Raw genomic sequence first — 72,089 nt, 5'->3', positions numbered from 1 at the left:
CCTTAGTGCAGGAGCTGCGTAGAGAAGCATCTACTCCATGCGGCGCAGGAACCGGAAGTTATTCTTCTTTATTAATTAGGTATATACGCCACCATGTGTAATAGCACAATAAAGTAAGGGCTTGTTGCATTAGAAATGGGCATTTGAGGTGCATTTTTGCCACTCCCAAAATGCCTACCAAAGCAGCCTATAATGCATAAAATGGGCAGTGGGCAATGCTGCTCACATCTGATAAACATAGAAACATTTGTGTCGCTTTGCATCACTGTGTGGCAAAAATAAGCCACCTGTCAAGTCTGGGAGGAGTTGACGTTTGCCAATGCCTTCCATTCAAATCTATGGTAATGAGCCATAAATGCACCTGTAGCATTTACAGCGCATTTACAGCACATTTGACAAGCGTTGATCAAATATCAGTGGGTTGGAAAAAAAAACAGTTTCCCTTTGATAAAAAATTTAGCTTGGAGGGCATCTGAGGTGTGTTTTTTTAATGCGCCTTAAACTTGTTAAAAAAAAACTCTTGTTAAATGCCTACACAAATGTGCATTAACTCTACAGGCGAGTTTGTGGCAATGTCAGCATTAGAATTTTTTGCAAATGTGAACTTAGCTTAATTGTGCGTTATTATACTTCCAAAAATAAACCTGTGTTTTGCTTGCGTAGAATTAAGCTGGTTGTCAGGAACATGGTGCCAGCCATCAGGCTAAGACATGCTCCCTGGCATAGGCATAGACATAGACATAGGCATGCACATTTCAATGAGCATAGAAGATTTACTGCTGTAACTTACATCACTGTCCACAAATATGAGTATGAACATGCAGACGTGAGTGCAAGTCCACTTCAATCACATGGCCTATTTAAACCTGAAATCTGCACTAGTTCTTTGCTGTAAGCCTTGTTCCTGTGATCCAATTCCTGATGCGCATCATTGACCCTGTTACTGAACCTGCTTTCTCCCTGACTTTGCTTTTGGATTACCCTTGTCTGCTCATGTTTGCTGTCTGCTACCGACCCCAGCCTTAGCATGCTTCTGCCTAGTAAATCTGTACCTCCCTGGCCAATTGTTGATGGCTTCCACCTGTTCCTGACTCTGATTTTGCTTATGTCCTGGTGTCCTTCCATTAGGCTGTAACTTGACTCCACCATCAACTCTATTTGGCATCTCCACAATGTACAAGGGGGTGTTAAGATTGGGTGTGGATAAAGCATAGAAGCATCAGAAAGGCTAATGAGTTACGGAAGGTTCAGGCACTTAGGGTATTTAAAGCAAATTTCCCATTGTTTTTGAAATGCTGAGATTTGAAGGTATGCCTTAGCATACATATATTCCATCAAAACATGGTTGTTCAAGATAGAGATCATTTCCAAAATGGAGGAGGAGTGAGGGCTATATAGCTTGTGGCAATAGCCAGATGGGCGGCTATAAATGCTTGAGAGATGACAGTTTGGGAGAACCGGTGCCAGGTATCTATATCCAAACCTAATAGAGACATCTGTGGCCAAAGGGAAAATGAGATTGGTATTATAGAAGATAGAAACTTAGTAAAAGTGGCCAAAATTGAGTGAGTACTGGACAGTTCCACCAAATGTGTGGGGAAGATCCTGGATTTCCACAGTCTCTCCAGCATAAGTTAGTGGTAGAGGGGTAAATGCGGGCAAGTTTATATGGGGTAAGATACCAATTATGAAATATTTTCTGGATGGATTCCCATTGTAATATGCATCAGGAGGTCTTTAAAGGCATTTGAAGGGAACAATACCATTGTTGGGGAGTGTAGGTGCATTGTAATAGTTGTTCCCAATGTAGCATTGATGGGGGTCTTCAAGTTGTGGGAAGCATCAGTGAGAAATTTGTAGATATACTATAAGAGATTTCTCAGCAGTGGGGAGAGACCTGTTCATAGAATTCGATTAGATGCCAGAGTGAGAGATCGTCAGACCATGTTGCACGAGAAAGGGCTGAGCGGAGTGTAGCATATTTGAAGAAGTCTTTGGAGGGGATGTTTTGGCTAGCCTGCAGATGCTGAAATGAGAGCAGTAGAGAGTCTCTATATCAGTGGAGAGGCTTGAAGTGATCCATTCAGAGAGAGAGATGTCAGGTGTAATAACTTGCAATGCAGCCAGAGGTATAGAGGAAAGCAGACAATGTGGTATGGTTCTTTATGTTTTGATGGTGGCATTGATAGTATTAAAGTAAGAATGTACTCCATGACATTGTAGGAGTAAGGCCCTGAGTATCAGCTTAGGTTGGGAGGCTAAGGCCACCTTCTTGATTAAGAGCCAGGTAGTTTTTTGGGTGGGTTTCCATCAGACTTAACCACTTCAGCCCCGGAAGGATTTACCCCCTTCCTGACCAGAGCACTTTTTGCAATTTGGCACTGCGTCGTTTTAACTGCTAATTGCGCGGTCATGCAATGCTGTAGCCAAACAAAATTTGCGTCCTTTTCTTCCCACAAATAGAGCTTTCTTTTGATGGTATTTGATCACCTCTGCCGTTTTTATTTTTTGCGCTATACAAGGAAAAAGACTGAAAATTTTGAAAAAAAAAGATATTTTCTATTTTTGTTATAAAACAAATCCAATAAACTCAATTTTAGTCATACATTTAGGCCAAAATGTATTCGGCCACATGTCTTTGGTAAAAAAAATGTCAATAAGTGTATATTTATTGGTTTGCGCAAAAGCTATAGCGCCTACAAACTAGGGTACATTTTCTGGAATTTACACAGCCTTTAATTTATGACTGCCTATTTCATTTCTTGAGGTGCTAAAATGGCAGGGCAGTACAAAACCCCCACAAATGACTCCATTTTGGAAAGTAGACACCCCAAGGAAATTGCTGAGAGGCATGTTGAGCCCATTGAATATTCATTTTTTTTGTCCCAAGTGATTGAATAATGACAAAAAAAAAAAAAAATTACAAAAAGTTGTCAGTAAATGATATATTGCTCACACAGGCCATGGGCATATGTGGAATTGCACCCCAAAATATATTCAGCTGCTTCTTCTGAGTACGGGGATACCACATGTGTGGGACTTTTTGGGAGCCTAGCCGCGCACGGGGCCTCGAAAACCAATCACTGCCTTCAGGATTTCTAAATGCGTAAATTTTTTATTTTACTCCTCACTACCTATCACAGTTTTGAAGGCCATAAAATGCCCAGATGGCATAAACCCCCCCCCCCAAATGATCCCATTTGGGAAAGTAGACACCCCAAGCTATTTGCTTTGAGGCATGTTGAGTCCATGGAATATTTTATATTTTGACACAAGTTGCGGGAAAGTGACACATTTTTTTTTTTTTTGCACAAAGTTGTCACTAAATGATATATTGCTCACACAGGCCATGGGCATATGTGGAATTGCACCCCAAAATACATTTAGCTGCTTCTCCTGAGTATGGGGATACCACATGTGTGGGACTTTTTAGGAGCCTAGCCGCGTACGGGGCCCCGAAAAACCAATCACCGCCTTCAGGATTTCTAAGGGTGTAAATTTTTGATTTCACTCTTCACTGCCTATCACAGTTTCGGAGGCCATGGAATGCCCAGGTAACACAAACCCCCCCCAAATGACCCCATTTTGGAAAGTAGACACCCCAAGCTATTTGCTGAGAGGCATGGCCCTTAGAAAGCCTGAAGGCGGTGCTTGGTTTTTGGGGTCCCGTGCGCGGCTAGGCTCCCAAAAAGTCCCACACATGTGGTATCCCCATACTCAAGAGAAGCAACAGAATGTATTTTGGGGTGTAATTTCACATATTCCCATGGCATGTTTGAGCAATATATCATTTAGTGACAACTTTGTGCAAAAAAAAAAAAAAAAAATTGTCTCTTTCCCGCAACTTGTGTCACAATATAAAATATTCCATGGACTCGAGATGCCTCTCAGCAAATAGCTTGGGGTGTCTACTTTCCAAAATGGGGTCATTTGGGGAGGTTTTGAACTGTCCTGGCATTTTATGCACAACATTTAGAAGCTTATGTCACACATCACCCACTCTTCTAACCACTTGAAGACAAAGCCCTTTCTGACACTTTTTGATTACATGAAAATATTTTTTTTTTTTGCAAGAAAATTACTTTGAACCCCCAAACATTATATATATTTTTTTAAGCAAATACCTTACAGATTAAAATGGTGGGTGTTTATTTTTTTTTTTCACACAGTATTTGCGCAGCGATTTCAAACGGGAAAAAACACACTTTTTTAAATTTTAATGCACTAAAACACACTATATTGCCCAAATGTTTGATGAAAAAAAAAAGATGATCTTAGGCCAAGTACATGGATACCAAACATGACATGCTTTAAAATTGCGCACAACCGTGCAGTGGCAACAAAATTAATACATTTTTAAAAGCCTTTAAAAGCCTTTACAGGTTACCACTTTAGATTTACAGAGGAGGTCTACTGCTAAAATTACTGCCCTCGATCTGACCTTCACGGTGATACCTCACATGCATGGTGTAATTGCTGTTTACATTTGATGCCAGACCGACGCTTGCGTTCGCCTTAGCGTGAGAGCAGGGGGGACAGGGGTGCTTTTTTTTTTTTTTTCTTTATTATTTTTTTGCTTTTTTATCTTATTTTTAAACTGTTCCTTTCATTTTTTTTTTTAATCATTTTTATTGTTATCTCAGGGAATGTAAATATCCCCTATGATAGCAATAGGTAGTGACAGGTACTCTTTTTTGAAAAAATTGGGGTCTATTAGACCCTAGATTCTCCTCTCCCATCAAAGCATCTGACCACACCAAGATCGGTGTGATAAAATGCTTCCCCAATTTCCCAATGGCGCTGTTTACATCCGGCGAAATCTAAGTCATAAAATGCTTGTAGCTTCCAGTTTCTTAGGACATAGAGATGTTTGGAGCCACTCTGGTCTCTGATCTGGTCTCTCTATGGTCAGCTGGCTGAATCACCGGCTGCATTCTCAGGTTCCCTGTTGAGACAGGAGAGCCAGAGAAAAACACGGAAGACGGTGGGGGGGCATTCCCTCCCACTGCTTGTAAAAGCAGTCTAGAGGCTAATTAGCCACTAGGATTGCTTTTACATGAAAGCCGACCGCTGTCTGAAAAGAATGATACCAAGATGATACCTAAACCTGCAGGCATCATTCTGGTATAACCACTCAAAGTCGTGAATGGCGTACCTGAAGACAAAAATATGGTTAACAATAAAGCACAGTAAACGGTAAAGTATAAAAAAATTGCATACCTGAAAAGCAAACATGATAAAACATAATAACAATAAAACATTGCAGAATAGAATACAGTAAAAAAGAGCAGAACAATAGAGAGAGAATAGAGAGAGAGAGAACAATAAAACAACAACTATTTTTTTTTATTTTATATTTTTGTTTGTTTCTTGTTTTGTTTTTTTACACTTTTTTTTGTAACTGTAACTTTTATAACTGTAACCGGTTCCAGGTTTGGGTCTCTCAAAATGCAATGGCATCTTGGGAGACCCTGTGAAAGTGTGCCTAGTCTTTGCAATGCTGTACCCTACGCTAATACTCAATTAGTGTATAGTAGCGTTCAAAACATTCACCAATGCAAAGACCAGGATTGTCCGGACAGGAGGGACAATAATAGCGGGTGTCACGCCTATATCCGCGCTTGCTGCAGACACAACATCTTTTTTGGGGGGGTTCGTTGGGTAGGGGTACTCGGGAGGACATAAAGAAAATGGCTCTCATGCAGCCGACTGCATTTGGTTGGGGATGTGAATGGGGGAAGTACGGGCGCTGCAGAAGCGGTGGGTTCCCAATTAGGATTGGCGAATGCAGCAGGAAGGGCATTATGGGCACGACGGTCCTGTGTTTGTCTTTTTGGTGGCAGCGGGACACTACTTGTGCTTGCCACCTCACCAGCTTGAACTGCACTTATGGGACTCGCCACGTCACCAAGTGTTACTGCAGTGCTGATTTGACTATGACCGGGGTGTACTAGGCCGCTGGTGCTTGCCAGTTGACCAAAACGCTACCAAAAAAACTGTCAGCAATTGCAGGGATCAGGCTTGACTCTGCAAACGCTGCAGTTATGCGTTTAGTGTTTTGTGAGTGACAGTGATCGATCGATACTGCTCTTGGGTGGGCTGGGCTGGGCCGGGCGGAGGGGCAAAATGCAGGTGCTAGCAGGTATCTGGGCTGATCCCGCTAACACTGCGTTTTTGGGAACTCTAAACTGCTGGGGATGCTAGTATAGATCTGATCGGATCAGATATTGATCCGTTCAGGTACTATACCACTAAGAGAGGTGTATGCTGCGTGTTAGTGGTACTGGCGCTAATCTGATGCTGCCTGGGGCGACGCATATCACCGCCGGGCGATCAGGGGGCTAAACCTTTATTCGGTAATAAATGGCGGGTGCCCTGACACTATAAAAAATAAACGAACTAACAAGTGTCACCCGTAACGGTTATACGGTGATCAGTGGTGAAAGGGTTAACTAGGAGGCAATCAAGGGGTTAAAACATTTATTAGGTAGTATATGGGGGTCCCTGTCGCTATAAAACGCTGACAGAGAACCTAAATATTTACCTCCCTAACTAGCGTCACCAGCGACACTAATACAGCGATCAGAAAAATGATCACTTAGCGACACTGGTGACGGGGGGTGATCAAGGGGTTAAAACTTTATTAGGGGGGGTTAGGGGGGTATCCTAGACCAAAAGGGGGCTAATACTCATTGCCCTAACACACTAACTGTCACAAACTGACACCATGCAGTAATCAGAAAAAAAAAAAACTGCTTGGTGTCAGTGTGACGGGGGGGGGGGGAGTAATTGGGGGTTAATCTAATCGGGGGGCGATCGGGGGGGGATCGGGGGTGTAAAGTATGCCTGGCATGTTCTAATGTGAGGTGTAGTGTTGTGCAACTCACATTTCAGTCTTCTCTCCTCGGCGCCGGAACGGAAACTGCCGAGCCGAGGAGAGATGACATCACATCCCCTGCCTCTGTGTACTACACAGAGGCAGGGGACGATTCTCATTGGCTGGGAGCGATCGCGAGGGGGGGCCACAAATGGATGGTCTCCCCCTCATCTCTGATCGCTACCAGACCAAAGCCGACTGCCTCTGGCACCGGGGGGGTCCGATCGGACCCCCCGCCCGCGGGAAAGCAATCACGTACCAGGTACGTGATTTTGCCTGCCCGTGCCATTCTGCCGACGTATATCGTCGTTAGGCGGTCGGCAAGTGGTTAAACTTGGTCAAGAATGGTTGCTTTATAGTAGGCTTTGGATGTTCAGTGCACCCATCCTTCCTGAAGAAACAGGTGTGCATAGCATACTAAGTTTAAGTCAAGATCGTTTTCCATTCCATGTGAATGTGGTTATGATAGTTTGGAGTTTATGAAGTTGTGATTGTGGGAAAGAGAGTGGGATAGTTTGAAAGATAGATAGTATGTGCTGTAGTAGATACTTCTTAGACAATGCAATTCAACCTGCCCATGAGGCTTGGATATGTTGAAGATCCTGTATTGCCTTTTGGAGTTTTGAGATGAGATTGGAGAAGTTAAGAGAAATAAACCGAGAGGAAGAGGATAATAGTTGGATACTCAGATAAAAGATGATATAGTTAGGGGTCCACGAGAAATATATACAGGCAGCAATGTTACATTTAGTGGCTTGTCAGGGCCTATGCCCAACATACTAGATTTTGAGTAGTTGATCTGATATGGGGAGGCTTTACTGAATAAGTCTAGGGTATGATGAAGTTTGGGAAGTGACTTTTCAGGGTTGATCAAGGATATGATTACATTGTTGCCTTCTCTGCAGTAAGGGAAATGAGCAGAGAAGGCATTCAATGATGCTCTGTTCACTGTAGTAAGTCAATAAATCTATGAGGGTCACTCAACACTTGCCTGCCAGCCACAAAACCCACCTGATCAATATGCACTAAGTGTAGGATGATATCTGCGAGCAGTGTGGCTAAAAGTTTGGCATAAAGCTTAGTACCAGTGATGGGAGTGTCAGAAACCATGAAATCAGACCGAGACAGAAGTACAGTTAAATCACACTTGTTTAAAATTAAAAGTAAAAAGAACAAACATAGTCAAAACATAGCCAAAGTAGTAACCGGAACGGATAGTCAGCCAAGCCAGAAGTCAGGGATCAAAGTAGTGGAACAGCAAGCAGGATCCGGAGCCAGAAGGGATGCCAGCAAAGCCAGTCTTTAAACAGGAATGCAGGAGATGTTTCTTGTGATGTTGACCAAGCCGAAGGCAGAGCTCCTCTGGACGGCTTAAGTAGGCAGGACTGAAGAGCAGGATATCATCAATAGATAAGTAACTGTGGAGAGAGATGGGAGCTGGCAATTAGCCGTCAGCTAAGCAGCCAGCTCAGAGAAGGAAGGGCTATGCCCAGCCCTGACAGTACCCCCCACCTCAACAACCCCCAACACCAGGCTTGAGAGGAAAACGTCTATGGAAATCACAGAGGAGGACTGGGGCATGTACATCCGAGGATGAGACCCAAGAGCGTACCTTCGGACCGTACCATTTACAATGCACCAGGTACTGTATGTGCCCACGGAACCTACGGGAGTCAACAATGGACTGTACTTTATACTTCTCATGGTTCGCAACCTGTACAGGGTGAGGACCTGGCACCGAGGTGGTAAAGCGGTTGCAGACCAAAGGTTTTAATAAGGAGACATGAAATACATTTGAAATACACATATTGGAAGGAAGGTTAAAAGCGTAAGCCACTGGGCTAATCCTGCAAAGAATACAGAAAGGCCCAATAAACCGAGGTGCGAACTTCAGTGAGGGAACATGAAGTCGGAGATTGTGAGATGACAGGCAGACCCTGTCCCCAACCTGGTAGAAAGGCACAGGCAGGCATCTGCGGTCAGCATGGAGTCTGTACCTATCATTAGCATGATGCAAAGCCTCCTGGACTTGTGCCCAAGTGGAACGAAGACCACAGAGATGCTCCTCTAATGCAGGAATACTCTGCAGAACAAAAGAGTCAGGCAACATGGAAGTTTAAAAACCATAATTCGCCATAAGTGGAATACAATGACACATCTTTGAGAACCAGTCAACCACCATAAGGATAACTGTGTTGCCCTGGGAGTTGGGTAACTCCACAATGAAATCCAAAGACAGGTGGGTCCAGGGCCTCTCTCCTATGGGAATGGGTTATAGGAGGCCCACTGGAAGGTGTTGTGGAGTCTTACTCTGAGTACACACGGAACAGGCAGCTACGAAGGCAGTTACATCAGCATGTAGATTAGGTCACCAGAATTATTGGGAAATGGCCCAAACCAGTTGATTCTTCCCAGGGTGGCCAGCTGCCTTGGGAGAATGGTAAGTCTGGAGCATGGCAGTATGGAGACTCTCTGGAACAAAGCAGCAGGGTCGGCCTGCAACATAGGTTGTATCGGACGGCCACAGTGGGAGATTCCAGGTGAGCCCTGTGACTCAGGAGCGTTTGTAACGCCATGGCAAACTAATCCATGCGGTGATGCAGTTCATCCAATCTGGAAAAAAAAATTACCAACAAGTGGATTGACTGCATCTTCTGAATTCAAGGCCTTCGCCTACTGTCAGAAACCATGAAATCAGACCAAGACAGAAGTACAGTTAAATCACACTTGTTTAATAATACAAGTAAAAAGAACAAACGTAGTCAAAACATAGCCAAAGTAGTAACCGGAACACAAGCCAGAAGTCAGGGATCAAAGTAGTGGAACAGCAAGCAGGATCTGGAGCCAGAAGGGATGTCAGCAAAGCCAGACTTTAAACAGGAACGCAGGAGATGTTTCTTGTAATGTTGACCAAGGCGAAGGCAGAGCTCCTCTGGAATGGATGGCTTAAGTAGGCAGGACTGACAAGCAGGATATCAACAACAGCTGAGTAATTGGAGAGAGATGGGAGCTGGCAATTAGCCAACAGCTGAGCGGCCAGCTCAGAGAAGGAAGGGCTAAGCCCAGCCCAGACAGGGAGTTTAGTTGGCAGGGTCATCGGGTGGTTTACCTGGCTTTGGAATTGTGGTAATAGTGGCTTGCAAGAATTCTACAGGGATGAAGCCTGCAGAGGCAATATTATTAAAAGAGTGACATAACTGAAATAAGTGTGGGGTGAGAAGTTTGGAGAATACTTTATAATACTCATTGCTGATGCTGTCAGGCCCTGGAGCCCTATGAAGTGGTAAGGAAGTGATAGCTGTATCAACTTCTGATAGAGAGAAGGGGGATGTGAGAGATTTTATCTGTTCCTCTGATAGTGAGGGTAAGTGTAGGTTGTTTATGAAAAGCTCAATATGATCAGTAGAGATGAGCTGAACACCCCCTGGTTCAGTTCGCACAAACTTGTGCGAACATGCGAACACCATAAAAATGTATAGGACACAAACATGAAGGATCAAAAATGCTAATTTTAAAGGCTTATATGCAAGTTATTGCCATGAAAAGTGTTTTGGGTGCACGGGTCCTGCCCCGGGGACATGTATCAATGCAAAAAAACGTTTTTAAAACTGTTGTTTTTTTGGGAGCAGTAATTTTAAGTGAAACAATAAAAATGAAACTTCCTTTATATCGTGCTTGGGGGTCCCCTTAGTCTGCCTGTAAAGTAGTGCATTTTCCCCATGTTTAGAACATTACCGCAGCAAAATGACATTTCTAAAGGAAAAAATGTCATTTAACCGGTTCAATACAGGGCATTTTCACCCCCTTCCTTCCCAGATCAATTTTTAGTTTTCAGCGCTGTCACACTTTAAACGACAATTGCGCGGTCGTGCGACATTGTACCCAAACAAAATTGACGTCCTTTTTTTCCCCACAAATAGAGCTTTCTTTTGGTGGTATTTGATCACCTCTGAAGTTTTTATTTTTTGCGCTATAAACAAAAGAAGAGCGACAATTTTGAAAAAAACACAATGTTTTTTACTTTTTGCTATAATAAATATCCCAATTTTTAAAAAAAAAAAACAATTTTTTCCTCAGTTTCGGCCGATACGTATTCTTCTACATATTTTTGGTAAAAAAAAATCGCAATAAGCGTATATTGATTGGTTTGCGCAAAAGTTATAGCGTCTACAAAATACTGGATAGATTTATGGCATTTTTAAAAAAAAAAAAAAATTTATTTATTTTACTAGTAATAGCGGCGATCGCAATTTTTTTCGTGACTGCGACATTATGGCGGACACATCGAACACTTTTGACACATTTTTAGGACCATTCACATTTATACAGCGATTAATGCTATAAAATTGCATTGATTACCGTGTAAATGTGACAGGCAGTGAAGGGGTTAACCACTAGGGGGACACAAGGGGTTAAATGTGTTTCCTAGGGAATGCTTCTAACTGTAGGGGGCGGGGACGTACAAGGGGAGGAGACCGATCAGTGTTCCGCTCTACTGGGAACACAGATCGCTCTCCTCTCACCTGACAGGACGTGGATCTGTGTGTTTACACACACAGATCCACGGTCCGGCCCGGTTAACGGGCAATCGCGGGTGCCCGGTGGACATCGCGGCCGCCGGGCACACGCACCGGGTCCCGAGCAACGGGGCGCGCGCACGCCCCCTAGGCGGCCGGGAACCCGAGGCCGTCATATGATGTCCACCCAGGATGGGAGATCCCATCTGTGGACGTCATATGTACATATGCGGGTAGGGAAGTGGTTAAAATTGCTCCCGGAAATATACATAAAAAATCATTGAAAAAAAAGCGTGGGTTCCCCCCCAGTCGTTTTTTTCTTAATTCTGTCATAAGGCTCCCGCTAAACCACTTCAATACTATACTATATATTGTACACCACTATATGCCCTGCACTGTATTATATATACTGCACTGACTGCACTATATACTCTGAATTGCAGTATATATACTATACGGACTGCATTATATATTCTACTGAAAAATTGGGCCTTAGGTGTTGGTTGTGGCAGAACACAGTAACTCCTCACAGTTACTCTTGTTGTGGAGCGCAGGAATGGGCCCTGTTGTTAAATATTATTTCAAAAATTTTAATTACATGCCCTGTTAAACAGTGGCAGAAACATTAGGCCTTAGGTGTTGGTGGTGCTAGAACACAGTAACCCCTCACAGCTACTGTTGTTGGGTGCAGGAACAGTCCCTGCGTGTTATCCCCGACATCCATGCTGACACAATTCTCCTCCTCCTCCTCTTCTTCCTGTGTGTTTTGGTGGCCCTGCAGAAATGCTATCTGGATAAAGGGGGCCTTGAGAAGAAAGGAAGTCCTCCTCTTCCTCCCTCTGTTCTGTCTCAAGTGCCCAGTCCATGATTCCACGAAGTGTATGCTCCAGCAGGAGGATTAGAGGGACAGTGTCACTGATGCATGCATTGTCGCTGCTCACCATCCTTGTGGCCTCCTCAAATGGTGAGAGAACAGTGCATGCATCCTTGAGGAGTAGCCACTGGCGTGGTGAAAAGAAGCCAAGCTCCCCTGACCGTGTCTTGGTGCCATACTTGCACAGGTACTCATTGATGTGTGTGCAGCCACTGCAGCATTGCCAACGTTGAGTTCCAACTGGTGGGCATGTCACAAATGAGGCGGTTGGTGGACAGGTTGAATTCCCTTTGAACGTCAGCCAGCCGAGCACTGGCATTGTATGACCGTTGGAAATGACCACAGACTTTTCTGGCCTGCCTCAGGAGATCTTGTAAGCCTGGGTACCTGCTCAAGAAATGCTGAACCACCAAATTCAGGACGTGTGCCAAACATGTAACATGGGTCAAGTGTCCCTGTTGGAGGGAGGAGAGAAGGTTAGTGCCATTTTCACATACAACCATTACTGGCTGAAGCTAACATGGCGTCAACCACATCTGTGCCTGCCCCTGCAGAGATGACAGTATTTCTGGCCCAGTGTGGCTCCAGTCCCCTAGGCAGACCAACTCAACCACCACATGGCATCTTTTAGCCTGACTGCTTGCGTAACCCCTTGAGCACTTAGGGAGCACTGCTAGTTAAGAGGACAATAAGAAGAGGAGGGAGGGGAGCATACAGATGTTGTGGCAGAATCACCACTAGCTTTTTGGAGGCGTGGTGGTGGAATAAGCACCAACACTGAACCCTGTCCTGCATCCTTACCAGCTGCCAGCAGAGTTACCTAGCGCGCCGTGAAGGAAAGGTAACGTTCCTGCCCATGCCTTCTGGACCATGAGTCAGCGGTAATATGAACCTTGCTGCTGACTGCCCTGTCCAACGAGGCCAAAACATTGCCTTCCACATGGCACTAGAGAGCCAGAATGGCCTTACGTGAAAAGAAATGGCATTTGGGAACCTGCCACTGTGGTACACCACATTCCACAAATTCACGAAAGGGGGCTGAGTCTACCAGCTGAAAAGCAGCAGTTGCAGTGCTAGCAATTTGGCCAAGCTAGCATTTAGACGCTGAGCATGTGGATGGCTGCGACCAAATTTTCTTTTTACGGTTCAGCATCTGAGGTAGGGAAATTTGCCTGCTGAAATCAACTGGTGGTATACTGTTAGCAGATTGGCTGCAAGTACTTGTGACACCTATTGCTATACCTTCATTCCTCTCAGTGCAGGTTTTTGAGAGGACTGGAGGTATAGTAGGGTTTGAGATCCCAGATGAGGATCAAGGAGAAGTCTGCCTTTTTCTATGATATGGGTCTTTCAGGTGCTGCTGCCAATGGACTGCATGGCAGGTCATCATATGTCTGGTCAAGTATGTGGTGCCCAAGTGGCTGCTGTTCTGGCCATGCTTGATCCACTTCAGACATAGGTTACAAACAGCAACGGTGCGATCTGCTGCACACATGTCGAAAAAGGCCCACACCAAGGAACTTTTAAAAGTCAGCGGGGAGTCAGCAGTGCCCTGCACTTGTGGAGCTCTGCAGTGGGATGCAATAGGGTGGCTGCCCTTAAGTTGACCCTTGGAGGACATCCTGCCTCGTTGGAGTTGTGCCTCCTCCTCCTCACTTTCCTCCTCTCTTCTCTCAGGCACCCAAGTACGGTCAGTAACCTCATCATTCCCTCCCTCCTCATCACTGGAGCAAACTTGGCAGTATGCTGCAGCTTGAGGAACAAGACTGACAGTTTCTTGTCCTTCTGTGGCACTCCCTCTTGCTAGGCTCACGTTACTCCCTTCCTCCACCTGGGAACCAACATCGGAGCCTTGAAATTGCGGCGCATCCTCCAGCAGCATGTAATCAACACTGTGGTCAAATAATTCTAGGGACTCCTCTGTGCATGATGGTGGAGCTATGGAAGAAGTATCTGTGAGCAAGGAGCCAGTGGAATAGGCCTCTTTGGCAGCTGCGTTGGAAGGCAAACTTCTAAGAGCCTGGGTGACAGAGAATGAGGAGGATGAGGATGGCTTTGTTATCCACTCCACCAACTCTTTTGCATGTTGACGCTCAATAACACAGCCAGCAGCAGAAAAAAAGAACAAACATGCCCTACGGCCACCTGCAGAGGTTAGTGAGTCAGGTACCAAATTGGTTAGTGAGGTAAGGAATTTTAGTGTGAGTTAGACAGCGTTTAAGCTGTTTGGCCAAATGGGCTCCAGGTTTTTTGTTTTGTGAGTAAAATTGTAAACACAGTAGTTTGAGATGGAGATCAAAGTTGTCATGAAGGTGGTAACTTAGTGCTCATCTGATTGTGCATAGTTCAGAGTCAAGGAAAGGAGAGAGTTGGGGTTTGTTGACCCATTCAAGAATGCATATGTGATCTAAAAGATGGTCAGTAGCAGCTTTGCATTATCTTTTCTTGTGGGCCCCTAGTTTGATGAGAAGGCCTCTGATGTCGGCTTTGTGGGCGGTCCAGAGTACAATGGGCTTATTGACAGACCCAGTATTGATTTTAAAACAATTCTCAATTTTGGATACAATCTGTTTTAAATAATGAGGGCGAGATCTAAGGGAGTTATTAAGTCTCCAAATCGTGCCTTTTTTGACGTAATGAGCTCAATTTCATTGAGATAGGAACGTGGTCAGACCACGTGATAAGAGCTATTTTGGTTTCCTGGACTGATTAAAGGGTATACTTGTCAGTCAAAAACAGATCTATTCGAGAGTACACTTTTTGCGTCCGTGAGTAGAAGGTGTTATCCCTTTCTGTATCGTGGAGACACCTCCAAGGGTCATAAAATCTTTTGAGTGTAGTAGGGAGGAGAGAGCAGTGGAGTATTTATGGGCAGAGTTTGAGGGTTGAATCTACTATTTGGTTGAAATCGCAACATACCGTATGATAAAAGGGCCTTGCCTGAAATGTTCCAATTTCCCCATTACAGATTTGAAGAAATGCTTTTGACTGATATTTGGAGTGTAAATATTGGCAATGGTCATGGTATGTTTGTTTATTGAAGCGTTCAAGATTATGTATCTGCCATTGGGGTCTACCTCAGTGTTAAACAGCTGGAAGGAGACCAAAGAGCATACAGCGATCATGACTTCAGCTTTATTTTTAGTGGAGTTAGCAAAAAACCAGTGCGGAAACTGTTTGTGGGAGCAGGAGAGGGGATTGCGAGAAGAGAAATGTGTTTCCTGTACACATATTAGGTCAGAGGTATGGGCTAGGAATTTCTTTTGTACAAATTTATCTTGTAAAAAACGAAGTGATAAAGTGTGAGAAGGTGCCTGGCACCTTTTCCTTCTCAAAGGGAAAGAGAAAATAAAGCATAACTAGCATAGCTAGGACATTTGTTGAGATAGGAAAACATTTTTTAAAAAGTAAGGTTACACTATGGTGGAGGTAACAAGACTCACCTTGCAACTGGAAGGTATTTGAAGGCAGGAGCAATTACCGAGGGGTTGGGGTAGTGCGCCAAGGGTCCTGGATGCGTGTAGGAGGCCTTTGTGATTTAGGGTCAGGTGAAGGTGAAGTGATCAGGCCCCAATTTAGCAGCCGCTTGATGCCTTCTTTGGCAAGAAATTGGTAGCTTGATCTGGAAGGTCACCACTAGTTTAGCAGGGAAACCCCATTTATATGGGACATTGTGATCTCAGAGAACCGCAGTGACTTGAGAGAAAACTCAATGCTTTTAAGCTGCAGCGGTGGAGATGTCTGTGTATAGGAAGACAGATGAATAAGGATCTGGTAGTGGAGATACGGATTGAGCTGTGGCCATGATCCGCTCTTTAAGAAAGAAGTAAATGTGTGGTAATACATCTCGTGGGACAGCAGCATGAAAATAGGTATGGCAATTCTGTGAGCATGATCAATGATTATGTCGACTTGACTTAGCTGAGGGAGGAGTATGAGAAATAGCTGTTGGAGGTAGGAGATCAAGTCCGGGGGTTTAACAGTTTCTGGTATACTCCTAAATGTAATATTATTCCTCCTGGAGCAATCCTCCAGGTCAGAAACTTTTGCTTGCAGGAGACAGATTTCTTCAGCATGATGGTCATAGGCGTCCACCATTTCTTTGTAAACCATGGTGTGTTCAGTCACCAGACTTTCTAAGTCATCTGTGTGTTCTTCTACTTGGTCGATTCTTGAGTGTAGTGTGGAGATAGAGGACCAGAGCTCATTACGAAGGTTCCTTTGTAGGGAGAGCAGCATGAGCTTTATGCCCCGTACACACGGTCGGATTTTCCGATGGAAAATGTCCGATCGGAGCATGTTGTCGGAAATTCCGATCGTGTGTGGGCTCCATCGGACATTTTCCATCGGATTTTCCGACACACAAAGTTGGAGAGCAGGAGATAAAATTTTCTGACAACAAAATCCGTTGTCGGAAATTCCGATCGTGTGTACACAAATCCAACAGACAAAGTGCCACGCATGCTCAGAATAAATAAAGAGATGAAAGCTATTGGCCACTGCCCCGTTTATAGTCCCGACGTACGTGTTTTACGTCACCGCGTTCAGAACGATCGGATTTTCCGACAACTTTGTGTGACCGTGTGTATGCAAGACAAGTTTGAGCCAACATCCGTCGGAAAAAATCCTAGGATTTTGTTGTCGGAATGTCCGAACAAAGTCCGACCGTGTGTACGCCCTATTAGAGTGTGCTCAGATGCTGGTTGTTCAGTGGCATGGAGGGCAGCTAAAGAATCTGAGCAATTATCCTCCAAGCCTGTTTCTGCTGGGGCATCCCAGTGTTATTTTTTTGAACAGGGGTGCCTTGATTGCTGACAGGAAGTAGGGTCTGGTGCCAAGCTGTTCATCTCCTTAAGGTTGCCAGCATGCCCCTGCGAACTGCCGGTATCTAGAGAGGAGGTGCAGAGAGTTGCTCCGGTGCCATTTTTGGATTGCTGCATGGCCCGCTGAGAGAAGTAGTTGGCAAGGCAGGTTTTGAGGTTTTGGAGGCTGGTGTTTTTTTTTTTTTTACATAACGCCCAGGTGGCACTTGTGGGATCTCCCCTCTGGTGTAGCAGAGAAGAGAGAATTGCTGTCAGGGAGCGTTGAGAGCTGATGCATGTCCCAAGGCTTAGCAGATCGTATAACCAGTTTTATCTATGCACGTCAGATACCAGCACTCCCCAATTCCTCCTCACATTATCAACATTATGGCATTTGTACCTTTCCTTCACCCTTACAGGCCCTGTCTCAACATCTGGGGCACTTGGATGGGAATTGTGCAAGAGGTCACCCTCGTAATCTCAAGCATACGGGTACGTGACATAGGTTTCTTTAAAGCCTAAAGCTTTAAAAAGATTATAAGGAAATAATTCCGGATGGCTGCACTTCCAAAAATCCTTTTATTGAAGTGGTTAAACGATTTAGTTAGTTAGCTAGTTTCCTGCAGTCTATTAGCACCTATTTTGCTTCTATATATTTTGTTATTTTTTTTACTTTTTCTTGCCATTGATGTTCATTCAAGACTATACAAATACCTTGGAAATATGCCAGTATTGGTCCTCATGATGTTCTAACATTTTGCTTTTAAAATAATTTGTTCTCATCATCAACTTTATTGTGTGTATACATATATACATGTTTTCTATTATTTTGTTTATGTTATTGTAACTATACAATGATTTTGACTGATGTGTCGAGTTTGCTCCGACTTCAATTGGTGTATCAGTTTTTTTCTGGCAGTGGATTTGGACCAAACTCTTTACATCAGATTTGAGTGTAAGTATTGTGTCAACCTCTACCTCTTTGTCCTCTGCTCCATCTGTTAACCACTTGACATATGAAGCTTCAATAAAAGGATTTTTGGAATTGCAGCTGTCTGAAATTATTCCCTTATGTTACACAGCATGTGAGCTGGGCTAGCACCTGACTAGTGTGTGTGGGGATTAACCAGAGACTCACTCACCTGGAGCGGCTTTTCTTGCTTCTTTAAAAAATAATTTTTGGATCAAGCTGGCCCAAATAAACTATTTTACATCACTACAAAAAACTAATGCTGTCAGCGCTGCATAAACTGTATGTCAGTCACATGAGCTACATACAGTATACAGCACTGTGTTCCAGCAGTGGCTCGGGGACTTCCCATCCCACTCTAGGAATAAAATCTAATTAGGCTGAGCACTGTCACAGCCATTTACAGTAAGCTTTGCATTTGTAATAATTAATACATGGCTTCGTCTGATTGGCTAAGATGGATTTTGTGATGTAATCTGCATGTTAGTTTCAGCTAAGAGAATGTGACTTATTTGCCTTCTTACCATGTGACAGTGCAGGTATGTGATGATAAGCCTCTCAAACATCCAGCATTATCACATGGGAGAAGAGAGAATGTTTCCAAAGCCCTGTGTAAGCGTCAAGTAATTATAACTATAGTAAAAAATAAAAACTATAACATTTATTAGGGAAGGGATGTCACTGTCAGTGATGTATTCAACAGCACAAATAGTGCCAAATAGTCATTGAATCAATCACTTCCTACGTCATAATCCTAAACCATCTAAAAAATACTCCAAATGTATACTATAATGTTAAAGGTCTATGGTTTACAATGTGATGATGATCTTTTTATATTTTTTATATGTGCTCCACACTTCATTTTTGATTTAAATACTGGCCACTCATTGCGTGTTATCTATTGCCCACTTCAATTGTAATAAACATGTTAATAGGATACCTCATGAATTTTATGATATATCTTTAACAGTTAATTTGGGATCAATAGACATAATTTAACTGTAGCTCAAGTGAAAATTCTTTCTGTTAAACGAGTTTTATTATTAGCTTGCAACATACAACCCACAACTGCTGTGAGATGTGTTGGTGTGTGGAGGATGACATTTGTATTAGACACACAAAGTGGGAGGTCAGTTTTTTTGCTGCAAACATACAATATTGTACTTGGCTTCATGTATATGTTTGTAAATGTCCACAGCATGAATGAAATTAAAAATGCTCCTTTCATCAAGAATTTTGACATTTCTTCTTATAGCCAAAAAACATTTGCAAACATTTGAAAGGAGAACAGTAGGCAAAGCTCACATTGTATATGAAGTGAAACGTATTTCACTGTGTCCTTTAATGCATTGTATGGTAAAAAAATCCATAATATTTTGGGCCTGAAACAGGAAACCGGGACTATTGCAGTCTTAATTTGTTGTACAGTAGATACTTGTTTTGACCTTAATTCCACTGTACAATCCTATAAAAGTGCTATATGGTGCAGATTTTGAGAGAGAGAGAATGATTGATTAACATAAGAATAGCAACAGGAATTACACTAAAATAAACACAATTTATTATCTGAAATAACAGTTTACTGTATGTATCTAAATATGGTACAATCCATGAGTATTTGGGAATATTTAGCATTAATTTAAAGTAGAACACCAGTCAAAGCTTTTGCCTTTGTTTTGGATACAGTCTGGAAGGGTTCGACTTTATTCTCAGTTTCTATTGATGTTAATTAGTAGACTGGGGAGATGTGCCTTATTTTGTTACCCTGGTGATCATTGTCATCAGGACCCAAAGCAGTGGGAAACCTCAAATTTTATGGTTGTTACGGGAAACAGGACACTAAGGAAAATCTTCCAGTTGGGATACATGTTCTAATGACGCCTGTTTGAAAAGATGTCCCTTCACTTTCTATTCACTTAAGGTACTGTCTATTCACTTACTGTTATGTTTTGATGGCAGCAAACAATGGAAAGCTCCTCAAAGGAACACAGCCAGCAAAAGAACTGGGCAGGGGTTTTACCCATTCCTTACACTCACTGGATCTAGAAAAAGTTTGTGCTATAAATACATATTAACAAGCATAAAATGAGCTTTGCAAAAAGTTACAGTGCCTTGCAAATGTATTCACCCCCTTGGCTTTTTACATATTTTGTTACATTACAGCCTTTAGTTCAATGTTTTTTTAATCTAAATTATATGTCATGGATCAGAACACAATAGAATAAGTTGGTGAAGTAAAATTAGAAAAATATATACATAAAACTATTTTTTAGAAATAAAAAACTGATAAAAATATGCAAATCTTTGATGATCCCTAGGAGCACCATCAAATCTATCATAACCGAATGGAAAGAAAATGGCAGAACAGCAAACCTGCTAAGAGACGGCCGCATACCAAAACTCATGGACCGGGCAGGGAGGGCATTAATCAGAGAGGCAGCACAGAGACCTAAAGTAACCCTGGAGAAGCTGCAGAGTTCCACAGCAGAGACTGGAGTATCTGTACATAGGACGACAATAAGCCGTACGTTCCCTAGAGTTGGGCTTTATGGCAGAGTGGCCAGAAGAAAGGCATTACTTTTGGCAAAAAACAAAATGGCCTGTTTTCAGTTTGTGAAAAGGCATGTGGGAGACTCCCAAAATGTATGGAGGAAGGTGCTCTGGTCTGATGAGACTAAAATTGAACTTTTTGGCCATCAAAGAAAACGCTATGTCTGGTGCAAACCCAACACATCACATCACCCAAAGAATACCATCCCCAAAATGAAACACAGTGGTGGCTGCATCATGCTGTGGGGATGTTTTTCAGCAGCCTGGACTGGGAAACTGGTCAGAGTTGAGGTAAAGATGGATGGTGCTAAATACAGGGATATTCTTGAGCAATACCTGTACCACTCTGTGTGTGATTTGAGGCTAGGATGGAGGTTCACCTTCCAGCAGGACAATGACCCCAAACACACTGCTAAAACAACACTTGAGTGGTTTAAGGGGAAACATGTAAATGTGTTGGAATGGCCCAGTCAAAGCCCAGACCTCAATCCAATAGAAAATATGTGGTCAGACTTAAAAATTTCTGTTCAAAAGGACAAACCATCCAACTTGAAGGAGCTGGAGCAGTTTTGCAAGGAGGAATGGGCAAAAATCCCAGTGGTAAGATGTGGAAAGCTCATAGAGACTTATCCAAAGTGACTTGGGGCTGTGATAGCCACAAAAGGTGGCTCTACAAAGTATTGACTTTAGGGGGTGAATAGTTATGCACATTGACTTTTTCTGTTATTTTGTCATATTTGTTGTTTTTTTTTTTCTTCACAATAAAAAAAAAAAAAAAAACATCTTCAAAGTTGTGGTCATGTTCTGTCCAGGTTGTGAGGCAACAAAACACAAAAAATGCCAAGGGGGGTGAATACTTTTGCAAGGCACTGTACATTTAGTCGCAGGCAACATGAAGCAATTAAACCTTAAAGTGACTGTAAAGGCTCAAGGATTTTTTTTTACCTTCATGCATACCTTCTCTGTGCTGCAGCACCCCCCCCCCATACTTAGCCCGATCTTCCTCCAGCGATGTGCACTACTCAGCTCTACTCTGGGGAATCTCCCTCGCTATTGGCTGAGACAGCGGCTGGAGCCTATGACTACCACTGCTGTCAATCACAGCCAGTGAGCCAATGAGGAGAAAGAGGGGCCGAGCCACCGATCTGTGTCTGAATGAACACACAGAGCAGCGGCTTGGCTGGGTGGACTCATAGCAAGCTGCTTGCTGTAAGGTCAGGAGTGTCAGTGAGGGACCCGAGAAGAGAAGGATCTGGGCTGCTCTGTGCAAAACCACTGCACAGAGCAGGTGAGTGTGACATGTCTTTTTTATTTTATTATTTTTCCCCTTTAAAATTACACTAAAATTATATTTCTGCTATGAAGCATGGCAAAGTTGTTTGAATCTTTTTATTTTTGCACGTTATTTTTATTACAACATTGAATTGTTACATTATGTTTACACAATGATACCTGTAAACTATCTGCAAATGTCATTTTACATTGCAGTGGCTGCATTTTTAAAGTCACTTTTTAAAGAAATACAAAGCAACTCCTAGCTGTCATTTTTACAGGTAGTAATTGCTAGGAATAGTGATAGGGGATCTGCACCAGGGGGAGAACAGACGGATGTAAGAGATACATTTTAATAAATTTGTTAAAAAGAGAACTAACATTATATTATTTGCATACAGCTCTTGGTCCTGTTCTGACTGGTGGCCCCATTATCCCCTAAACACACCTCTTAATAGCTGTAGCTCCATCACCTTTTGAAGTCCAAATGATGGACATTCCTGTGGAGGAGGTACCACCATTACAGAAGTCTGCCCCTTCTCTAACCTGAGTGATCTGTCACTATTATGAATGAACAATCAGTGCTGTGTGTTCATTCATAATAGCAAAAAGACCTGTATTTCTTGTAAAATACCTGCTGATGCCCTGTATGAAGCAGAAACAGCTGCGGAAAAGCAGTTAGGTAATTCAAGACAGGTCCAAGCACTGCCCCTTCTATTCCTATGCATCTCTTCTGTGTTTATATTAGACATTGGAAGAATGGCAGGCTGGGGGAGGTGGGGGGGGGGGGGGGGCAGAAAATTCACTGAGTGGGAATGGCAGTGAAAGTGCTTTCTACAGTAATGATTTAAGAATGAATTGCTTCATGGTGTCTGCAGCTACAAATGTCAGTGAGGAATTGTTTAAAAGCTAATTTACTGTTGATTTGAAAGTTCTTAGCCTTGTCAGAAAAAGCACTTTCTGGTCTAAACATTGAGGATGAATAGATGAGTTGCCCCTCAGTGCTTGCAGCTACAAAGGCTCATAGCCTGACTTCAGTTTCACTTCAAGCCACCTAGGAGTGGAACAGCATCTGACTTCACCAAGGAAGTAAAGGCAGGGGGGGTGGTTAAGATGATGGCCTGAGAGGATATTCAACTTTGAGCTCTGCTGGTAATCGATCCTACTTTTTATCCACTGGTGCCTACTACCACTTATGTAACAAACTGCTCAGGATACCTCACTGACCCAATGGGATGCCTAAAGGGGGTAAGAAACTTTGATTTTGCCTGCATACTTTAGGAAATACTTAGCCCTGTAGTACATGTGGTGGTAAAATCTCAGGACAGCGCCTAATATGGCCTCCTAGACTGATTGCAGTTACCAAAGCTGATCTCCAGGTACCCAGTATTTCCAACTTTATGGTGGCTACCATCACTTGCCAGATAAAACTACTTTGAAAATTAATGCTGTACAGCTAGATATTGGGACATGGACAAAATTAAATTTCAGCTTACTATGGCTAAATAGAGCCACTTGGAAGATGAGAGTGCTGAAAACACCACCTCTATTCACCCAACTCTCTCATTACTTTACTGTGGAGAGACAACCTGGCTCAGTATGCTCCTCGCCCTGTACTATGATTCCTGTCTTGATGAATTTCAGAGACCAGGATGAGATACTTAGAGCAGCCCACGCCACTGGCAATTTAAAATACTAAAAGAGGAAACTACTGATTTGAAGCACAGACATTGGCCCTCTTTCAATGCCGTTCAAGTGTTTGTTATTTTATTTTTTAAAATAACGTTTACAAACAGGTTTATGCTTACCTGCTTTATTATCATTATTATTATTATTCAGGATTTATATAGCGCCAACAGTTTACGCAGCGCTTTACAATATAAAAGGGAGACAATACAGTTATAATACAATAAAATACAAGAGGATTAAGAGGGCCCTGCTCAGAAGAGCTTACAATCTAATAGGGTGGGGCAGGTGGTACAAAAGGTTGTAACTGTGGGGAATGAGCTGGTGGAAGTGGTAGGAACTTAGTTGGAGACGTGATAGGCTTTCCTGAAGAGATGAGTTTTCAGGGATCGCCTGAAGGTAGCAAGAGTAGGGGATAGCCGGATAGATGGAGGTAGCAAGTTCCAGAGGATGGGAGAGGCTCTGGAGAAATCCTGGAGATGAGCATGGGAGGAGGAGATGAGAGAGCTTGAAAGCAGGAGGTCTTGAGAGGAGCGGAGAGGTCGATTTGGATGATATTTGGAGACAAGATTAGTAATGTAGCTCAGGGCAGAGTTGTGAATGGCTTTGTATGTTGTGGTTAGTATTTTGAATTTAATTCGCTGGGTGATTGGGAGCCAGTGTAGGGATTAGAGTAGAGGGTTGGCAGACACTGAGCGGTTGGTAAGGTGGATAAGTCTGGCAGCAGCATTCATGATAGACTGAAGAGGGGATAGCCTATGGAGAGGTAAGCCAATAAGAAGGGAGTTGCAATAGTCAAGGCGAGAGATAAAAAGGGAGTGAATGAGGAGCTTGGTGGTTTCATTTGTTAAAAAGGGGCGAATTTATGCAACGAAATTGCACAGAATGGCCCCAAACCTCCACTCCTGGTGCCTCCTTTTCTTGGTGTGCCCCCATAGAAAGATGCTAGCTTGCTATGGTAGCACACTTGAGGGCTCTCTTCTGAGCTGTGCTGTCTGTGCCCATGGACATAGACAGCACAGCTTAGCTCCACCTCCTTCTCCCTTATCACGGGATTTCACTGTCAGCCTCAGCAAAGCCTGCGAGAGCTGGCAGAGCCACTACAGATGGGCAAAGCGCTTAATCAAATTAAGTATAAAGAGAGGCTGTTATGGGGGCATACCGCTACCTAAACATTTTTTACCTTAATGCAGGGAATGCTTTAATGTAAAAAAGTTTAGGCTTTAGAACGGCTTTAAGGTTGAGCTATATTCCAAAGGGATAAAGTACAGTGTTTTCTTCCCTGTGAAGCTACGGGTACAAGATGGTGAGACAGTTTGCTTTCTCACTACCCTTAAGGATGCTGCTGCCTGGCTGGAATTACTTCCACCAGGCTCCCTCACCTACTTTAGGACCTTGGTCATACCCTGATAGTACCCTGTGTATGGGGGGTAGAGGTGAGAGACCCTTTCTTTAAAGCAAATGTTGCCCCCAGGAATACTCTGGAATCCCACATGTTTTTGTCTGATGTTGTTTTATTGAAACAGGTTTTTTTCTGTTGTTACCTTGTTTGCCCTAGCTCCGTTATTATAATCTGCTGCTGGTATTTCTTTTCAACTCTTCTGGAGATCACTGGCTAAAGTTGCCAATTGTTCATTCTTATGTTGATAGCACAATTCCAGTTTTGTGCCCCTGGCCTGGAACAGGAAAATGACTGGGGTTTGGTGCTCCCCAGCTTTTTCTTTTAGGATCTTTACCTTTGACCTTTTTTTGTTTGTTTTAGTTGGATATATTATTAGAATTAGTGCATTCTCATGTTTTGTCAACCTTCTAAAATTGCTGATTTTTCCAAAATGTACTAACTTAAATGTCTTCTGGAATTGCCCAAACTGGTTACCAAGGTCATTCTTTAGATAGGTGGACCACTGTGTTAGTTCATTTATATGGAATGATGCCCTCCCGAGATTGTCGATGTCTACCCTACATATACCTGTCCAAAGGTGAGAGATAGCTTTACCAAAGTGTCATGGTTATAGTTAGGTGGTGGTTTTGGTTTGCACTATCTCTGTATAATGCAGCAGTGTTTTTGGAAGCTTCCTATCTGGGATCTCTTTGCGAGTTTATCAACTTCGTTTTTATGGCCTCAGAGCATATTCCAGGTCAAACTAAACCATTCTTCGAGTGTGGGCCATAGCCAGGAAGAGATTTCTTAAGCCTAATCATTGGTCTCCTTTCAGCCCTTGTGAGGAACCTCCTCCTAGTATCATGTTAGAACCATATTGGACCCCCAGCTGTGGGCATATTTTGGTAGAAAAACAAAACACCAGAACATAATGCCCAGTGGAACAATCTCCACATTCCAGGATTTATCCTGTAAGTTTTATTTACATAGTCAGATGTTATTTCAGTAATCCCAAATACACCATGCTGCTAGGTTCCCATTTCCACATCAGTTTATATTCAAAGCTGATTGAATAGTGAGCCTTTTATCCCAAGATACTCTCCAAAAGCATCTCTTCTCTCTGTATAAATTTTTTCCCTGTGTAGATTCACCTTCGATGGATAGGTTGGGGGAACAGTGGGAACTTGACATTCCCACTCTGGATAGAGAGAACTGTCTAGAGAACTGATGGTTGTCTCCTCCAAGAAAAAATGAATCCACACAAAATTTCTACATAGAATATACTGTATATTACACCCATCAAAGGTTACACAGGACTTAACCACTTCAGCCCCAGAAGGATTTACCCCCTTCCTGACCAGAGCACTTTTTACAATTTGGCACTGCGTCGCTTTAACTGCTAATTGAGCGGTCATGCAATGCTGTACCCAAACGAAATTTGTGTCCTTTTCTTCCCACAAATAGAGCTTTCTTTTGATGGTATTTGATCACCTCTGCCGTTTTTATTTAAACGGAAAAATACCGAAAATTTTGAAAAAAATGATATTTTCTACTTTTTGTTATAAAAAAAATCCAATAAACTCAATTTTAGTCATACATTTAGGCCAAAATGTATTCAGCCACATGTCTTTGGTAAAAAAAATGTCAATAAGCGTATATTTATTGGTTTGCGCAAAAGTTATAGCGTCTACAAACTAGGGTACATTTTCTGGAATTTACACAGCTTTTAGTTTATGACTGCCTATGTCATTTCTTGAGGTACTAAAATGGCAGAGCAGTACAAAACCCCCCCAAATGACCCAATTTTGGAAAGTAGACACCCCAAGGAAATTGCTGAGAGGCATGTTGAGCCCTTTGAATATTCATTTTTTTTGTCCCAAGTGATTGAATAATGACAAAAAAAAAAAATTTACAAAAAGTTGTCATTAAATGATATATTGCTCACACAGGCCATGAGCATATGTGGAATTGCACCCCAAAATACATTCAGCTGCTTCTCCTGAGTACGGGGATACTTTTTGGGAGCCTAGCGGCGTACGGGGCCCCGAAAACCAATCACTGCCTTCAGGATTTCTAAGGGCGTAAATTTTTGATTTCACTCCTCACTACCTATTACAGTTTTGATTCCATAAAATGCCTAGATGGCACAAACCCCCCCCCCCCAAATGACCCCATTTTGGAAAGTAGACACTCAAAGCTATTTGCTGAGAGGCATGTTGAGTCCATGGAATATTTTATTTTTTGACACAAGTTGCGGGAAAGTGACAATTTTTTTTTTTTTGCACAAAGTTGTCACTAAATGATATATTGCTCACACAGGCCATGGGCATATGTGGAATTGCACCCCAAAATACATTTAGCTGCTTCTCCTGAGTATGGGGATACCACATGTGTGGGACTTTTTGGGAGCCTAGCCACGTACGAGGCCCCGAAAACCAAGCACCGCCTTCAGGATTTCTAAGGGCGTAAATTTTTGATTTCACTCCTCACTACCTATCACAGTTTCGAAGGCCATAAAATGCCAAGATAGCACAAAACCCCCCCAAATGACCCCATTTTGGAAAGTAGACACCCCAAGCTATTTGCTGAGAGGCATGTTGGTTGAGTCCATGGAATATTTTATTTTTTGACACAAGTTGCGGGAAAGTGACAATTTTTTTTTTTTTGCACAAAGTTGTCACTAAATGATATATTGCTCACACAGGCCATGGGCATATGTGGAATTGCACCACAAAATAGATTCTGCTGATTCTTCTGAGTACGGGGATACCACATGTGTGGGACTTTTTGGGAGCCTAGCCGCGTACGGGGCCCCAAAACCAAGCACCACCTTCAGGATTTCTAAGGGCATAAATTTTTGATTTCACTCCTCACTACCTATTACAGTTTTGAAGGCCATAAAATGCCCAGATGGCACAAACCCCCCCCCAAATGACCCCATTTTGAAAAGTAGACACCCCAAGCTATTTGCTGAGAGGCATGTTGAGTCCATGGAATATTTTATATTTTGACACAAGTTGCGGAAAAGTGACAATTTTTTTTTTTTTTTTGCACAAAGTTGTCACTGAATGATATATTGCTCAAACATGCCATGGGCATATGTGGAATTACACCCCAAAATACATTCTGCTGCTTCTCCTGAGTACGGGGATACCACATGTGTGGCACTTTTTGGGAGCCTAGCTTCATATGGGGCCCCGAAATCCAATCACAGCCTTCAGGATTTCTAAGGGCGTAAATTTTTGATTTCACTCCTCACTACCTATCACAGTTTCGAAGGCCATAAAATGCCAAGATAGCACAAAACCCCCCAAAATGACCCCATTTTGGAAAGTAGACACCCCAAGCTATTTGCTGAGAGGCATGGTGAGTATTTTGCAGCTCTCATTTGTTTTTGAAAATGAAGAAAGACAAGAAAAATGTATTTTTTTTTCTTTTTTCAATTTTCAAAAGTTTGTGACAAAAAGTGAGGTCTGCAAAATACTCACTATACCTCTCAGCAAATAGCTTGGGTGTCTATTTTCCAAAATGGGGTCATTTGGGGGGGTTATGCCATCTGGGCATTCCATGGCCTCCGAAACTGTGATAGGCAATGAAGAGTGAAATCAAAAATTTACGCCCTTAGAAAGCCTGAAGGCGGTGCTTGGTTTTCGGGGTCCCGTACGCGGCTAGGCTCCCAAAAAGTCTCACACATGTGGTATCACCGTACTTAGGAGAAGCAACAGAATTTATTTTAGGGTGTAATTTCACATATTCCCATGGCATGTTTGAGTGATATATCATTTAGTGACAACGTTGTGCAAAAAAAAAAAAAAAAAAAAAAAAATGTCTTTTTCCTGCAACTTGTGTCACAATATAAAATATTCCATGGACTCGACATGCCTCTCAGCAAATAGCTTGGGGTGTCTACTTTCCAAAATGGGGTCATTTGGGGGGGTTTGAACTGTCCTGGCATTTTATGCACAACATTTAGAAGCTTATGTCACACATCACACACTCTTCTAACCACTTGAAGACAAAGCCCTTTCTGACACTTTATGTTTACATAAAAAAAATATTTTTTTTGCAATAAAATTACTTTGAACCCCCAAATATTATATATTTTTTTAAAGCAAATGCCTTACAGATTAAAATGGTGGGTGTTTCATTTTTTTTTTTTCACACAGTATTTGCGCAGCGATTTTTCAAATGCATTTTTGGGGAAAAAACACACTTTTTAAAATTTTAATTCCAATATTTTTTTATTGGTTTAACGGAATCAGACTGTACAAGTTGTAAATAATACAGAACATAAACCATATATAATGTATATAGTACAGTTCGCATAAAGTATAGTGTATGGAAATTCTGTGACATTACATTATGGTATATAAAGTTATTTAGGTGTCGGCCATTGTGGACCATCTTGATATGATGGTATCATCGTCAGTTGGAAGTTTGACATGAACATACATACACACCTATTAGCGATTCCGGAAATAAGCTAGTGAAAGGACCAGCATTCCGTATGTGCAGAATTTGGTCATACTAGTAATAACATTGTTAAGGTAACATAAGTAATAATAATTAACTATTAATTAAATTAAAAACAAGAACAGACTATATGCAGCTTTGCCTACTTCAATTGAGTGTAGGTTGCAGGTAGTCAAAACGAAAAGAACTTAACCCTAGTGGGTGTGTGCGTACCATTTTTTCCAGCTAGCCCATTTGGTTTGTGACTTCAAATATTGACCCTTGGCTGCTGCAAACATACATTCATAGGTGGCGTGTGTGTTCGTCAATTCTGTAATTTCACTGAAGGTGGGAGGTTTAGAATCTTTCCAGTGTCTGAGAATTGGTAACCTAGTGCTAAGTAATATATGTAGAATTATAGTTCTGGTTGCTGCCAGTATGTTTTCTATGCCTAATGAAAGGACAGCCAAATCTGCTTTCGGGATAACTGTAAGTCCTGCTATTGTTGATATTAGTTTAAATACTTTTTGCCATAGTTTATGTAAACTTGGGCATTCCCAGATAATATGGTGTAGTGTACCTACTCGTCCGCAGTTTATCCAGCATAGAGGTGAGGTTTGTCGTGCGAATTTAGAAATTCGGTATGGCGTTAAATAGCAGTTTAGTGTTAATTTATATGTTGTCTCCCATAGTCTAACGCATTTAGTGGCTGCAAATGTGTTGCGTAGGGCTTTTTGCCATTGTTCTTCAGAATAAGTTGTGCCCAGCTTATGTTCCCATGCTATGATGTTGTCAGTTTTAGTAAACACCTGTTTATTGTTTAGCAAATTATAAAACAAGGATATACCTTTTATGTTAGTGTTGGGGTTTGTAAAGTACAGGAATACTCGCCATGGTACTGCAATGGAAGTGTAGGGGTATCCTTGAAGTAAATGCAATATCTGGATGTAGCTATAGTAGTCGTAGTCTTCTAAGCTGTACTTGGATTGTAGGACCTCAAATGTTTTGGGGATTGGACCGTTCATGAAGTCCTCTAGTGATAGTATGCCTCTGGACATCCAGTGTGATATACGTAGGTTTGGTATTACCAATGTTAAGCTGGATACAGTAATCGGAATACCTTTGGTTGTTTGGTTCGCGAATTTGGATGCTATGAATGTCTTCCAAGCTAGTAGTGTAGCAACCATTGTAGGAGATAGGTGTGTTTGAGTGTATGCCTGGAATCTGGAAGATAGTAGTAAGTCCTCTAGACTTGCCCTAGGCACTTGTGCTGTCTCTAGCTCTATCCATCTGTGGACCTGAGATTGGGATAGCCAATATCTGACTTGTGAAAGAATTGCTGCTATGTAGTAGTCTTTTAGTATGACATGTCCAATTCCTCCAGCATCTCTAGACCTAGTGAGTTTCATGAAGGCGCACCTGGCCTTCTTACCCTGCCAGAAAAATCTGTCGATCTGAGATTGTGCACTAGAAAATAAGGAATTAGGGACAGGGACTGGGAGCGTTCTAAACAAATAGAGTAGCTGTGGTAGCACCATCATTTTAAACGCTGCCAGTCTACCTGTCCACGACATCTCCACCTTGGCAAGATCTGCAAGCTTTCCCTGGAGGGTTCCCAAAAATGAGGTATAGTTATCAGCCACTATATTATCTATGTTTGCAGTTAGGGTTATGCCCAAGTATTTTATCCTATTGTTATCCCAGGAGTATGGGAATCTTGAGCTAAGTTTGTCTTGTATACCTGGGTCAATGCCTATCCCCATTATGTATGATTTGTTCTCATTTACTTTGTAATAGGATGTTTTATTAAACATATTTAATGCGTTATGTACCAAAGCCAGGGAAGTTTCCACATTGGTCAAGATTATGATTATGTCGTCCGCGAATAGGCTTATCTTATGGGTGGACTTATCTATACAGAAGCCTTCAATGTCGGGATGGGAGCGGATGTATATAGCCAGAGGTTCCATGAGTAAATTAAAAATTAATGGGGACAGGGGGCATCCCTGCCTAGTGCCATTGGTTATGTTAAAAGGCTTGGATAATGCTCCAGATGTAAATACTTGGGCCGAGGGTTTAGAGTATAAGGCCAGGATTGCTGAGAGAATGGTGCCAGAAAAACCAAACCTACCCAAGACCTGAGTGAGGTATTGCCAGTGTATGCGGTCGAAGGCCTTCTCCGCGTCCAACGCCAACAGCAGAGAAGGCCTCTTATGCGCCTTAGCTAAATGTATGATATTTAACAGCCTGCGGGTAGCGTCTGACGTTTGACGGCCTTTGGTGAACCCGGTTTGGTCAGGGTGAATGAGAAGGGGGAGTATGTTTAGTAAACGGGATGCAATGAGTTTGGCATATATTTTCAGATCGGTATTAAGCAGTGAGATAGGCCTGAAATTTGGGGGGGTATTGGGTTCCTTCCCTGGCTTTGGCAGTGAGATTTCTTAAGCCTAATCATTGGTCTCCTTTCAGCCCTTGTGAGGAACCTCCTCCTAGTATCATGTTAGAACCATATTGGACCCCCAGCTGTGGGCATATTTTGGTAGAAAAACAAAACACCAGAACATAATGCCCAGTGGAACAATCTCCACATTCCAGGATTTATCCTGTAAGTTTTATTTACATAGTCAGATGTTATTTCAGTAATCCCAAATACACCATGCTGCTAGGTTCCCATTTCCACATCAGTTTATATTCAAAGCTGATTGAATAGTGAGCCTTTTATCCCAAGATACTCTCCAAAAGCATCTCTTCTCTCTGTATAAATTTTTTCCCTGTGTAGATTCACCTTCGATGGATAGGTTGGGGGAACAGTGGGAACTTGACATTCCCACTCTGGATAGAGAGAACTGTCTAGAGAACTGATGGTTGTCTCCTCCAAGAAAAAATGAATCCACACAAAATTTCTACATAGAATATACTGTATATTACACCCATCAAAGGTTACACAGGACTTAACCACTTCAGCCCCAGAAGGATTTACCCCCTTCCTGACCAGAGCACTTTTTACAATTTGGCACTGCGTCGCTTTAACTGCTAATTGAGCGGTCATGCAATGCTGTACCCAAACGAAATTTGTGTCCTTTTCTTCCCACAAATAGAGCTTTCTTTTGATGGTATTTGATCACCTCTGCCGTTTTTATTTAAACGGAAAAATACCGAAAATTTTGAAAAAAATGATATTTTCTACTTTTTGTTATAAAAAAAATCCAATAAACTCAATTTTAGTCATACATTTAGGCCAAAATGTATTCAGCCACATGTCTTTGGTAAAAAAAATGTCAATAAGCGTATATTTATTGGTTTGCGCAAAAGTTATAGCGTCTACAAACTAGGGTACATTTTCTGGAATTTACACAGCTTTTAGTTTATGACTGCCTATGTCATTTCTTGAGGTACTAAAATGGCAGAGCAGTACAAAACCCCCCCAAATGACCCAATTTTGGAAAGTAGACACCCCAAGGAAATTGCTGAGAGGCATGTTGAGCCCTTTGAATATTCATTTTTTTTGTCCCAAGTGATTGAATAATGACAAAAAAAAAAAATTTACAAAAAGTTGTCATTAAATGATATATTGCTCACACAGGCCATGAGCATATGTGGAATTGCACCCCAAAATACATTCAGCTGCTTCTCCTGAGTACGGGGATACTTTTTGGGAGCCTAGCGGCGTACGGGGCCCCGAAAACCAATCACTGCCTTCAGGATTTCTAAGGGCGTAAATTTTTGATTTCACTCCTCACTACCTATTACAGTTTTGATTCCATAAAATGCCCAGATGGCACAAACCCCCCCCCCCAAATGACCCCATTTTGGAAAGTAGACACTCAAAGCTATTTGCTGAGAGGCATGTTGAGTCCATGGAATATTTTATTTTTTGACACAAGTTGCGGGAAAGTGACAATTTTTTTTTTTTTGCACAAAGTTGTCACTAAATGATATATTGCTCACACAGGCCATGGGCATATGTGGAATTGCACCCCAAAATACATTTAGCTGCTTCTCCTGAGTATGGGGATACCACATGTGTGGGACTTTTTGGGAGCCTAGCCACGTACGAGGCCCCGAAAACCAAGCACCGCCTTCAGGATTTCTAAGGGCGTAAATTTTTGATTTCACTCCTCACTACCTATCACAGTTTCGAAGGCCATAAAATGCCAAGATAGCACAAAACCCCCCCAAATGACCCCATTTTGGAAAGTAGACACCCCAAGCTATTTGCTGAGAGGCATGTTGGTTGAGTCCATGGAATATTTTATTTTTTGACACAAGTTGCGGGAAAGTGACAATTTTTTTTTTTTTGCACAAAGTTGTCACTAAATGATATATTGCTCACACAGGCCATGGGCATATGTGGAATTGCACCACAAAATAGATTCTGCTGATTCTTCTGAGTACGGGGATACCACATGTGTGGGACTTTTTGGGAGCCTAGCCGCGTACGGGGCCCCAAAACCAAGCACCACCTTCAGGATTTCTAAGGGCATAAATTTTTGATTTCACTCCTCACTACCTATTACAGTTTTGAAGGCCATAAAATGCCCAGATGGCACAAACCCCCCCCCAAATGACCCCATTTTGAAAAGTAGACACCCCAAGCTATTTGCTGAGAGGCATGTTGAGTCCATGGAATATTTTATATTTTGACACAAGTTGCGGAAAAGTGACAATTTTTTTTTTTTTTTTGCACAAAGTTGTCACTGAATGATATATTGCTCAAACATGCCATGGGCATATGTGGAATTACACCCCAAAATACATTCTGCTGCTTCTCCTGAGTACGGGGATACCACATGTGTGGCACTTTTTGGGAGCCTAGCTTCATATGGGGCCCCGAAATCCAATCACAGCCTTCAGGATTTCTAAGGGCGTAAATTTTTGATTTCACTCCTCACTACCTATCACAGTTTCGAAGGCCATAAAATGCCAAGATAGCACAAAACCCCCCAAAATGACCCCATTTTGGAAAGTAGACACCCCAAGCTATTTGCTGAGAGGCATGGTGAGTATTTTGCAGCTCTCATTTGTTTTTGAAAATGAAGAAAGACAAGAAAAATGTATTTTTTTTTCTTTTTTCAATTTTCAAAAGTTTGTGACAAAAAGTGAGGTCTGCAAAATACTCACTATACCTCTCAGCAAATAGCTTGGGTGTCTATTTTCCAAAATGGGGTCATTTGGGGGGGTTATGCCATCTGGGCATTCCATGGCCTCCGAAACTGTGATAGGCAATGAAGAGTGAAATCAAAAATTTACGCCCTTAGAAAGCCTGAAGGCGGTGCTTGGTTTTCGGGGTCCCGTACGCGGCTAGGCTCCCAAAAAGTCTCACACATGTGGTATCACCGTACTTAGGAGAAGCAACAGAATTTATTTTAGGGTGTAATTTCACATATTCCCATGGCATGTTTGAGTGATATATCATTTAGTGACAACGTTGTGCAAAAAAAAAAAAAAAATGTGTCTTTTTCCTGCAACTTGTGTCACAATATAAAATATTCCATGGACTCGACATGCCTCTCAGCAAATAGCTTGGGGTGTCTACTTTCCAAAATGGGGTCATTTGGGGGGGTTTGAACTGTCCTGGCATTTTATGCACAACATTTAGAAGCTTATGTCACACATCACACACTCTTCTAACCACTTGAAGACAAAGCCCTTTCTGACACTTTATGTTTACATAAAAAAAATATTTTTTTTGCAATAAAATTACTTTGAACCCCCAAATATTATATATTTTTTTAAAGCAAATGCCTTACAGATTAAAATGGTGGGTGTTTCATTTTTTTTTTTTCACACAGTATTTGCGCAGCGATTTTTCAAATGCATTTTTGGGGAAAAAACACACTTTTTAAAATTTTAATTCCAATATTTTTTTATTGGTTTAACGGAATCAGACTGTACAAGTTGTAAATAATACAGAACATAAACCATATATAATGTATATAGTACAGTTCGCATAAAGTATAGTGTATGGAAATTCTGTGACATTACATTATGGTATATAAAGTTATTTAGGTGTCGGCCATTGTGGACCATCTTGATATGATGGTATCATCGTCAGTTGGAAGTTTGACATGAACATACATACACACCTATTAGCGATTCCGGAAATAAGCTAGTGAAAGGACCAGCATTCCGTATGTGCAGAATTTGGTCATACTAGTAATAACATTGTTAAGGTAACATAAGTAATAATAATTAACTATTAATTAAATTAAAAACAAGAACAGACTATATGCAGCTTTGCCTACTTCAATTGAGTGTAGGTTGCAGGTAGTCAAAACGAAAAGAACTTAACCCTAGTGGGTGTGTGCGTACCATTTTTTCCAGCTAGCCCATTTGGTTTGTGACTTCAAATATTGACCCTTGGCTGCTGCAAACATACATTCATAGGTGGCGTGTGTGTTCGTCAATTCTGTAATTTCACTGAAGGTGGGAGGTTTAGAATCTTTCCAGTGTCTGAGAATTGTTAACCTAGTGCTAAGTAATATATGTAGAATTATAGTTCTGGTTGCTGCCAGTATGTTTTCTATGCCTAATGAAAGGACAGCCAAATCTGCTTTCGGGATAACTGTAAGTCCTGCTATTGTTGATATTAGTTTAAATACTTTTTGCCATAGTTTATGTAAACTTGGGCATTCCCAGATAATATGGTGTAGTGTACCTACTCGTCCGCAGTTTATCCAGCATAGAGGTGAGGTTTGTCGTGCGAATTTAGAAATTCGGTATGGCGTTAAATAGCAGTTTAGTGTTAATTTATATGTTGTCTCCCATAGTCTAACGCATTTAGTGGCTGCAAATGTGTTGCGTAGGGCTTTTTGCCATTGTTCTTCAGAATAAGTTGTGCCCAGCTTATGTTCCCATGCTATGATGTTGTCAGTTTTAGTAAACACCTGTTTATTGTTTAGCAAATTATAAAACAAGGATATACCTTTTATGTTAGTGTTGGGGTTTGTAAAGTACAGGAATACTCGCCATGGTACTGCAATGGAAGTGTAGGGGTATCCTTGAAGTAAATGCAATATCTGGATGTAGCTATAGTAGTCGTAGTCTTCTAAGCTGTACTTGGATTGTAGGACCTCAAATGTTTTGGGGATTGGACCGTTCATGAAGTCCTCTAGTGATAGTATGCCTCTGGACATCCAGTGTGATATACGTAGGTTTGGTATTACCAATGTTAAGCTGGATACAGTAATCGGAATACCTTTGGTTGTTTGGTTCGCGAATTTGGATGCTATGAATGTCTTCCAAGCTAGTAGTGTAGCAACCATTGTAGGAGATAGGTGTGTTTGAGTGTATGCCTGGAATCTGGAAGATAGTAGTAAGTCCTCTAGACTTGCCCTAGGCACTTGTGCTGTCTCTAGCTCTATCCATCTGTGGACCTGAGATTGGGATAGCCAATATCTGACTTGTGAAAGAATTGCTGCTATGTAGTAGTCTTTTAGTATGACATGTCCAATTCCTCCAGCATCTCTAGACCTAGTGAGTTTCATGAAGGCGCACCTGGCCTTCTTACCCTGCCAGAAAAATCTGTCGATCTGAGATTGTGCACTAGAAAAGAAGGAATTAGGGACAGGGACTGGGAGCGTTCTAAACAAATAGAGTAGCTGTGGTAGCACCATCATTTTAAACGCTGCCAGTCTACCTGTCCACGACATCTCCACCTTGGCAAGATCTGCAAGCTTTCCCTGGAGGGTTCCCAAAAATGAGGTATAGTTATCAGCCACTATATTATCTATGTTTGCAGTTAGGGTTATGCCCAAGTATTTTATCCTATTGTTATCCCAGGAGTATGGGAATCTTGAGCTAAGTTTGTCTTGTATACCTGGGTCAATGCCTATCCCCATTATGTATGATTTGTTCTCATTTACTTTGTAATAGGATGTTTTATTAAACATATTTAATGCGTTATGTACCAAAGCCAGGGAAGTTTCCACATTGGTCAAGATTATGATTATGTCGTCCGCGAATAGGCTTATCTTATGGGTGGACTTATCTATACAGAAGCCTTCAATGTCGGGATGGGAGCGGATGTATATAGCCAGAGGTTCCATGAGTAAATTAAAAATTAATGGGGACAGGGGGCATCCCTGCCTAGTGCCATTGGTTATGTTAAAAGGCTTGGATAATGCTCCAGATGTAAATACTTGGGCCGAGGGTTTAGAGTATAAGGCCAGGATTGCTGAGAGAATGGTGCCAGAAAAACCAAACCTACCCAAGACCTGAGTGAGGTATTGCCAGTGTATGCGGTCGAAGGCCTTCTCCGAGTCCAACGCCAACAGCAGAGAAGGCCTCTTATGCGCCTTAGCTAAATGTATGATATTTAACAGCCTGCGGGTAGCGTCTGACGTTTGACGGCCTTTGGTGAACCCGGTTTGGTCAGGGTGAATGAGAAGGGGGAGTATGTTTAGTAAACGGGATGCAATGAGTTTGGCATATATTTTCAGATCGGTATTAAGCAGTGAGATAGGCCTGAAATTTGGGGGGGTATTGGGTTCCTTCCCTGGCTTTGGCAGTGAGATTTCTTAAGCCTAATCATTGGTCTCCTTTCAGCCCTTGTGAGGAACCTCCTCCTAGTATCATGTTAGAACCATATTGGACCCCCAGCTGTGGGCATATTTTGGTAGAAAAACAAAACACCAGAACATAATGCCCAGTGGAACAATCTCCACATTCCAGGATTTATCCTGTAAGTTTTATTTACATAGTCAGATGTTATTTCAGTAATCCCAAATACACCATGCTGCTAGGTTCCCATTTCCACATCAGTTTATATTCAAAGCTGATTGAATAGTGAGCCTTTTATCCCAAGATACTCTCCAAAAGCATCTCTTCTCTCTGTATAAATTTTTTCCCTGTGTAGATTCACCTTCGATGGATAGGTTGGGGGAACAGTGGGAACTTGACATTCCCACTCTGGATAGAGAGAACTGTCTAGAGAACTGATGGTTGTCTCCTCCAAGAAAAAATGAATCCACACAAAATTTCTACATAGAATATACTGTATATTACACCCATCAAAGGTTACACAGGACTTAACCACTTCAGCCCCAGAAGGATTTACCCCCTTCCTGACCAGAGCACTTTTTACAATTTGGCACTGCGTCGCTTTAACTGCTAATTGAGCGGTCATGCAATGCTGTACCCAAACGAAATTTGTGTCCTTTTCTTCCCACAAATAGAGCTTTCTTTTGATGGTATTTGATCACCTCTGCCGTTTTTATTTAAACGGAAAAATACCGAAAATTTTGAAAAAAATGATATTTTCTACTTTTTGTTATAAAAAAAATCCAATAAACTCAATTTTAGTCATACATTTAGGCCAAAATGTATTCAGCCACATGTCTTTGGTAAAAAAAATGTCAATAAGCGTATATTTATTGGTTTGCGCAAAAGTTATAGCGTCTACAAACTAGGGTACATTTTCTGGAATTTACACAGCTTTTAGTTTATGACTGCCTATGTCATTTCTTGAGGTACTAAAATGGCAGAGCAGTACAAAACCCCCCCAAATGACCCAATTTTGGAAAGTAGACACCCCAAGGAAATTGCTGAGAGGCATGTTGAGCCCTTTGAATATTCATTTTTTTTGTCCCAAGTGATTGAATAATGACAAAAAAAAAAAATTTACAAAAAGTTGTCATTAAATGATATATTGCTCACACAGGCCATGAGCATATGTGGAATTGCACCCCAAAATACATTCAGCTGCTTCTCCTGAGTACGGGGATACTTTTTGGGAGCCTAGCGGCGTACGGGGCCCCGAAAACCAATCACTGCCTTCAGGATTTCTAAGGGCGTAAATTTTTGATTTCACTCCTCACTACCTATTACAGTTTTGATTCCATAAAATGCCCAGATGGCACAAACCCCCCCCCCCCAAATGACCCCATTTTGGAAAGTAGACACTCAAAGCTATTTGCTGAGAGGCATGTTGAGTCCATGGAATATTTTATTTTTTGACACAAGTTGCGGGAAAGTGACAATTTTTTTTTTTTTGCACAAAGTTGTCACTAAATGATATATTGCTCACACAGGCCATGGGCATATGTGGAATTGCACCCCAAAATACATTTAGCTGCTTCTCCTGAGTATGGGGATACCACATGTGTGGGACTTTTTGGGAGCCTAGCCACGTACGAGGCCCCGAAAACCAAGCACCGCCTTCAGGATTTCTAAGGGCGTAAATTTTTGATTTCACTCCTCACTACCTATCACAGTTTCGAAGGCCATAAAATGCCAAGATAGCACAAAACCCCCCCAAATGACCCCATTTTGGAAAGTAGACACCCCAAGCTATTTGCTGAGAGGCATGTTGGTTGAGTCCATGGAATATTTTATTTTTTGACACAAGTTGCGGGAAAGTGACAATTTTTTTTTTTTTGCACAAAGTTGTCACTAAATGATATATTGCTCACACAGGCCATGGGCATATGTGGAATTGCACCACAAAATAGATTCTGCTGATTCTTCTGAGTACGGGGATACCACATGTGTGGGACTTTTTGGGAGCCTAGCCGCGTACGGGGCCCCAAAACCAAGCACCACCTTCAGGATTTCTAAGGGCATAAATTTTTGATTTCACTCCTCACTACCTATTACAGTTTTGAAGGCCATAAAATGCCCAGATGGCACAAACCCCCCCCCAAATGACCCCATTTTGAAAAGTAGACACCCCAAGCTATTTGCTGAGAGGCATGTTGAGTCCATGGAATATTTTATATTTTGACACAAGTTGCGGAAAAGTGACAATTTTTTTTTTTTTTTTGCACAAAGTTGTCACTGAATGATATATTGCTCAAACATGCCATGGGCATATGTGGAATTACACCCCAAAATACATTCTGCTGCTTCTCCTGAGTACGGGGATACCACATGTGTGGCACTTTTTGGGAGCCTAGCTTCATATGGGGCCCCGAAATCCAATCACAGCCTTCAGGATTTCTAAGGGCGTAAATTTTTGATTTCACTCCTCACTACCTATCACAGTTTCGAAGGCCATAAAATGCCAAGATAGCACAAAACCCCCCAAAATGACCCCATTTTGGAAAGTAGACACCCCAAGCTATTTGCTGAGAGGCATGGTGAGTATTTTGCAGCTCTCATTTGTTTTTGAAAATGAAGAAAGACAAGAAAAATGTATTTTTTTTTCTTTTTTCAATTTTCAAAAGTTTGTGACAAAAAGTGAGGTCTGCAAAATACTCACTATACCTCTCAGCAAATAGCTTGGGTGTCTATTTTCCAAAATGGGGTCATTTGGGGGGGTTATGCCATCTGGGCATTCCATGGCCTCCGAAACTGTGATAGGCAATGAAGAGTGAAATCAAAAATTTACGCCCTTAGAAAGCCTGAAGGCGGTGCTTGGTTTTCGGGGTCCCGTACGCGGCTAGGCTCCCAAAAAGTCTCACACATGTGGTATCACCGTACTTAGGAGAAGCAACAGAATTTATTTTAGGGTGTAATTTCACATATTCCCATGGCATGTTTGAGTGATATATCATTTAGTGACAACGTTGTGCAAAAAAAAAAAAAAAAAAAAAAATGTGTCTTTTTCCTGCAACTTGTGTCACAATATAAAATATTCCATGGACTCGACATGCCTCTCAGCAAATAGCTTGGGGTGTCTACTTTCCAAAATGGGGTCATTTGGGGGGGTTTGAACTGTCCTGGCATTTTATGCACAACATTTAGAAGCTTATGTCACACATCACACACTCTTCTAACCACTTGAAGACAAAGCCCTTTCTGACACTTTATGTTTACATAAAAAAAATATTTTTTTTGCAATAAAATTACTTTGAACCCCCAAATATTATATATTTTTTTTAAAGCAAATGCCTTACAGATTAAAATGGTGGGTGTTTCATTTTTTTTTTTTCACACAGTATTTGCGCAGCGATTTTTCAAATGCATTTTTGGGGAAAAAACACACTTTTTAAAATTTTAATTCCAATATTTTTTTATTGGTTTAACGGAATCAGACTGTACAAGTTGTAAATAATACAGAACATAAACCATATATAATGTATATAGTACAGTTCGCATAAAGTATAGTGTATGGAAATTCTGTGACATTACATTATGGTATATAAAGTTATTTAGGTGTCGGCCATTGTGGACCATCTTGATATGATGGTATCATCGTCAGTTGGAAGTTTGACATGAACATACATACACACCTATTAGCGATTCCGGAAATAAGCTAGTGAAAGGACCAGCATTCCGTATGTGCAGAATTTGGTCATACTAGTAATAACATTGTTAAGGTAACATAAGTAATAATAATTAACTATTAATTAAATTAAAAACAAGAACAGACTATATGCAGCTTTGCCTACTTCAATTGAGTGTAGGTTGCAGGTAGTCAAAACGAAAAGAACTTAACCCTAGTGGGTGTGTGCGTACCATTTTTTCCAGCTAGCCCATTTGGTTTGTGACTTCAAATATTGACCCTTGGCTGCTGCAAACATACATTCATAGGTGGCGTGTGTGTTCGTCAATTCTGTAATTTCACTGAAGGTGGGAGGTTTAGAATCTTTCCAGTGTCTGAGAATTGTTAACCTAGTGCTAAGTAATATATGTAGAATTATAGTTCTGGTTGCTGCCAGTATGTTTTCTATGCCTAATGAAAGGACAGCCAAATCTGCTTTCGGGATAACTGTAAGTCCTGCTATTGTTGATATTAGTTTAAATACTTTTTGCCATAGTTTATGTAAACTTGGGCATTCCCAGATAATATGGTGTAGTGTACCTACTCGTCCGCAGTTTATCCAGCATAGAGGTGAGGTTTGTCGTGCGAATTTAGAAATTCGGTATGGCGTTAAATAGCAGTTTAGTGTTAATTTATATGTTGTCTCCCATAGTCTAACGCATTTAGTGGCTGCAAATGTGTTGCGTAGGGCTTTTTGCCATTGTTCTTCAGAATAAGTTGTGCCCAGCTTATGTTCCCATGCTATGATGTTGTCAGTTTTAGTAAACACCTGTTTATTGTTTAGCAAATTATAAAACAAGGATATACCTTTTATGTTAGTGTTGGGGTTTGTAAAGTACAGGAATACTCGCCATGGTACTGCAATGGAAGTGTAGGGGTATCCTTGAAGTAAATGCAATATCTGGATGTAGCTATAGTAGTCGTAGTCTTCTAAGCTGTACTTGGATTGTAGGACCTCAAATGTTTTGGGGATTGGACCGTTCATGAAGTCCTCTAGTGATAGTATGCCTCTGGACATCCAGTGTGATATACGTAGGTTTGGTATTACCAATGTTAAGCTGGATACAGTAATCGGAATACCTTTGGTTGTTTGGTTCGCGAATTTGGATGCTATGAATGTCTTCCAAGCTAGTAGTGTAGCAACCATTGTAGGAGATAGGTGTGTTTGAGTGTATGCCTGGAATCTGGAAGATAGTAGTAAGTCCTCTAGACTTGCCCTAGGCACTTGTGCTGTCTCTAGCTCTATCCATCTGTGGACCTGAGATTGGGATAGCCAATATCTGACTTGTGAAAGAATTGCTGCTATGTAGTAGTCTTTTAGTATGACATGTCCAATTCCTCCAGCATCTCTAGACCTAGTGAGTTTCATGAAGGCGCACCTGGCCTTCTTACCCTGCCAGAAAAATCTGTCGATCTGAGATTGTGCACTAGAAAAGAAGGAATTAGGGACAGGGACTGGGAGCGTTCTAAACAAATAGAGTAGCTGTGGTAGCACCATCATTTTAAACGCTGCCAGTCTACCTGTCCACGACATCTCCACCTTGGCAAGATCTGCAAGCTTTCCCTGGAGGGTTCCCAAAAATGAGGTATAGTTATCAGCCACTATATTATCTATGTTTGCAGTTAGGGTTATGCCCAAGTATTTTATCCTATTGTTATCCCAGGAGTATGGGAATCTTGAGCTAAGTTTGTCTTGTATACCTGGGTCAATGCCTATCCCCATTATGTATGATTTGTTCTCATTTACTTTGTAATAGGATGTTTTATTAAACATATTTAATGCGTTATGTACCAAAGCCAGGGAAGTTTCCACATTGGTCAAGATTATGATTATGTCGTCCGCGAATAGGCTTATCTTATGGGTGGACTTATCTATACAGAAGCCTTCAATGTCGGGATGGGAGCGGATGTATATAGCCAGAGGTTCCATGAGTAAATTAAAAATTAATGGGGACAGGGGGCATCCCTGCCTAGTGCCATTGGTTATGTTAAAAGGCTTGGATAATGCTCCAGATGTAAATACTTGGGCCGAGGGTTTAGAGTATAAGGCCAGGATTGCTGAGAGAATGGTGCCAGAAAAACCAAACCTACCCAAGACCTGAGTGAGGTATTGCCAGTGTATGCGGTCGAAGGCCTTCTCCGAGTCCAACGCCAACAGCAGAGAAGGCCTCTTATGCGCCTTAGCTAAATGTATGATATTTAACAGCCTGCGGGTAGCGTCTGACGTTTGACGGCCTTTGGTGAACCCGGTTTGGTCAGGGTGAATGAGAAGGGGGAGTATGTTTAGTAAACGGGATGCAATGAGTTTGGCATATATTTTCAGATCGGTATTAAGCAGTGAGATAGGCCTGAAATTTGGGGGGGTATTGGGTTCCTTCCCTGGCTTTGGCAGTGAGATTTCTTAAGCCTAATCATTGGTCTCCTTTCAGCCCTTGTGAGGAACCTCCTCCTAGTATCATGTTAGAACCATATTGGACCCCCAGCTGTGGGCATATTTTGGTAGAAAAACAAAACACCAGAACATAATGCCCAGTGGAACAATCTCCACATTCCAGGATTTATCCTGTAAGTTTTATTTACATAGTCAGATGTTATTTCAGTAATCCCAAATACACCATGCTGCTAGGTTCCCATTTCCACATCAGTTTATATTCAAAGCTGATTGAATAGTGAGCCTTTTATCCCAAGATACTCTCCAAAAGCATCTCTTCTCTCTGTATAAATTTTTTCCCTGTGTAGATTCACCTTCGATGGATAGGTTGGGGGAACAGTGGGAACTTGACATTCCCACTCTGGATAGAGAGAACTGTCTAGAGAACTGATGGTTGTCTCCTCCAAGAAAAAATGAATCCACACAAAATTTCTACATAGAATATACTGTATATTACACCCATCAAAGGTTACACAGGACTTAACCACTTCAGCCCCAGAAGGATTTACCCCCTTCCTGACCAGAGCACTTTTTACAATTTGGCACTGCGTCGCTTTAACTGCTAATTGAGCGGTCATGCAATGCTGTACCCAAACGAAATTTGTGTCCTTTTCTTCCCACAAATAGAGCTTTCTTTTGATGGTATTTGATCACCTCTGCCGTTTTTATTTAAACGGAAAAATACCGAAAATTTTGAAAAAAATGATATTTTCTACTTTTTGTTATAAAAAAAATCCAATAAACTCAATTTTAGTCATACATTTAGGCCAAAATGTATTCAGCCACATGTCTTTGGTAAAAAAAATGTCAATAAGCGTATATTTATTGGTTTGCGCAAAAGTTATAGCGTCTACAAACTAGGGTACATTTTCTGGAATTTACACAGCTTTTAGTTTATGACTGCCTATGTCATTTCTTGAGGTACTAAAATGGCAGAGCAGTACAAAACCCCCCCAAATGACCCAATTTTGGAAAGTAGACACCCCAAGGAAATTGCTGAGAGGCATGTTGAGCCCTTTGAATATTCATTTTTTTTGTCCCAAGTGATTGAATAATGACAAAAAAAAAAAATTTACAAAAAGTTGTCATTAAATGATATATTGCTCACACAGGCCATGAGCATATGTGGAATTGCACCCCAAAATACATTCAGCTGCTTCTCCTGAGTACGGGGATACTTTTTGGGAGCCTAGCGGCGTACGGGGCCCCGAAAACCAATCACTGCCTTCAGGATTTCTAAGGGCGTAAATTTTTGATTTCACTCCTCACTACCTATTACAGTTTTGATTCCATAAAATGCCCAGATGGCACAAACCCCCCCCCCCCAAATGACCCCATTTTGGAAAGTAGACACTCAAAGCTATTTGCTGAGAGGCATGTTGAGTCCATGGAATATTTTATTTTTTGACACAAGTTGCGGGAAAGTGACAATTTTTTTTTTTTTGCACAAAGTTGTCACTAAATGATATATTGCTCACACAGGCCATGGGCATATGTGGAATTGCACCCCAAAATACATTTAGCTGCTTCTCCTGAGTATGGGGATACCACATGTGTGGGACTTTTTGGGAGCCTAGCCACGTACGAGGCCCCGAAAACCAAGCACCGCCTTCAGGATTTCTAAGGGCGTAAATTTTTGATTTCACTCCTCACTACCTATCACAGTTTCGAAGGCCATAAAATGCCAAGATAGCACAAAACCCCCCCAAATGACCCCATTTTGGAAAGTAGACACCCCAAGCTATTTGCTGAGAGGCATGTTGGTTGAGTCCATGGAATATTTTATTTTTTGACACAAGTTGCGGGAAAGTGACAATTTTTTTTTTTTTGCACAAAGTTGTCACTAAATGATATATTGCTCACACAGGCCATGGGCATATGTGGAATTGCACCACAAAATAGATTCTGCTGATTCTTCTGAGTACGGGGATACCACATGTGTGGGACTTTTTGGGAGCCTAGCCGCGTACGGGGCCCCAAAACCAAGCACCACCTTCAGGATTTCTAAGGGCATAAATTTTTGATTTCACTCCTCACTACCTATTACAGTTTTGAAGGCCATAAAATGCCCAGATGGCACAAACCCCCCCCCAAATGACCCCATTTTGAAAAGTAGACACCCCAAGCTATTTGCTGAGAGGCATGTTGAGTCCATGGAATATTTTATATTTTGACACAAGTTGCGGAAAAGTGACAATTTTTTTTTTTTTTTTGCACAAAGTTGTCACTGAATGATATATTGCTCAAACATGCCATGGGCATATGTGGAATTACACCCCAAAATACATTCTGCTGCTTCTCCTGAGTACGGGGATACCACATGTGTGGCACTTTTTGGGAGCCTAGCTTCATATGGGGCCCCGAAATCCAATCACAGCCTTCAGGATTTCTAAGGGCGTAAATTTTTGATTTCACTCCTCACTACCTATCACAGTTTCGAAGGCCATAAAATGCCAAGATAGCACAAAACCCCCCAAAATGACCCCATTTTGGAAAGTAGACACCCCAAGCTATTTGCTGAGAGGCATGGTGAGTATTTTGCAGCTCTCATTTGTTTTTGAAAATGAAGAAAGACAAGAAAAATGTATTTTTTTTTCTTTTTTCAATTTTCAAAAGTTTGTGACAAAAAGTGAGGTCTGCAAAATACTCACTATACCTCTCAGCAAATAGCTTGGGTGTCTATTTTCCAAAATGGGGTCATTTGGGGGGGTTATGCCATCTGGGCATTCCATGGCCTCCGAAACTGTGATAGGCAATGAAGAGTGAAATCAAAAATTTACGCCCTTAGAAAGCCTGAAGGCGGTGCTTGGTTTTCGGGGTCCCGTACGCGGCTAGGCTCCCAAAAAGTCTCACACATGTGGTATCACCGTACTTAGGAGAAGCAACAGAATTTATTTTAGGGTGTAATTTCACATATTCCCATGGCATGTTTGAGTGATATATCATTTAGTGACAACGTTGTGCAAAAAAAAAAAAAAAAAAAAAAAATGTGTCTTTTTCCTGCAACTTGTGTCACAATATAAAATATTCCATGGACTCGACATGCCTCTCAGCAAATAGCTTGGGGTGTCTACTTTCCAAAATGGGGTCATTTGGGGGGGTTTGAACTGTCCTGGCATTTTATGCACAACATTTAGAAGCTTATGTCACACATCACACACTCTTCTAACCACTTGAAGACAAAGCCCTTTCTGACACTTTATGTTTACATAAAAAAAATATTTTTTTTGCAATAAAATTACTTTGAACCCCCAAATATTATATATTTTTTTTAAAGCAAATGCCTTACAGATTAAAATGGTGGGTGTTTCATTTTTTTTTTTTCACACAGTATTTGCGCAGCGATTTTTCAAATGCATTTTTGGGGAAAAAACACACTTTTTAAAATTTTAATTCCAATATTTTTTTATTGGTTTAACGGAATCAGACTGTACAAGTTGTAAATAATACAGAACATAAACCATATATAATGTATATAGTACAGTTCGCATAAAGTATAGTGTATGGAAATTCTGTGACATTACATTATGGTATATAAAGTTATTTAGGTGTCGGCCATTGTGGACCATCTTGATATGATGGTATCATCGTCAGTTGGAAGTTTGACATGAACATACATACACACCTATTAGCGATTCCGGAAATAAGCTAGTGAAAGGACCAGCATTCCGTATGTGCAGAATTTGGTCATACTAGTAATAACATTGTTAAGGTAACATAAGTAATAATAATTAACTATTAATTAAATTAAAAACAAGAACAGACTATATGCAGCTTTGCCTACTTCAATTGAGTGTAGGTTGCAGGTAGTCAAAACGAAAAGAACTTAACCCTAGTGGGTGTGTGCGTACCATTTTTTCCAGCTAGCCCATTTGGTTTGTGACTTCAAATATTGACCCTTGGCTGCTGCAAACATACATTCATAGGTGGCGTGTGTGTTCGTCAATTCTGTAATTTCACTGAAGGTGGGAGGTTTAGAATCTTTCCAGTGTCTGAGAATTGTTAACCTAGTGCTAAGTAATATATGTAGAATTATAGTTCTGGTTGCTGCCAGTATGTTTTCTATGCCTAATGAAAGGACAGCCAAATCTGCTTTCGGGATAACTGTAAGTCCTGCTATTGTTGATATTAGTTTAAATACTTTTTGCCATAGTTTATGTAAACTTGGGCATTCCCAGATAATATGGTGTAGTGTACCTACTCGTCCGCAGTTTATCCAGCATAGAGGTGAGGTTTGTCGTGCGAATTTAGAAATTCGGTATGGCGTTAAATAGCAGTTTAGTGTTAATTTATATGTTGTCTCCCATAGTCTAACGCATTTAGTGGCTGCAAATGTGTTGCGTAGGGCTTTTTGCCATTGTTCTTCAGAATAAGTTGTGCCCAGCTTATGTTCCCATGCTATGATGTTGTCAGTTTTAGTAAACACCTGTTTATTGTTTAGCAAATTATAAAACAAGGATATACCTTTTATGTTAGTGTTGGGGTTTGTAAAGTACAGGAATACTCGCCATGGTACTGCAATGGAAGTGTAGGGGTATCCTTGAAGTAAATGCAATATCTGGATGTAGCTATAGTAGTCGTAGTCTTCTAAGCTGTACTTGGATTGTAGGACCTCAAATGTTTTGGGGATTGGACCGTTCATGAAGTCCTCTAGTGATAGTATGCCTCTGGACATCCAGTGTGATATACGTAGGTTTGGTATTACCAATGTTAAGCTGGATACAGTAATCGGAATACCTTTGGTTGTTTGGTTCGCGAATTTGGATGCTATGAATGTCTTCCAAGCTAGTAGTGTAGCAACCATTGTAGGAGATAGGTGTGTTTGAGTGTATGCCTGGAATCTGGAAGATAGTAGTAAGTCCTCTAGACTTGCCCTAGGCACTTGTGCTGTCTCTAGCTCTATCCATCTGTGGACCTGAGATTGGGATAGCCAATATCTGACTTGTGAAAGAATTGCTGCTATGTAGTAGTCTTTTAGTATGACATGTCCAATTCCTCCAGCATCTCTAGACCTAGTGAGTTTCATGAAGGCGCACCTGGCCTTCTTACCCTGCCAGAAAAATCTGTCGATCTGAGATTGTGCACTAGAAAAGAAGGAATTAGGGACAGGGACTGGGAGCGTTCTAAACAAATAGAGTAGCTGTGGTAGCACCATCATTTTAAACGCTGCCAGTCTACCTGTCCACGACATCTCCACCTTGGCAAGATCTGCAAGCTTTCCCTGGAGGGTTCCCAAAAATGAGGTATAGTTATCAGCCACTATATTATCTATGTTTGCAGTTAGGGTTATGCCCAAGTATTTTATCCTATTGTTATCCCAGGAGTATGGGAATCTTGAGCTAAGTTTGTCTTGTATACCTGGGTCAATGCCTATCCCCATTATGTATGATTTGTTCTCATTTACTTTGTAATAGGATGTTTTATTAAACATATTTAATGCGTTATGTACCAAAGCCAGGGAAGTTTCCACATTGGTCAAGATTATGATTATGTCGTCCGCGAATAGGCTTATCTTATGGGTGGACTTATCTATACAGAAGCCTTCAATGTCGGGATGGGAGCGGATGTATATAGCCAGAGGTTCCATGAGTAAATTAAAAATTAATGGGGACAGGGGGCATCCCTGCCTAGTGCCATTGGTTATGTTAAAAGGCTTGGATAATGCTCCAGATGTAAATACTTGGGCCGAGGGTTTAGAGTATAAGGCCAGGATTGCTGAGAGAATGGTGCCAGAAAAACCAAACCTACCCAAGACCTGAGTGAGGTATTGCCAGTGTATGCGGTCGAAGGCCTTCTCCGCGTCCAACGCCAACAGCAGAGAAGGCCTCTTATGCGCCTTAGCTAAATGTATGATATTTAACAGCCTGCGGGTAGCGTCTGACGTTTGACGGCCTTTGGTGAACCCGGTTTGGTCAGGGTGAATGAGAAGGGGGAGTATGTTTAGTAAACGGGATGCAATGAGTTTGGCATATATTTTCAGATCGGTATTAAGCAGTGAGATAGGCCTGAAATTTGGGGGGGTATTGGGTTCCTTCCCTGGCTTTGGCAGTGTCACAATTATTGCCCTCAACATCTCTGGTGGAAAAGAAGCAGAGGCAGCAGCGGCGTTAAAAGTACGTTCCAAATATGGAATTAATAGGTGTTTAAAAGTTTTATAATATTCCCCAGAGAAGCCGTCAGGGCCTGGTGATTTGTTGCTGGGGAGGGAATCAATAATTTTATGTAGTTCATCTGAGTTAAATTTTTGGTTTAAGGTCTGTATTTGATCTTGTGTGAGGGAAGGCATGTCTAAGTGTTATAGAAAAGAGTTAATTGCATCAGTGCTAGGTTGTATAGTGTTTGTATCGTCTTTTAAGTTGTATAATGTACTGTAATAGTGGCTAAAAGTGTCCGCTATATCCTGAGGATGGTAGAGTTTATGTTTGGTAGTAGGGTGTAATATATAAGGAATCTTAGATTTGTGTCTGAGGCCTTTCAATCTATATGCTAAGGTTTTGCCAGCTTTGTTTCCTGTAGCGTAATATGACATTTTAAGCTTTTTTGATGATCTTTCAAAGCTCTCAAGCAGTAGTAATCTTAGGTCATTACGTAGTTGTGTAAGTTGTTGGGATAATATGGGGGATGTGTTTTGTTTGTTTCTAGTTTCAAGCAAATATATTTTGTCTGTTAGTTCTTTTACTCGCTGTTGCTGCTGCCTCTTAGCCTTTGCTCCTAATTGTATAAAAATACCACGTATATATGCCTTATGAGAGTTCCACAGTATAAACTGATCCTGCACCGAGGACTCATTGACACTAAAGAACTCTTTCAGATGCTGGTTTATAGCATTTTTTGCTTCTAGTTGTTGCATTAAATAGGTGTTGGATCTCCACATGTTCGGAACGTTGCAGTTTGAGTCATCTTTAATGGATATGGTGATGGACGCATGGTCTGACCACGTGATGGTATTTATCGTTGTAGATGTCGTTTGGGCTAAGGTGTTTCGATCCACAAGAAAAAGGTCAATTCGGGAGTAGACTCTATGTGGAGAGGAAAAAAAAGTGTAGTCTCTTTCACCGGCGTGCAAGCACCTCCAGGCGTCATATAGGTCTTGTGCGTGTAATGTGGCCAGGAGAGACATACCCGGGAGTCTAGTGCTAGATGAAGAGTCCAGATTCGTATCAGGGATTGTATTGAAGTCTCCACATACTATTAATCTTCCTTTTTGGTGGGTCTTGATCTTTCGTAGAAGTTTATGGAGGAAGTGTAGCTGGTGTTGGTTGGGCGTATACACATTTACAATGGTGTATGTGATGGAATTGAGGTCGCATACCAAGATTAGGTATCGACCCCCAGGGTCTTTGATTGTTTCATGTGCTGTAAATGCCACAGTGTCCCGAATAGCTGTGAGGACTCCTTTCATTTTATTTTGGGCATTGGCAGAAAAGATGTACGGGAAGTTTCTGTGGGTGCAAGAAGGGGTGGCCGTTGTGGAAAAGTGCGTTTCTTGCACGCAGATAATGTCAGACTTGTTGGAAAGAGCCTCTTTCCACATTGACTTCCTCTTAGCGGGGTGGTTTAAGCCTTTCGCATTAATAGATAGAAGTTTTATACCCATAATTGAGGGATGTGGGTGTTATCTGGAGTGTTGTGATAAGTATTCATTTTTGAGGCAATGTTGCCCTCTTGTGGCGTTTTCGGGTATAGCAAGGAATAGGCACTATATGGCAAAATAGAGTTTGGATTGTACTCACTTTTGGATGGCAGTGCAATAGTGGATTCAAGTTGAGAGTGGGTAGTGAGGAAATTTCCATCTTCGTAACTTTTGTTGAGGTAAGGCATGACTGTTGTGATGCTTGCACGCGTTCTGGCTGCTGCATTTTCGGAGAAAACAGAAAAAAAGAAAAAGGAACAAAAAGAGATAAACATAAATTGAAAGGCGATGTATTCGCCAAACTTGTGTAGGGTCGGCATTTTCAAGGACCGATCCCCAACCTGAAAACATAAACGTTAAGGTACAGCTTATCGCTGCTCAAGTAAGTGGGGGAAATAGTTCAAGCCTGAGAGCTCTTGGTCAGATTTCCAGGGATTGATAGGTTATAGGTAACCATCCTGAGTCAGGAGTGTGATTTTGCATTTTTTGTAGTGACCGTCTTCCACGCAGGTTCCACTGATCTGGGCATTTTAGCCGAGGTCGTCTCCTGTTCTGGTATAATTTTCCACTCTTTCAAAAGGGAGAGGCCCTTCTCTAGCGAATTCACCAAGTGGGTGCGTCCATCTTTAGTAACTGTGAGTTTTGTAGGGTACCCCCATCTATAGGTGATGTGATGATTTCTCAATGCTTTAGTGATGGTGTTTAGGTTTTTCCTTTTTTGCAAGGTGTATTGAGAAAGATCAGCATAGAACTGTAGATGCTGATATTGCGCGGGGATTTGATCTTTCTGGCGCATGATCAACATCAGTTGTTCCTTGGCATGATAAAAATGTAGGCGCAGAATCACATCTCTGGGGATGTGCTCTGACAGGTATGTCGGTTTTGGCAGGCGATGTATTCTGTCAATGGTGATCTCCAGGTCTGATAGATCAGGTAGGAGAGATTTAAACAGCGAAGTGGCATAGGATCTTAGGTCAGCTTGCTGGACTGTTTCAGGGATCCCCCTGATTTTCAAGTTGTTCCTCCTATTGCGGTCTTCGATGTCTGCGATTTTATCTTTTAACCAATCTGTGTCTCCTTCTCTTTCCTCATGGGAGTCTACTAAATCATTAATGGTGACGGCATATTCTCCCATCTTTTGCTCTATGTGCTCAACCCGTGTTTCTACAGCCTGAAGATTAGTATTAAACTTGTGCATACACTTCATCATATCTGATTGTAGTGAGCTTCTCAGTGATAAAAGCATATCCTTCAGCACTGTGTCTATCACTGGTTGATGCATGGTAGGAAAGGTCTCTATGGAGTCAGGGAGCTCACGTGTGTCATCCCCTGAATCAAGGCCTGGACTTGCCGCACCGAGGGATCCCTCTCCATCCAGCCTAAACTTCGCCTTAGCAGGGCTACCCATTAGCGGGGAGGGAGAGTATGAGTGTGGACTGTCTGAAGGAGGTCTATTTTGCCTGTGGCTGTTCTGTGTGTTCAGATGGCCGGCGGGGATGTTTGCTGGGGTAGAGGATGACCCGGCGCCATCTTGCCTACCTTCATGTGGCTTCATGCTATAGAAGTCTGTCAGGCGCTGTGGCTTCCTTTGTTCTTTTCTTTTCCTGGACATCCTCTCTGCCTTGTCCTGGGGTGAATCGCCAGCTGTGGAGCGCAAAAACGGGACCCGATGGCGTGTTTTAAGCCGCTATTTCCCTGTATAACACCGGAGCTCCGGTCTTATGCTGCCATCTAGCTCAAGCGCAGGCCACGCCCCCCCTTTTTAAAATTTTAATGCACTAAAACACACTATATTGCCAAAATGTTTGATGAAATAAAAAAGATGATCTTTGGCCGAGTACATGGATACCAAACATGACATGCTTTAAAATTGCGTAAATTAGATTTACAGAGGAGGTCTACTGCTAAAATTACTGCCCTCAATCTGACCTTTGCGGTGATACCTCACATGCATGGTGCAATTGCTGTTTACATTTGACGCCAGACCGACGCTTGCGTTCACCTTTGCGCGAGAGCAGGGGGGACAGGGGTGCTTTTTTTTTTTTTTTCTTTATTTTTTTTTGATATTTTATCTTATTTTTAAACTGTTCCTTTCATTTTTATTTTTTTTTAATCATTTTTATTGTTATCTCAGGGAATGTAAATATCCCCTATGATAGCAATAGGTAGTGACAGGTACTCTTTTTTGAAAAAATTGGGGTCTATTAGACCCTAGATCTCTCCTATGCCCTCAAACCATCTGACCACACCAAGATCGGTGTGATAAAATGCTTTCACAATTTCCCAATGGCGCTGTTTACATCCGGCGAAACCTAAGTCATGAAATGCTCGTAGCTTCCGGTTTCTTAGGCCATAGAGATGTTTGGAGCCATTCTGGTCTCTGATCAGCTCTATGGTCAGCTGGCCGAATCACCGGCTGCATTCTCAGGTTCCCTGTTGGGACAGGAGAGCCAGAGAAAAACATGGAAGATGGTGGGGGGGGCATTCCCTCCCACTGCTTGTAAAAGCAGTCTAGAGGCTAATTAGCCACTAGGATTGCTTTTACATGAAAGCCGACTGCTGGCTGAAAAGAATGATACCAAGATGATGCCTAAACCTGCAGGCATCATTCTGGTATAACCACTCAAAGTCCAGCAACATACCAGTACGTTGCTGGTCCTTGTTGGGCATATATTGTAAACTTTTTTTTCATGCAGCCTGTGGGCTGAACGAAAAAAAGATATTGATCGGTGGGTATGCCCACCATTAGAATACCTCCTTTCATCCACCCACTTCTAATGATGGGCATACATGCACCGTATATATATGCCGAAGCATGGGGGCATCCTCCCGCAAAAGTTAGGAGCAAATCGCTCCTCCGCCCTCTGCTGCCCCCGCGCTTCGGCATATATGCTGAAGTATGTAACTGTGGTGGTGAAATCACCTCCGACAGCGCTGGAGTCACGGCTTTATGTATCATGGTAGCAAGCGCTGCTGCTGTCAAGATAAATAAATCCGTGCTGCAACTGAATGGCGTACCTGCTAAGCAAATGATGGTTAACAAAAAACAAAGTAACATTACAGTATAACAGTAATACTTACCATACCTGCAAAGCAAATACAAAAAAAACGTAGTAAAAAATAAAACATTTAACACAACCTGTGCCTACCTAAAATATATATAAATGCCGAAGCATGGGGGCATCCTCCCGCAAAAGGCAGGAGCAAATCGCTCCTCCACCCACTGCTGCCCCCACGCTTCGGCATATATGCTGAAGTATGTAACTGTGGTGGTGAAATCACCTCCGACAGCGCTGGAGTCACGGCTTTATATATCGTGGGAGCAAACGCTGTTGCTGTCAAGATAAATAAATCTGCTCTGCAGCTGAATGGCGTACCTGAAAACAAAAAAGTGGTTAACAATAAAAAAACAAAGTATAAAAAAATTGCATACCTATAAAGCAAACATGATAAAAACATAACAATAAAACATTGCAGTATAGAATGCAGAACAATAGAGAGAGAATAGAGAGAGAACAATAAAACGACAACTATTTTTGGTTTTCTTATTTTATATATTTTTTTGTGTTTTTTTCTTTTTTTTTCTTTTTTTTTTTTTTTTTGTAACTTTAACTTTTTTAACTGGTACCAGGTTTGGGTCTCTCAAAATGTGATGGCATCTTGGGAGACCCTGTGAAAGTGTGTCCTAGTCTGTGCAGTGCTGTACCCTACGCTAATACTCAACTAGTGTATGGTAGCGTTCAAAACATTCACCAATGCAAAGAGAAGAATTGTCAGGACAGAAGGGACAATAATACCGGGTGTCACGCCTAAATCCGCACTTGCTGCAGACATGACATCTTTTTTGGGGGGCTCGTTGGGTAGGGGTACTCGGGAGGACATATTGAAAATGCCTCTCATGCAGCCGGCTTACTGCATTTGGTTGGGGATGGTGAGGTGGAGCACCGTCTGGAAACATTAGGGCTCTGACGATCTCTTCCTGGAATTTAAGGAAGGATCCAGTCCGTCCTGAAGCTCTGTATAGCACATAAGCATTCAGCAAAGCCAATTGAAATAAATAAACAGACACTTTTTTGTACCAGCGTCTGGCCTTACGGGCAACTAGGTACGGCGCCAACAACTGGTCGTTGAGGTCCACCCCTCCCATATTAAGGTTATATTCGTGGACACAGAGGGGTTTCTCCACAACACCAGTCGCCGTAGGAATTTGGACCGTCGTGTCTGTATGAAGGGAGGTAAGAACGAAAACATTCTTATTGTCCCTCCACTTCATAGCAAGCAAGTTATTACACTTCAAGCAGGCTCTCTCCCCCAGCCTAAGACGGGAATCTACAAGCCGCTGGGGAAAGCCCCGGCGATTAGGTTGCACGGTGCCACATGCTCCAATCTGATGATCAAAAAGGTGGCTAAAAAGTGGCACGCTCGTGTAATAATTGTCCACGTACAAGTGGTACCCCTTTCCGAATAAGGGTGACACCAAGTCCCACACTATCTTGCCAGTGCTTCCTATGTAGTCAGGGCAGTTTGCCAGCTCTACGTGACTATCTTTGCCCTCGTAAACCATAAAACTACATGTATAGCCTGTGGCCCTGTCACAGAGCTTATACATCTTGACCCCATATCTGTCACGCTTGCTGGGAAGGTACTGTTTGAATGACAAGTGGCCAGAAAATTTAACCAGGGACTCATCAACGCAGACAACTTGATGGGGGGTAAACAAGTCTGCAAAACGTTGGTTGAAGTGGTTTATGAGGGGCCGAATTTTGTAGAGCCGATCATATCCAGGGTCGACAGAGTTCATTGTCGTTGAAGTGCATGAACCGCAAAATCTGCTCATATCGTGCCCTGGCCATGGAGGCAGAGAACACAGGCATATGGTAAATTGGGTCAGTGGACCAATATGACCGCAACTCACTCTTTTTATTTATGCCCATGTTGAGGGAAAAAGGCCTAGAAAGAGCTTAAATTCGGAAACCGTAATTGGTTTCCAATCTCTGGCAAGGGAGGACTGGGGAATAGTGGCGATGTGTTGACCAGCGTACAAATTGCTTTGGTCCACAATAGATCAGGGGGTTCACATTTGCAACTTGGCTCTTTCTCAAAGTGGCAATTTCTATAAGTGAAATGCACTTCTGACTCTGCACTTATCACTCATCATCTGACTGTCTGATCTGAAAATATCACCTTTGTCCTCCCACAGATATGCTCCTACTGCTACAACTCCAGCCAGAATCGCATTAGTGAAAACTGTCTCCTATGTCTCTTAACTCTGGTATGCTCCTACTGCTACAACTCCAGCCAGAATCGCATTAGTGAAAACTGTCTCCTATGTCTCTTAACTCTGGTATGCTCCTACTGCTACAACTCCAGCCAAAAACTGAAACACTGCTATCTTTTTTCTTATGTGTCTCTAATAATGCTGGTATGTTATTTTTACTTAACTGTCTGTAGACCTGTCCACATTACAATGCTTTATTATCTCCCTTGTCTTACCCAAATTTATGGCCCTCTTAACTTTAGTGCCCTCTTGCTAGTCTGTTTATGACTTAAGAATTTCGCCCTATTGACCAGCCAAGCTTTATAACCTCTTGATTGCTAATTGAAATCCGCCCACACCCTACCCCTATCAGTATATATTTAAGCTTCTCTTGGGGGAAGCATTTGCAGGGAGTTCACATTTGCAACTTGGCTCTTTCTCAAAGTGGCGATTTCTATAAGTGAAATGCACTTCTGACTCTGCACTTCAGCGAAGGCACAAAGCAAAAGGACACAAGATAAACACTTTGAAAAACAGCACACAGACATCAGGTGAACTTGTTTACTCCTTTAGCCCTTTTTCCTTGTAACATGCTTTCTCTAGCACTGCTTTTGACAACTCTGTCCTCCATCTTAAAACTATCTCTCCTTCACCCCTCTTCTCCCCCCCAAAGCATATATATATCACCCTCACTCCTGTCCTGTCCTTATTACTGCACCCACTAACTCCTGCTAATTCTAAATCCACATACACTATAAATCTTCAAGACCCTGGGGCATGTCACTTCATATAAATCTTACTCCCATATTACCTCCCTCACCCTCTTGCTTCTCCTAACCTCTGGAGATACATCCCCAAACCCTGGGCCTCCATCATTTAACTGTACCCCATGCACCCATCACCCTGCACTCTCTGGCAGCAGCCGCCGCAATCAACACAATTTAGTTCCCATTTCTATTCTTCCCAAAACCAGACTCCCTTTCTCTTGTGCCCTTTGGAACTCGCGCTCTGTCTGCAACAAGCTCACCTCTCTGCATGACCTCTTTATTGCCAACTCATTTAACCTACTCGCCATTACCGAAACCTGGCTCCATGAATCCGACACTGCATCTTCTGCTGCCCTATCCCATGGTGGTCTTCACTGGACTCACTCCCCCAGATCCAGCGGATGTAAGGGAGGAGGTGTTGGAATCCTTCTAGCCCCACATAGCACCTTTCAGGTACTTCAGCCACCTCCCTCTCTGTCACTCTCCTCTTTCGAAGCACACTGTATTCGCCTTTTCTCTCCAATTTCTCTAAGGATAGCTGTGATCTACAGGCCCCCTGGACCAGTATCAACCTTTCTTGAAGACTTCTCTGCCTGGCTACCGTACTTTCTTTCTTCTGAAATCCCCACTATCATTCTCGGGGACTTCAACATCCCTATTAATACTAACACTCCTTCCACTTCCAAACTTCTTAGCCTAACATCCTCCTTTGACCTGAAGCAGTGGATACATGCTCCAACTCATTCAGAAGGCAATATCCTTGACCTCGTGTTCTCTCACCTTTGCACTCCATGCAACCTCTCTAACTATCCATCCCCTCTCTCTGATCACCACCTTATTAGTTTCACTCTCTCCCTCTCCTTCACCTCCTCTCCCTCCAACCACCTTAAAGTTACCCGCAGAAACCTACGTCATCTCAACCCTTCTCTTCTCTACTCTGCTATCAACAACCTCTACGACAAAATCTCACCCCTATCCTGCACCAACCTAGCCACTTCTGTGTACAACTCTTCACTTCTAGCCTCACTGAACTCACTTGCCCCCCTCACTACACACAAAATCAAGCCCAGACCCCTTCAACCTTGGCAAACAGATGATACTAGAAGTCTGAAAAAATGTAGTCATGCTCTGGAGCGCCTGTGGTGTAAGACTAAGTCCCAGAGAGATTACTACCAATATAAATCTGCCCTCCAAAAATACAACTCCAGCCTCCTCTCTGCCAAGCAGACCTATTTTACCACTCTCATTAGCAACTTATCATCCTGTCCCCGTCAACTCTTCTCCAACTTCAACTCTCTACTTCGTCCTCCACCGCCTCCACCCGCCAACTCACTCACTGCACAGGAGATCGCCAATCACTTCAAACAGAAGATTGATACTATTCGCGCTGAGATCTCTACTGTGCCGACACCCTCCACGCTTTACACTTCATGCCCACAGGCACAATCATTATTTCCCTCTTTCAACCCCACCACTACAGACGAAGTTGCTAAACTACTTGCTAATGTCCACCTTACCACCTGCCCTCTGGATTCTGTTCCCTCACAAATGCTACGTTCACCCTCTGGCCCTATACTACACTCTCTAACCCACATCTTCAATCTCTCCCTCTCTTCTGCATCTTCCCTAACTCTCTAAAACATGCACTTGTCAGACTCATACTTAAAAAGCCCTCACTGGACCCATCCAATCTTAACAACCTACGCCCCATCTCCTTGCACCCCTTCTTATCCAAACTCCTTGAACGTCTGGTCTACAACCGACTGAGCATCCACCTCGCTGGTAATGGCCTTCTTGATCCCCTTCAGTCTGGATTTCGTCCTCAACACTCCACAGAAACTGCTCTCCTAAAACTAACAAACGATCTACTAACGGCCAAAACCAATTGACACTATTCTGTACTCCTACTCCTGGACCTCTCTGCTGCCTTTGATACGGTTGACCACCCCCTCCTCCTCAAAAAACTACACGCCTTTGGTCTCCGTGACTGTACACTTCGCTGGTTCTCTTCCTACTTATCCAACCGCACCTTTAGCGTTTCTTATAACTCTACTTCCTCCTCTCCTCTTCCTTTCTCTGTTGGGGTCCCTCAGGGTTCTTTTCTTGGACCTCTACTATTTTCAATCTACACTGCCTCCCTGGGTCAAGCCTCCCATGGCTTCCAATACCACCTCTTCGCTGATGACACCCAAATCTATTTCTCTACCCCTCAGCTCACTCCCTCTGTCTCCTCACGTGTCAGTAATTTACTCTCAGATATATCAGTCTGGATGTCTTGCCACTTCCTTAAACACAATCTAGCCAAAACCAAACTTATAATTTTTCCTCCCCCATATGCCTCTTCCCCTGATCTCTCTGTCAAAATCGATGGCACAACTATAAGCCCATCCCCACATGCCAAGGTTCTAGGTGTAGTCCTAGACTCTGAACTCTCCTTCAAGCAACACATCCAATCACTGTCCAAATCCTGCCGCCTCAACCTCCGCAACATCTCCAAAACACGCCCCTTTCTAACCAATGACACAACAAAGCTCTTAATTCACTCGCTGGTCATCTCTCGCCTCGACTACTGCAACTCCCTTCTCATTGGCTTACCTCTACATAGTCTATCACCTCTTCAATCCATTATGAATGCCACTGCCAGACTCATCCACCTTACCAATCGCTCTGTGTCTGCCACTCCTCTCTGTCAATCCCTCCACTGGCTTCTGCTCGGCCAAAGAATTAAATTCAAAATTCTAACAACTACGTACAAAGCCATCCACAATTTCGCTCCCAGCTACATCACTAGCTTAGTCTCTAAATACCAACCTACTCGCTCTCTTCGTTCCTCTCAAGACCTCCTGCTCTCTAGCTCCCTTGTCACCTCCTCCCATGCTCGCCTCCAGGCCTTTTCCAAAGCCTCTCCAATCCTATGGAACTCCTTACCCCAATCTGTCCGCTTATCTCCTACTTTATTAGCTTTCAGAAGATCCCTGAAAACCCTTCTCTTCAGAGAAGCCTATCCTACCCACACCTAACAACTGTATTTTCATTTTTTCCATCAGCTCATCCCCCACAGTTATTACCTTTTGTTTCCACTTGACCCTCCCTTCTAGATTGTAAGCTCTAATAAGCAGGGCCCTCTGATCCCTCCTGTATTGATTTGTATTGTAAGTGTACTGTCTGCCCCATGTTGTAAAAGCGCTGCGCAATCTGTTGGCGCTATATAAATCCTGTATAATAATAATAATAAAGAGATCTTTGGTGAAAAACAGCAAATAAAAATCCAGTGGCGTAAAATCAACTGTTTCCACCTGAATTCCAGGTTGGCCAGTGAATGGGGGAAGTACGGGTGCTGCAGAAGTGGTGGGTACCTAATTTGGATTGGCGAATGCAGCAGGAAGGGCACTATGGGCACGACGGGCATGTGTTCATCTTCTTGGTGGCAGCGGGAAACTACTTGTGCTTGCCACCTCACCAGCTTGAACTGCACTTATGGGACTTGCCACGTCACCAAATGTTACTGCAGTGCTGGATGTACGACCAGGGTGTACTAGGCCGCTGGTGCTTGCCAGTTCACCAGAAGGAATAGCGGCACTAGTACTTCTCTGCTCCATACGAGAGCCCTGCGGTTCTTGCACTTCAAGGACAGAAGAAGAAGATTGGGGTCTGGTACGCCTGACCTTAGCAGGGACCACAACTCCGTCATCAGAGCTATCTGTCATGGAGCCGCTGTCCTCTACAGGATCGTATTCTGAGCCTGAATCTGACAGATGAGTGACTTCCTCTTCACTATCTGTCATGCTCAGAAACGTGTAGGCCTCTTCACTAGTGTACCTTCAATTTGCCATTTTGGGCTCTAAATTTAGGGGTACACTAGTGAGACTCACAGACAAAAAAGCTCCTGACTGTTAGCGACTGATTCAAAACGCTACCAAAAAACTGTTAGCGATCGCAGGGATCAAGCCTGACTCTGCGAACGCTGCAGTTATGTGTGCTTAGTGTTTTGTAAGTGACAGTTATCGATCGATACTGCACTTGGGTGGGCTGGGCTGGGCCGAGGGGCAAAACGCAGGTGCTAGCAGGTATCTGGGCTGATCCCGCTAACACTGTGTTTTTTTGGGGGACCCTAAACTGCTGGGGAGTATAGATCTGATCGGATCAGATATTGATCCGTTCAGATACTATAGCACTAAGGGAGGTGTATGCTGCGTGCGTGAGTGTTAGCGGTACTGGCGCTAACCTGACGCTGCCTGGGGCGACGCAGACCTTATCTGATCCTAAAAACGTAACTTATATCACCGCCGGGCAATTAGGGGGTTAAACCTTTATAAGGTAATAAACGGCGGGTGCCCTAAAACTATAATAAACTATAATAAACTATAAAAAACAAACAAACTAACCAGCGTCACCCGTAACACTTATACGGTGATCGCTGGTGAAAGGGTTAACTAGGGGGCAATCAGGGGGTTAAAACCTTTAGTAGGTAGTATAGAAGGGTCCCTGTCTCTATAAAACACTGACAGCGAACCTATATACTTACCTCCCTAACTAGCGTCACCTGTGTCACTAATACAGCAATCAGAAAAACGATTGCTTAGTGACACTGGTGACGGGGGGGTGATCAAGGGGTTAACCTTTACTAGGGGGGTTAGGGGGTACCCTAGACCTAAAGGGGGTACCCCAGACCTAAAGGGGGCTAACCTAACTGCCCTAACACTTATAACTGTCACAAACTGACACCAATGCAAAAAAAAAAAAAACTGCTATTGGTGACAGGGGGTGCAGGGGGGTGATCGGGGGTTGAAGGGGGGTGAAAAGTGTGCCTGGCGTGTTCTACTGAACGTGTAGTGTTGTGCACTTGCTTGATGTCTTCTCTCCTCGGCGCCAGAACGAAAAAGACCGGCTCGAGGAGGGATGACATCACTTCCTCTCCCTCTGTTTACATTACAGAGGGAGAGGAAGCATTTTCATTCGCCGGGAGCGATCGGGAGGGGGTGGCTACGAATGGATGGCCTCCCCCTCACCTCTCATCACCCGCGAACTAGAGCCAACCGCCTCTGGCACCGGGGGAGGTCCGATCGGACCCCCGCCAGCAGGAAGGCAATCACGTACCAGGTACGTAATTTTGCCTGCCCGTGCCATTCTGCCGCAGTATATCTGCGTGAGGTGGTTGGCAAGTGGTTAAAGGATAGAAGAACACAGAGGGTGCATAGGCCTAGCACATTATCCTCAATACATGTTTTTATTTTAAAAAATAGAAGTGAATATACTCACAAACCAGTACTTGTGTCATAGCATTATCATAAAATCATCCGCTTAAATCCATATGCGAAAATCCACAACAATAAAACATACAAATCTATTGCGCTTAAAATTATAACAATAGGATGGCAGCTAACACTATATTGCTGGGTACAGCAAGAATGAATAAGTAAAAAAGGTGTAGCACTCATTAAAAATAAAGTTCATCAGTAATAGGCTGTTGCAAAGTGATCCAATTAAAGTCGTTAGTGTGATTTTGTTCATCGCTTATATCCCTTTTATTGAGGGTAATGCCTCGTGCACACGATCAGACTTTCCGCCAACAAAACCGTGGAATTTTGTCCGAAGGGTGTTGGCTCAAACTTGTCTTGCATACACACGGTCACACAAATGTTGGCCAACAATTACAAACATAGTGACGTACTAGACATACTTTGTGATTTTTCAGCTCTTTAGCGCCACCCTTTGGGCTCCTTCTGCTAATTTCGTGTTAATAGAAGTTTGGTGAGTGTTGATTTGCACTTTTCTTTTCGCATTTTTCATATTGTGCTTTTCATTTTGTGCTTTTTAGTTCGTTTCTGAACAGCCGTTCGTCAGCCAGACGTGTTGTGGAATCGGAGCAGATAACGTGTTATTTTATCTATTATTGGAGTTATTGCTTTGACATTTTTTTTGGTTGAATAATGATTTGGTTTCGTATATTTACTATATTTTTGGATGCATAGAATGCACTATTTGGTTAAGTTCATGCACAATAAAAAAATTGTGGAGAATAATACTTGGGTATGTGTTTTACTTCAAATGACAGTTTGGGAGTAGGTAGTTACATTTTAAAATATACAATGTAAAATTAAAAAGGGACACCAACATAGTTGTATATTTGATCTTATAAACTAGGGGATAATGGTGTTGTGGTAGCTTGCACAAAGAAAAAAAAAACATAATAATATTATTATTATTATTTTATTTTATTATCTGAAAATTTGTTTGCAATAACTCCATCAGTATCACCAGCAAAGCAGCTTCATTATTATCCCATTAAAGAAGAAGAGACTTGTGCGCTGCATTTGGAGATTTCATAATTTGCCACGTCACGAATGTTAATTCTCCATTACGAATGCTAGTTTACAAGACCGACCACTTCTGCTTCCGATCAGGGGTGTTTGTACTTTGGACTTTTGTCCGACGTACTTGTGTACATTCGATCGGAAAATTTGACAACACACATTTGTTGGCGGAAAATTTAAAGACATGCTAGCCAACATTTGTTGGCAGAAAGTCCGACAACAAATGTCCGATAGAGCATACACACAGTCAGATTTTCCACCAAAAGCCTGACATCCAACATTTCTCATCAGAAAATCCAATTGTGTGTATGGGGTTTAAGAGTCAGAATTATTGGGTGCTGGTGGTGGCTGTTTTATCCATTATTCCTTGATTCATCTTGTGGTGGACTTTAATTGGATCCCTTTGCAACAGCCTATTACTGATGAAAATCCACAACACTTGTAGACACATCAACCAATGCATTTCAAGGTTTCCCACTTCTTCAAAGCCTTGTTTAGATGTCTCCTAGTATTGAAAATGAACTTTTCAGTCAGATACAGTGCTTCTCCATTTAGTGAGAAGCACTCCTTTTAATAAAAACATGTATTGAGGATTATGCGCTAGACCTATGCGCCCTCTGTGTTCTTCTATGCTTTCAGTTCATTTGGACTTCCCCAGTCTTTGGAAGGCAGTGAGGTGTGCATTATCCACATATACTAACATGTCAAGATAAGAGTCTGATAACATGTTGGAACTTAAAGCACAGCTCAGGAGAGTGAACATTTTGATATGCTCTGAAGTTACACAGGATTTATCCTTAAGGATCTCCTATCTGCCCTCTTTTTCAGATAGCCCCTGGAACATATTTACATATGTTTTGGACTTGTACCAGACTTCATCACTTTTGGACAGCAGTATTGGTGTTATTAATACCCATCTGCAAATGAATCTTTTGGTTTCTCCTGTTGTGGAACTCTAGGGTATACATGAGGATGAACAGAGGACTGACCATATGAAATTACCTATTTCATACTTATTGTATTATACAGATTTGTCCAATTACTATGTGTGGTACCTCATGATTGATGTTTTCTACTGATAGCCATATCTTCACTGTTGCTACTTATGCTATGTGTAACAATACAAAAATTCTTACCTTTGGAAAAAAAAGAAGGAAAAGCTTTTAACTTTTTCCACTTACACCGTTGAAATTGCAGTTTTCACACTGGTTCCATACTGGTTCCTTACTTAGGAAGAATCCACTAATATGTTTTTAAAAGGCAAAATATAACACAATTTTAACCACAACACCAGAAATTACCAAACTACATTGCTACCACAGCAAATGTCCATACTATAATATTTAAAAGCTAAACAAATATTTCTTTACTTACCAAAAAAAAAAAAACACATCAATCTAGAGGTTAGTAATATTATTCCAGCATGTAGTGTCATTTTTTTTTTTTTAAACAATTTTTATTTAGTTTCAAAGTGTAGTGTCATTGTTAAATAAAACAAACTATACACACATACAAAATTGTTCTTTTTTTCATCATTTTTTTTTTAACTTTATCTTATAAGCGGCTGAAACATCTCAAATAGCCCATGGGGATTGCTGCAGAATCTTCTGTTTTGATTGTTCCCAGAAAATCAATGTAAAATTTAAAGCTTGAGCGTTGCTCTGTTCGAAATCATCTAACTACATCTAAAAATATGCAAATTAAAAGAGACACTTGCCTTAATATTATTTCTAATCGTTGACCTTAATAGTCATAATCACAGCTGTATTTTATATTAGTCAATGGTGCATAAGTACTGTAGCTAAAACCCTGAGGCTTAAGAGATGTTCCTCTTTCTGTGGAAACACTTTGCATATCAAGATGGTACTGATCTTTTTTGAGTATGTTACTTCTAGACATAAACTATGTGTTGTTTCTCTGCTGGCACAGAACCTGTTTGTCAGCTATAATTTTAAGCAAAGGGTGTTTAAGATATAAGAACCTTTCTTCTATGCCTAAACTTCACAGCGTAACATAATAGTTTACATTGATGGAAAAGGGGAATTTAAATATAGAGAATATAAAACATATTAAAATGCTTTTACTCACACTGAAATTACATAAATCATCAGCTTGCTATCAGTGGCATGTGGTGAGACACACATGGCTCTAAATTACATTTGATATTGCTAATGCCAGGCTCTTAACAAGTTCTTATTACCTTATGTGTATACACCTGCATATACACATTCATATAAAAAACAGACATCAGCTACTGAATGTCTACTATTTTTTCGTTTAAATGTTTGAAACCTTCATCCAGATTACATGCTTTATTATCTGAATAGGTGAGTTTTAAGGGTGTGTTCTTTAACAGAATGTCAATTCCTATACAGAATTGCAATTTTTTTTTCTTGTACAGCACTTATAAATAATTAGAAACCTCTGACCCTAGGGCCCACCTATCAGAACCTCAGTTGAGGCAGCTATGACATCTGCTCTGGCTTTCAGCTGCATCCTGGGATAGGCATGTAATCACACTGTGCGGGCAGACTGCCCAGTCTCTCAGCCTTTCCTCAGCAATCTTACATTGGCTGCAGTATACAATTAGTTGTATGTGTTTGCTGAACAGTTTAAAAAATATGTTTGGAAATTGCAGGATTTCTTGAACCTCACTGAAGCATAACTCCCAACTGTCCCTGATTTCGAGAGACTGTCCCTGATTTGAAGCAGTGTCCCTCTGTCCCTCATTCCTCCTCATTAGTTCCTCATTTTGGTCTGATCTATATAGATGTATATAAAATGCACTTTTTATCTATCAAAAAGTGTTTTTCATCACTAAATCTTTCATCTGATTTCTAAATTTGTATTTGTAAATTCCAAAAGCCAATATAAAGGAACAGTAGTGGTAAAAAAGCACTTGTAGGTGTAACCAGTCTTGTTTTTTTTGTACAATTCTCATTTAAGGGGGCGTGGCAGGGTGTGTGTCCTATGCCTGCATACTTTTGCTGATAGGTGTCCCTCATTCCCATCTTAAAAAGTTGGGAGGTATGCTGAAGTCTACAGGGTTAGGAATCCTACAAATCTATTTTGCCCATTTCTAAGGCTAATAAAAAAGAGATTGTGAAACAAAGGCCATGTAGAAATGGGCACTGCTAGGGAAAACATATACCAATGCAAAATACATTTTTAAAAAATACAGTTTGACGGGGTGCGGCATTTTTTGAAGAAAGGCTTAAAGGGCAAAAAAATATGCAAAATTCCTTCAAATAAAATGCTTGGGGGCTGTCCTTAACCTGCCTGCGATGTGAAGCACCTCTATTTGTACTAAAGCAAAGTGTTATTTAACCACTTGACCTCTGGAAGGACCAGGGCATTTGTTTGCTATACAGCACTGTGCTAGTTTAACTGGCAATTGCTTGGTCATGCAACACTGTACCAAAATGAAATGTATACACTTTTTTTCACACAGATAGAGCTTTCTTTTGGTGCTTTTTTTTCTGGAAAAAAAACAATATTTTCTACGTTCTGTTATGAAATATACCCCAAATATGACATTTCTTTATACATTTTGCCCAAAATGTATTCTGCTATAATTCTTTGGTTTAAAAAAATCCCAATAAGTGTATATTAATTTGTTTGTGTGTTATAGCATCTACAAACTATTGTATATGCTGGAACTTACCAGCTACAGATGTTATACTAGATGAATCTGTATTAAAATGGTATGATGATCATGTCCATCTCTTAAACAGTGCCAGATTCAAGAAAAAAGAAAATGAACTAAAAATACATATAGAGCGATATACTCTAGAAATCATTCATACGTGACACCAATGCTCACATGAACGGTTCCGCCTATAAGTGGACTCACAATGCCAACACCAGACCCACTAGTCAACGTAATACTAGAAATGAAAACGATATGTCTAATTTATCACCCTCTTCTTCTCTTTCCTCCAGCCAATCCACAGTATATCGGGATCTATCTGAAGATAGACTGTCAAAAAAAAGTAAAGGCAACTCGGACACAGCCTCCACGGAGTCACTTAAACACCAATTAGGCACCTCGCTGCCTTGTCGGTCACAGCCTAATCACCCTAAACAAGCACCGTCTCGTACCTCTGGTGTATCTCACCCTCCCTCACAAATATCACGAGGCCCTCAGCTTATGGCCACCCACACGATAGTTTCTACGGCACCCTCCACCTCTGTCACTGCCTCTCCTTTACACTTGAATACCGTCACCAAGGTAAGCAACGCTAATGCAATTATTTCCCCTTCAGGCACACCAGTACCAGCGGATATGAAACTGGCACCCATTTTTTTAGGGAAGGATCAAGAAACAGTCCCAATGTAGAATCATTTCAAAATACTTCAGATTCTACATCTGATAACCAAGAATTTTCTATTATCAACCTTTCTTCTCATGTTTTGACTGAAGCAGAAGTTCAGGTCCTTAAATTAGGCCTGACCTTCTGCCCTGATTCCCAAATAGACAAATTTCATCTTATTAAGGATCTTCATTTATTTGCCCATAGGCTTTTATATAAAGTTATTTTTGACAAACCCTCAGCAGAACCACTCTCGTACGGTAAACCTCCTAATATGCAAGAAAATATAGAGGAACACCAGGCCCTGGAGGACTTGATGGCACTTTGGGAGGAGGGACACACTGGTGATGACAGGTTCGGGTTTCCCCTTTTGCCTGGGCTGTCTGTCGCAGGTGTGTCCTTCCCCCCTCCACAATCCTTCAGGCCCAAATCTAGAGTTTTTCCCCTTTTAAATACCAACCCAAACATCTGGGCCTTGGTTAGATAAACTTCCCAAGCCATTGAAGAATCACATTTTTCCCCTTTGGGGATTTCAAACTTAAGTTCTGAACAAAAAGAAGCGATGAAATCGCTTGAATCCAATCGGGAATTAATAATCAAACTCGCGGATAAAGGCGGGAACTTGGTCATTATGGAGGTGTCACAATACGTTAATGAGTGTAATAACAAATAACCGTGATTTGTATCGACCCATTTCAAAAACATTAATTCAGAATTTTCATGCACAATATTATAGTATTATCTTTAGAGCTTATCATAAGGGAATTATTGATCAAAATACTTGGAATTTCCTAAATGTAAAGCATCCAAGGATTCCTACTTTTTATGCCTTACCAAAGTCGATGTCTGAACCCCCGGGACACCCCATAATATCGGGGTGCTCCAGTCTTACCAAGAATGCAAGCAGTTTGGTGGATAGCTATTTGCATCCCCATGTAACATCTCTTTTTTCCTACATTAAGGATACCATTGATTTGTTAAGAACCATTGAGGGTATCTCGCTTCCCCCAGGCACATGACTAGTAGCACTTGACATTGAAAGTCTGTACAACACTATCCCTCATAACAGAGGTATTGAAGTAATACAAAGTCATCTGAGTGAAAGGGGCCCCTCCTCTTCTAAGTACAATGATTTTGTTTTGGAACTCCTCAACTATATCTTAAAACATAATGTCTTTCTTTTTGGTTCTTCCCACTACCTCCAGGTGCAGGGGGTTATGATGGGGACCAAGTGTGCCCCATCGTATGCCAACCTGTACCTGGGGGGTGGGAAAAGGATGTCTTTTCCAGGGATGACCTTGCCCACCTTTTGGACAAGGTCATCTCCTGGCATCGTTACATAGATGATGTGTTAATTTTTTGGTCTGGCTCTGAATCAGAACTAAACAATTTTCTGAGATTGATTTCCATAAACGACTTCAATCTCAGATTCACCATGGAGTACAGTCAGACTAGGATTAATTTTCTTGATTTGACGATCTCCATTGATATCAACGGCAAACTGGATTCTTCACTTTTTAGAAAACCCTCTGCGGGCAACACAATTCTCCATGCGAGTAGTTCGCACCCAGGCTCATTACTAAGAAGTATCCCTTATAGTCAATATTTGCGACTCAAACGCAATTGTAGCAAAGATGTGGATTTTCAATTAGCTGCCAAAGATCTATATCAGAGATTGCTCGCCCGGGACTACAGCCATGCTTGCCTCAAGAGAGCATATAATCGTGTTAATGCTCAAAAGAGAGACTCTTTGATCTTTTCATCCAAGCCCCTTAAGAAAGTGGATACAGTCAGAATAATCACCCGTTATTCCAACCAACATAATGAAATTAGAAGAATCTTAAATAGATTCTGGCCTCTTCTGTCAGCTGACCCAGTGGCCAGGAAATATATAAAAGAATTTCCAGAGATAACTTTTAAATGAGTCCCTTCTCTGAAGGACCGTTTAGTTCACAGCCATTTCAGTGAAGTTCCTTCTCATAAGAATCCAACAAGTATAGGTACCTCTCCATGCGGACATTATGATGTCTTCAATTTTGTAGACAATAAATCCCGATTCTTACTTCCCAATGGGAAATGGCACTCCACCAAATCGAAAGTTACCTGCCAAACACCAGGTGTCATTTATTTAGGTCAATGTTTCTGTGGCGGTTTTTATGTCGGTAAAACAAAGCGACAATTCCTCAAACGTATAAGAGATCACATGAAACCCATCTTTAAAAAGAAAATGAATACCGCCATAGGCAGACATGTTGGCATCCACCACGATTTCAATCCCTACACCATCAAATTCCTGGCACTAGAAAATATCCCCTTGGATGAAAGAGGGGACAGCGTTGATCGAACGCTGCTCCAGCTTGAAGCCCGCTGGATATACAACCTTAGAGCAACTACCTTTCCGGGTTTCAATGAAAGTCTGAGCTTTAGGCCCTTTCTATGAATCCCGAACAGGGACTTTCCCTTTCTTCCCCTATCGTCCCCCCTTATGCCTGCCTTCCCCTCTCCTTTTTTTTCCCTTCTCCCCCCCTTCCCCCCCTTTACCCTCTTTACCCGCTTCAACTTATAATTTCCATTCTAGCTTTAGTTTTTATATGTTTTCGACATAATATTTGTATGATTTAATTTTCTCTACTTTGCTATGTTTATGTATTTTCTTTTTCCAATGAATCATATTGTGTATGTATTTAATAAAGTTTTTGTAATTTAGCTGTATTTTATTACAATTGTTCATTTAGTGCAGTGTCCTTTTAGATATAATGCTGGGATCGGTCTGTGAGTGGTCCTTAACCGATCCCATCTTTTGCCTCTCTGGTTTCCTCCCCTTTCATGCTCTATTTCAGCCTTTCCATTTCACATTTCCTGGCCCGGTCCATAGCAGTCACACGGATGCCCGGGGTACATCCTTTGTTATGTGCCCTACCTACCCCTCGCCACCAGGAAGACCTGGGTGTGATTGTGACACATACTTAGTGTCCCATCACCTTCTTCTGCAGCCCGGGTTGAACTGTGGATTGTGTGGGCGTTGCCCACGCAGCCCTGGTCTGCATGGTGGCCGCTCACCTCTTGCGGCCGCAATGCAGCCTGGGAACTGTAGTAGATTGGGCTCCCGGCTCCCTGGGCATGCGCTCTGGCGTGCGCACGTCTGCACGTCCGCACGTCCGCATCGTGTTGGTGACGTCACACGCCAACATGATGGGGGACAGCATAAAGCTGGCATATCTGTCAGTGTGAGCTGCCAGAGCCGGAAGGTGGAACTTTGCTGCTTGCAGTGTCAGTGACTGGTAAGTCTTACCACACACTGCACATACCCTTTCTGATCTGAATTACCATCTTTAGCTATACTTTTCTTTTACTTTGTGACACACTGGTTCTTTATCCCTAATAATATAGCGGTTTGGCATTTTTGTCTACCTTGAGCTATTTTTTTTCATTTTTTCCATTTTTTTTGTTTTACTTGATTATGAACTTGGTGAGACTAATGTCCTCAGTATTATCTATCTATTTAGATAATTCCCCTTTTTCATTTAAAACTTACTTCATATTAATATTAATTTTACTGTTCAAGTTTATATTTTCCTTTTCTTTTGGACCTAATACATCTATATTATTCTCCTAATCTTTTTATATATATACATTTTTTGATTCATCAGCTACCAGAACAGTCCCCTGCAATCATCTTCAGCAGGTGTTCTGAGGTTCCCGTTCCATCAATATGCCCTGTTAACTTAAACTATTTAAAGTAAGTATTGACCAACCTCCCGGCCTAATTTCTTACTTTTGACTGACTA

The sequence above is a fragment of the Aquarana catesbeiana genome, linkage group LG09 (genome assembly GCF_042186555.1).
Source record: "Aquarana catesbeiana isolate 2022-GZ linkage group LG09, ASM4218655v1, whole genome shotgun sequence".
In the NCBI taxonomy this organism is placed as follows: domain Eukaryota; kingdom Metazoa; phylum Chordata; class Amphibia; order Anura; family Ranidae; genus Aquarana; species Aquarana catesbeiana.
Note: the sequence above shows the minus strand (reverse complement) of the source record.